Source organism: Onychomys torridus, chromosome 9 (assembly GCF_903995425.1).
Source record: "Onychomys torridus chromosome 9, mOncTor1.1, whole genome shotgun sequence".
NCBI lineage: Eukaryota > Metazoa > Chordata > Mammalia > Rodentia > Cricetidae > Onychomys > Onychomys torridus.
In genome coordinates, this window is record NC_050451.1 from 42,797,172 (window position 1) to 42,869,096 (window position 71,925).

Sequence of the window (71,925 nt, forward strand, 5' to 3'; positions counted from 1 at the left end):
CACCGTGAGTGCCATCAACGGCTGCCCGAACAAGAGCCGAACAAGCATGACACAAAGGAGGGCTGGGGAGATGACTCAGAGGTTCAGAGCACTGGCTGCTCTTCCAGAGGTCCTGAGTTCGATTCCCAGCACCCACATGGTGGCTCATAACTGCCTGTACCCCGGTTTCGGGGGATCCAACACCTTCACAGAGACAAAACACAAATGTGCATGAAGTAAAAATAAACGATTAAAAAATAAACATGCTAACCCAGAGGGAGGAAAGCACACAGGCCCCACCCCTAGACAAAGAAAGACAGGCAACCAAGAAACACTGAGAGGGGCTAGGCTTCCCTGGAAAGAGCCCATTGGCTGCCCAGCACCAAGTGGTCAGTCCTGAGATCACAGACGTACATACGCACACACACCAACAATTCAAGAAAAAGAGGCCAGAGGGATGGGGTACATGGGAGGGGTCGGGGGAAGAAAAGGGAAAGGGGAGGTGATTCCATGTTTTAATTTTTTAATTTAAAACAAAATCTTTAAAATTGTTTTTTAAAAATTAAAAACAAACAAAAAATATGGCTGTCAAGATGGTACACAGAGCATAAGGGCGATTGTCTCCAAGCCTGATAACCTGATTTCCACCCTACGTCGTAGAAGAAAACCAATTCTGCAAGCTGTTCACACACACACACACACACACACACACACACACACACACACACACGCCAGAACAGGTCTCCCACCGGCAAGCAAGGTGCTTGGCAAGAGCCCATAGGCTGGATATGCTACTCAGGGAGAAGAGCATGGTGTCAGAGTTCCTAGCAGCTCTGCTCATTTCCATGAGAACTGATGTATTTGCAGGGCAGCGACATGAAGTGCCATCACCCCCATGCTCATCCAAAAGCCTAACGTAAATGCTTTGAGTCAGAAAGAAATGAGATTCACATCCTAACACTGGCAAACCAAGACTCCATTTCTCCATTCAGAAAAATGAGACTACCATCCTCATGGGATTCTAGCACTTCCTGGGGTCATGGAACTTACACAGCAGATGGGCACACATAGGCTCCGCGTTGGCTCCCTCACCCCTAGACAGCAAGGCTGCCTCTTATCTTTATGGCCCAGTGCCTACTGAGCAGAGCCCAGGTGCCTCGTTAATTATTTACAGGATTTTAGAGACAGAGGGCTCACTAAGGTTCACAAAACAGTATGTGGCAAAACACAGGCTCAGTTCAACACTTCAGAACATGCCAGCATATCCACAACACTGGGCTGCCCCCGTTTTGCCAAAGAGTTCTGTGTGTACTCAGATCTATAAATTCAAAATTAAGCAAGTAAAATATTTTTGTCTGGTCTGACATAAGATTTCTTCTTTGTTTGTTTGTTTCTTTTTCACTGAAGTCCCTGTTCAAGGAAAAGGATCACACACATACCCAGGGAAAACTCGTTTTTATGTTAATCTTTTAAAAATTAGCCATAGTCTTGTACTGACTAGTTTTTATGTCAATTTGATTCACTCTAGAGTCATCTGGGAAGAGAGAACCTCAATTGAGAAAATGTCCCCTTCAGCTTGGCCAGTGGGCAAGCCTGTGGGGCATTTTTCTTAATTAATAACTGATGAGGGGGAAGTCCAACCCATTGTAGGACATACCACCCTGGGGCAGGGTTGGTCCTGCTCTATAAGAAAGCAGGCTGAGCAAGGCATAGGAACAAGCCAGTAGGCAGCATCCCTCCCTGGCCTCGGTGTCAGCTCCTGCCCTGACTGATGGACTGTAAACTGATATAAACCCTTTCCTTGCCAAGTTGTTTGTTTGTTTGAGTCATGGTGTTTTATCACACCAACAGAAACCTTAAAGTCATGGGGAACTCAAATTGTCTAGACTTCCAGAGCCCAGAGCCACAACCCATCAGGATCACAGTGAGCATGCAAAGCTCCCAGGTGCTGGAAACTAGCTGAGGTTAGCTTGCTGAGACTCCCAAACCAAGGAACACATCTCTCTAACTCCCCCAAGTATTTTCCAACCATATAAGGAAAGTGTTTTGTAGCCCCAGATTACAGGATGCGATCAAAGAGCAAAGGGTATAGGCTGCTGGGAGGGGAAACAGGAGAGACATTTCCATGTGGTGGAGACAGGAAGTGTGTAGGCAGAAGGTGCAAAGGGCTGTGCTTCCTCTCACCGCAGAGAGCAAAGGACAGTGTACAGTGGCTGTGGTGAATGGCCTGCAGCCCCACAGAAAGAACACAGGAAATAAAAAATAAACCACCCCACAGAGGTGCTGTGAGCTAGAAGCAGCAGGAAACAGCAGGACATCTCTCTGTCCATACAATGGGACTCAATGCACCTGCTCTGACCTGAATCAACAAAACCCTCAGAATGAGGGGCTGTGGGGAAGGAGGAACAGGGCATTTCCCTAACAAAGGAGTAACCCACTGTCAACCTTCCTGTGCATACGGAATTGGGACCCACAGAGCAAGCTACGCCAACAGCAACCTAGTAACCGATAGTGCATTTTCAAATTTGAACTCCAAAAGTAAGCTGCAGAGCTTTGTACTGTTGTAAATGGGAGACACACACACCAGAGATGTGTCGCCATCAAGGCTAATTTGGGAAAACCACAACCCCTGAGACAAGCAAATCTGATACTTGGGAACTCAGTACCTGTCCCATGTGGCTCTAAATCATTGTGAGAAATGCAAGCCTGCATGCATGTTAAAGACTGCTGTAATGTCTTCCTTGACAAAGTTATTACTCATTCCCCGCTGACTCGTTTTCTTGAAATCTTAAGACTTTTCTTATTTGAAATACCTATTTATGGAACTAAACTAAATTAAAACTCATCCAGCTCTCCCGGTAAAGCGACATGTCTGTGCATGAGTGTCAAGCACACTGGACTTATTAAGTCACCGTGAATTTCTCCCCGTGGTGGTAAGGCCTGGCCTACAGAACTACTGCCAGTCTTGGTCGTTATATTGAACCCAGCTACTCCTAAAAAGCTTGCCATCCCTGTGTAGAATCACTCTCAATCTTGTATGTCTGGTTAAGCAGAGGGCTAATAAAGAATGGAGACCAACTTCATCAAGCCCCCAAATAATTTCAAGATATACCCAAAGCTGGAAATCACTGCTCCAGCCCGGTGCATCTCGAGCTTCTATGTGCACAATAATCACCTGGGATCTTGTTAAAACACAAAGCTTTGCTTCTGTGCTGGGGGGAAGGCCTCGGAGTTTCCTTTCCAAACAGCTTCTGAGTGACGTCAACACTACTAATGGGTACTAATGTACCCACGGAACAGCAACCCTCCAAACCTGGCCGCACCTTCAAGTCACCTAGGTAACTACAGTTAGACCCCCAAAGACTGGATCCAGTGGGACCCAGCCAGTGAAGCTATGAGTTCCCCAGGCTATGCTAGTGTGCAGCCCTCTGGAGGACTCAGCAGGACAGGTCATCTGGTCCGCAGCTACCGTGGAGCTCACAGAGCTGCTCCCATACATGGCCAACCTGAGGCTCCTGAGACGAGGCAGAGCTCACTTGATACCCAATGCCTAGACTTCAGCCTCCAGACTTGTAGTCTAAGCAAGCTTTGTCCTTAAGGAGCTCTTCTGTTGTCTCTGATTTTAGTAAGACCCGTGATCTCAAACACAAATCTGAGCTTCATTTCTTCACCTCCTTAATGAGAACTGGGACCTCTGAAGACAAGGGCATGGGGAATGAGGGACTTGAGGGGAGCTTTGGAAAACACGAGATGCAAATCAACACACACGTGCACACACCACAGACAGACAGACAGAGTCACACACCACAGGGACACATTCTCTCATACACGGTCACACAGACACACAACACATAGATACTTACCTGCCATCAAACACACACACACACACACACACACACACACACACACACACACACACACACACGTACTTTGCACCCAGCTTATCCCGCCTGTGAGAGACACACATTTCACTCTTTACCAGAAGCACGTGGAAACAGATGTACTGTGAAAGCACACACACAGTTCAGTTTCTGACAAAGTGCTTGGCAGTACAGTTCCAGACGATGACAGATTAGTAGAGGATTGCCTGGTCCGGCAAAAGGACGAAGGACTGCCATTTTCCAGGTTGTCAGCACTGTCCTTTGTCACTAACCTCAATGACAGCTGCTTACTTAAAATGAAGGTGAAGGTTCACAAGTTAACAACACAGGAGAGCTTGTGAGCACACGGGGCTGAAGGGAACCGATCTTCACACGAGTGTGAAAAGGAAAAATGGCAGTCGGAGGCACAGCGAGGAGGAGCGGCAGAGAAACTCAGTTTAATTTGGAAAGTAAGGGTTACACTTCGGGGAAGGCAGGTTTCGTGTTAACAGACCGCACTGTGAAGCGGGTCTACAGGCCAGGGGAGTTCGTTCTCTGGACGCCCGTCAGCTCATACCCAGTCAGTCACAGTTAAGTACAACTGAAGAATCAATGTTCAACAAGCTGTCATCTCAAGAATTCTTATCCAGGGACGTCAAAGAGTGAACCTGAAAGACAGAAGCAGAAAGGTAAAATGTCACGTCCCAAATCCTTCCATCTGACTCTCAACCCGTGAGACAGCTGCGGCACTCACTCCCAAGCATGAGACAATGCAGCCAGACTACAAGAACCAGAAGAAGGCCGGCTGTTTTCCCGAGCACTGTATGAGAGTAGTATCTATAAAGACAACGCTCACACCTAAATTCCAAGCTCACCAAAAATGGCGGGCAAGGAGCTGAAGAAACCGGCCTGCAGCTCTCCAACTTAGCAATCCTCACCTGCACCAGCCCTCCTCACCTTCCTGCCCTCAAAGTCCTCACAAGTCCTCACGCCCAATTGGACGACAGCCTCAAGACAGAAGGTAAGACTTCTCAAACATTCACAAAGGGTCAGGGTCTTCAGAAGAAGTGATTCTGTGTTTCCTTAAAGACAGTTACTTCGGGTAAATGGGAAATGCCTGCAGACGCGGCTGGGTTGATGCCTGGTTGGGTGGACTTCTGATACTAAACACTTGATCCTAAGACACTCAGGCCAGTCTACGTAGAGGGAGAGGGCTCAGGAAATAAAGTGTCTTTGCAGGAGGTTCCAGAAGATCCAATTCCCTCCTTTTCCAGAGATGTACTTAGCGAGTATTCAAACAGAGGCTTCAGGATTTCTAAAATGTTAGCTCAGTACAACTGGGCCCAGTGGACAACTCAGAAGAGCGTTTTCAACTGTTAAGCAGAGTAAAGGCTAGCAAAACCTGCCACAAAACCTCCTCCGTGATAGTGAGACACACAAATGGAAGACACCAATTGAGAAAGGGAGCAGGAGATTCCTTCTTTCACCCAAGCAGCAAAGTGTACCATCTGCCCAGCCGGGCCTGCAAGGTGAGACGCAAGGGATGAGGAAGAGCACTGTCTACAGAGATGAAAATGGTGACGTCAGGTCACCTCCTGGGATGAGCTCCTCCCAGCTCGCTCTACCCAGACACTATCTGGACAGCTACCACCAAATCCATCTTTCCTTGGATTCTGATCACCCAATTAAAACAGCAACTGAGGCTGACAGAAATCAAAGACCACTGTGCAAAACTCCCAAGAGCAGAGTTCAGTCTGAATCACTCGAATGTTACAAGGCCCAGATCGTAACTTCTAAAAGTGAAGGACACTCCAGAAATCACTAAATAGGCTAATCCTCTCGTTTCAGAAATGAAAAACTAGAACCTGATAGCTTTGAAAGTGTATCCAGAGCTCTGCTCTCCAACCGAGTAGTCTGGACCTACACAGATTTCTTAAAATTCAGTTAAAAGTAGGTGAAATTATGGGTTGGGCTGGGGATATACTTCAGTTGGCTGAGTACTTATGTGGCATGCATGAAACTCTGGGTTTCATTCATTGAAACCAGGCACGGTGGCACCTGTCTATAATCCCAGAAGTTGGGAAGTGGAGACAGATCAGAAGTTCAAGGTCTTCCTTGGCTATATATTGAATTCAAGGACAGCCAAGGATTCAGAAAAGCCTGTCTAAAAAAATAAAACATAAGGAAATTAAAACTTAGTTCCTTCGTGAGTCCCTTTCCAGATATCCATCAACCAACATCAACCACTGACTAGTAGCTACTGTTGTGGGTAGTTCAGACCCAGAACAAGATGCCAGTAGGGTCAGCCCTGACTGGATGACGTCAAGCCTGCCAGTCTGCATTCCCGTACAGCTCTCCTGTACCACAGTAACAATGCCTGACTGCAGAAACACCTAAGGTTCTGTGTTTCTCTTCCTATGAACGTCTCTTCAATTTTCCCATTTAAAAAGAAAGCAAGTTTAATATTTTAACAAACACAATCTAACAGGAAATACACATACCATATATGTAATATGTAGAGTATATATACCATATATGTATATATACCATATGTGTAATATATGGTATACATGTGTAATATTGTTATATACAAGTAAACATACACATCATATATGTAATATAGTATAACAATATATATATTATGATAGATATAATTATTATTTAAAAGTTCTTAAAAACAGACAGCAACATGTTCAGGCTCCAAACGTCCACTATGGCGTGCCCACTCAGTCCATGTAGCAAGGGCTAAAGTCAACTGAAATTCGCCAAGGCTATTTCCTTGGGTATAACGCAGAAGCGCGGCTCTCTGTCTGCCTACCACAGGGCAGGCAAGAAAACTATACGCACTGATATAAAGGTGCATAAGGAAGATACATAAAGCCTAAAAATGTGGGACTGTGGTAGCAAGAGAACATTTTATAGATGGTCGGTTCTGTAACACTGAACGTTTTATTTTGAACAATCCTACTTTAATGTTCCACCTTCAGTGACCAGACAGTAGGAATATGAATAAAAAGTCACAAGTGGAGAGAGAGAGAGAGAGAGAGAGAGAGAGAGAGAGAGAGAGCGCAAAGCCCAAATGGAGTCCACAAAACACAGTGACCATCATAAACAACATTAATGAAAAGTAACAGCTGAAAGAAACTGGTGGAGGCCAAGCAAGCTCCTCAGTGTACAGGCAGGGAAACTGAGGCCTGTCATCAGCGTAAGGTCCCCCTTCTCAGGAACCCGGGAGCAGGGCAGGGCAGGGCAGGAGTGGACAATTTTAAAGCATTGTGACAAATGCAGCCCGGTGAGGGACAGTGACTTAGGGCTGGAGTCGCCAGGGGATGAGGACAGGATCTGCATGAGCCGGGTACAGCAGTGACCTCCTGTAGTCCCACACTCAGGAGGCAAGGAGCAAATCATGAGTTCAAGGGTAGCCTTGGCCACAGAGCAAGACTGCCTCAAACAAAACTGAAAATAAATTTAAAATAATTTAAAAATAGGGCTGAGATGAGATGGATCAATGGGCAAAGACACCTGCTAAGCCCAACAACCTGAGTTTCAGGCCCAACAGCTCCTTATAGGCTGTCCTCTGACCATGTGTCATGGCTGCACACATCCACATCCACAGACACCCCCCCACATGCACACATCCACATCCACAGACACACCCCCCACATGCACACATCCACATCCACAGACACACATCCCCACACATGCACACATCCACATCCACAGACACACCCCCACACATGCACACATCCACATCCACAGACACCCCCCCACATGCACACATCCACATCCACAGACACACCCCCCACATGCACACATCCACATCCACAGACACACACCCCCACACATGCACACATCCACAGACACACACCCCCACACAAGCACACATCCACATCCACAGACACACACCCCCACACAAGCACACATCCACAGACACACACCCCCACACAAGCACACATCCACAGACACACACCCCCCACATGCACACATCCACATCCACAGACACACACCCCCACACAAGCACACATCCACAGACACACACCCCACACATGCACACATCCCATCACAGGACACACACCCCCACACAAGCACACATCCACAGACACACACCCCCCCACATGCACACATCCACAGACACACACACACACACACATGCACACATCCACAGACACACACACCCCACACATGCACACATCCACATCCACAGACACACACACACACACACACACACATGCACACATCCACAGACACACACACCCCACACATGCACACATCCACATCCACAGACACACACCCCACACACATGCACACATCCACACACACCCCAACACATGCACACATCCACAGACACCCACACCCACACATGCACACATCCACATCCACTGACACACACCCCAACACATGCACACATCCACAAACACAGACACACATCCACATCCACAGACACACACCCCCACACATCCACATCCACAGACACACACCCCCACACATGCACACATCCACAAACACAGACACACACCCCCACACATCCACATCCACAGACACACACCCCCACACATGCACACATCCACAGACACACACACCCCCACACATGCACACATCCACATCCACACACACACACACATGCACACATCCACATCCACAGACACACACCCCCACACATGCACACATGCACACACATAAATCTAACTACATCTGACTCTCTATCTAAAAGACCAACCAGAAGAATTCAGCCACCAATTAAAAGTCAATCAATGTTTTTAGCTATTAAGACTAATCGTACAGAATTAACCTCACCTTCCCGCCCGGAGAGGCTAAGGTACTGAGAAAAGGGGGAAGAGCCCACTTATCGACTACAAAATTAAAGGTTGTTGCCAGCAGGAGCTCACTGCTGGAGGCAATAAAGAGTCCAGAAGAAAGGCAGCTGACAAGAGAGGAAAACCCTGTGAACACACCCCTGGGGTGGTGCAGAGGATTCCTAGCTCAACACTGCCCACTGCTGGCCAGGATGTAAAGCAACCCCTGGTGAGCAATTCAGCTCCCCCGAGCCTCTGCTGCCCCACTCTGACTGGAAGGGAACTGGCTTTTGTTGTCCCACGTGCTTTGTGATGCCCTCAGCAAAGGAAGCGCCACTAGGGGCAGCAGAGCTTAGAGGGTAACATCCAGGTGGGCAACCCAGGCTGCAGCAGATGGTCCCACTTCCACAGGGGTGCAGGCAGCATAAATGGACTGGGGTGGTAACTGGGCAGAGGTTGGTACTCATAGGCACAAACCCACACATACTTACACACATATACATAATTTAAAATGAAAATATTTTAAAAATTAAAAAGGGAATCTGGAACTGGGTCTGGGAAATGCTTATACTTGTAATCTCAGCATGTGGGAGGCAGAGGGCGCAAGGATCAGGAGTACAAGGTCATCCTTCAGGACATAGGTGTTTGAAGTGACCTTGGACTACAAGGGACCCTGTCTAATGCCAAAAACAACAAAGGATTTCTCACAAGGCTCTCTGGATCTCTCAACCTGACCTACAAACGGGAATGGCGAGGTCATCTTTCTGAGACCATTTGAAAATAAAATGGCCTTGCACGAACACTCACAAAAACATCCAGTGGGACTCCATCTGCTCCTCCCCAGCTCCCCTGAACCACACTGATTTTTCCAGCTCAGTGCCATTTTCTTTGATCCGCCCTTTCTTGCTGGCTGAATGTCACCTTCAAATTAATTAAAAATCAGTTACATTATAGATTTAAATGTGCAACTCTCAACTGGAAAATAGGAATGTTAGGCAGCAACATGAGAATCTAGCTCAAAAACACGTTGTCCTGTAACCCCACACTAGGAATAAGGAAGTCACTCCTACCATGCTCCTAAGTGTTTCCTCAGAGCATGGAGCAGTTTTGTTTTTGTCTTACTTTGTTATCCTACCTTCCGAGTTACTGTAACTACTGAGACCTCACTTGAAAACTATGTTTAACAGGTTTGGCATGGTGGAGCTAAATTAAAACCATACATAGATGGAACAAATGGATGTGTGGAGCGGGGTGGTGTATGTCAGTGAAAGACCTCTGGAAAATGTGCTGGGCCGTCCCCCAGAGAAGAGCATGTCCCACCACTCCCATGAGGCTGTTCTCCGCACAGTGACTGAACACTGCATCTGGGGTGGAAGATTCTGCATACTCTGAGCCCACGATTCCCAGCTGAGCAGGCGGTCCTGGGCTGGGACTATGATCTGCACTACACGGGTTCTGCTGAGCCTGCTTTCTGTCTTGTCATAATTCTGAAATACTGAGTTCTTGGGAGCCAAGGCCTCCCCGAATCATGAGAGCACCAGAAATAACTTTCCATGATCTGCTACCTTTCTGAGCCTTGAGAACATCCTTGAAATGTGTTTTGTCCCTTCCTAAATACATACCATAACTCATCTAGGAAACACCTTCACAAACCTAGTGAGGCAATCAGAAGACACAGCTGTTTCAACATCTCTCCAGAAGACCAAAGACTCACACCTAGTATTCACGTCAACCCGAGGCGGTCCACATCGGAGGCTCCATTTTCTAGCTACACTCGAGGCATCCAATGGAAACGGTAACTGGTAACTGGTAAGAGCTGTGATCCTCTCAGCAGCTACTTCTCTCAGGCACACTCACCCTTTCTCAGTCTCCCACAGCATTTTGTCTGATCTCTGGTAACACTCTAGTCACGTTACGTTCCAACTCTACGTTTATAGGCCTTTACCTTACTTAAGACAAAGTCCCATGTAGTTCAGGCTGACCTCCAATACAGCTGAGGATGAACTTGAATTTCGAATCCTCCTGCCTTAGCCTCCTGAGTGCTGGGATGACAGGCATGCACCACTATGTCTGGTTTGTGCAATGCTGGTGCTGAACCCAAGGCACACTACCAGATGAAATACACTCCCAGTGTGGTGGTTTGAAAGAAAATGGGCCCCCAGGCCCATAGAGAGGGGCACTATTAGGTGTGGCCTTGTACAAAGTGTGTCACTGAGCGTGGGCTTTGAGGTCTCAGAAGCTCAAACCAGGTCTTGCTGCTCACGCTCACCTTCTTCTCCAGCACCATGTCTGCCCGCACACTGCCATGACAGTAATGGACTAAATCTCTGAAACTATAAGCCCGTCCTAATTAAATGTTTTCCTTTGTAAGAGTTACTGTAGTCGTGGTGTCTCTCCACAGCAACAGAAACCCTAACTATGACACAGCCTCGTTTCTTTTGTTTAAGGTTTTTGGGGGTTTGGTTTTTGTTGTTGTTGTTTTGGTTTGGTTTGGTTTGGTTTGGTTTTTTGGTTTTTCGAGACAGGGTTTCTCTATGTAGCTTTGCGCCTTTCCTGGATCTCACTCTTGTAGACCAGGCTGGCCTTGAACTCACTGAGATCCACCTGCCTCTGCCTCCTGAGTGCTGGGATTAAAGGTGTGCGCCACCACTGCCTAGTTCGTTTCTTTTGTTTTTGTTCACACTTTTTGAGATTTAGGTCTCGACTGTTTCCTTTTATTCCAGTAACAGGCACTGACTGAATAGGGATGAAGGAAGGATGGAGAGCAGGTCAGGTTTCCAAGGATTGAAACTGTATTAGGATGGTTAGGATAAAGTGGTTCTCAAATGTTTTCAGGGACTAAAGCATCCCAACAAGTTACCACTTCCTAAAATCAAAGCTTTACCCAAACAAACAACTGTTTTGAAGGTGAATTTACGTGCCATTACAAGGGAATGACTAGTTCCTGCTAGAAAATGAAATACAGTGACTGTCACATCACCGCATGTACTCTGCCATGTGTCACTCTGGTGCTTCTTGTGTGAGTTCTGAGGCTTTCAGTACAAAAACACAGGTTTCCATGTAGTGTTGTACAGAGGTTGGTCCTAAAATCTTTTCCCCCAAAAGGTTATTTTCTAAGGTTCTCTTCTCCTACCACCTAGAAACAACAGTGTTAACCACTATGGCGCAAAGAAAAGAGCACAGACATTCATCAGTAAGTTGCACAAGCACTAGGCCAAAGCATCAGCAAACAGAGGCTACTCTATAACCACATAACTGCAACTGGGGAAGTTACTGGACGGTCCCGGGCTCATTTTCTCACATCAAAGGAACAATACTGATATGTGTATGGGGGAAAAAAATCCATGTACTTATTACAGCTTGAAGACTCTGCATCAGAGCTGTGCCAGTTTGAATGGTCACAGGTCCGTATGTGTGAATGCTTTCATCCAGTAGGTGGAACTGTTTGAGAAGGATTAGGAGGTGTGGCCTTGTTGGAGGAGGTTCAAAAGCTCAGACCATTCCCAGTTAGCTCTGTGCTTCATGCTTGTGGCTCAAGATATAAGCTCTCAAATACTGCTCCAGCACCATGTCTGCCTGCCTGCTGCCATAATCCCTACCATTAGAGTCACAGACTCTAACCCTTTGCACCCATGAACACCACTTTCTTCTACAAGTTGCTTTTGCCACGCTGTCTTACCACAGCAACAGGAGATTAACTAAGACACGAGGAGCGGGTGGAGAGGAGGTCACACAACCTATGAAGGGAGGGAGGGCAGAGAAGGCTTTCAGTTCTACAAGAGGGATCTAGGCCCACTTCTGTTTCTCTATCAGAATTCTGTGAAGTTTGTTTGGGGGCAGGAGTGGCTTCAGTGCCCAACAAGGGATGTAGCAAATGAACCAAATGCTAATTAATGGTCTGGTTCCAAATCTTCTCCCAAGTTAATCAACTTTATCATTTAAGTTTGGGACACACGTTAGTGAGTACCAACTAACACTCATTCACACTGAATGCCTATCAGGTAACAATGGCTACATTTAACATCAATGGCAATCGAAATTGGAAAAAAACTTCAAGAACAAATCTAAAAGCAAACCTTGCAATTTATCATTCTTCAAAAATCTTTGGGTGCCCACCTGTAGTCCCAGCAGGCAGGATGCTGAGGCAGGAGGCTTGTAAGTTTGAGACTGGCCTGGGCTACATAGAGAAACCCTGTCTAAAATAACAAAAATAAAAGTTTTAAATTTTGAGTTAATTTCTTTCGTAAGTTACTAGTAAAATTCAGTGTGTTCACTTCAGGTAAACACTCATATCCTGTACTTTAATGATCTGCAGACATGAAGAATATGACCGTTGGGAACAACAGGCTGATGGTCATGCTGATAAAACCAACTTTGGGCCTCCAGGAAATCCTGCAAACATCTCACAGCACTATGGGAACTCATCCCCTTGAAGCAGAACCAGCCCACCTCATTTCACCGCTAAAATCAACACAATGGGACATGGCTGTGACCATCACTTACATTCTGCCAGTCTCCAACTCCACAATGAAGGAAACGGGAGCAGTTCAGCCAACAAAGTTCATGACGACAAGGTGCAGGATGGTGCTGGCAAAGAGGAAATCAGCAAAGGCCCGCTCTGGAGAGATGCCCTGGAAATCCGCCTTGTTCTGGGGGTTGATCTGTATTCTCAGACAAACTGGGTAAGAAACAAAACACAAAAGTCACTATCTAGAAGTATAAAACAAACTATTTCTAGTGAATATACAACTACATCCCATGATGAAAATTCTCCTCTAAGAAAATGAGTGCACACGTACACCCAAGAGGCATGCACAGGAATTAGGCCTACAGTGTGCACCGTGCTAGAAACATTCAGTGTCTACTCATAGCACACACAGTGCATGCAAACAAAGAAATACTATATGGCAGTGAAAAGGAACGTCTGACTGCTGGATGCAAAATGAATGAACTTCATGACATGTTAGCCACCACAATCCGGACATAAAGAATACATGCTAGATGGTTCCGTACATACAGAACCTTAAAACTACACAAAACAGCCAGGTGTGATGGCATACATCTGTAACCCCAGAACTTGGAGGGGTGAGGAGAGGGAGAACTGCCACAAGTCTGAGGCCAGTCTGGGCTACATAGTTAAAACCCCATCTCAAAAAAGCAAAGTAACAACAAATAAACAAACTAGGCAAAGTAAGTCAGGACAGTGGTTTTCATCTTTCATGGACAAAGAGGAACCCTGTATGGTATGACAATGCTCTCTCTCTTGATCTAGGAGGTAGTTAAATCAGAGAATTTAAAAACTGATCCCAAGCTAGGTAACGGTTCGGACACCCAGCACTTCCGAGGCAGATGAAGGATGGGATCCATTCAAAGTCCACTCCACAGCAAGTTCAAGGTACACCTGAGCTACATAAGACAACTGTCTCAAGACACTAAAACTAAAATAGGGCTGTGAGGTAGCTTATTGTTGAAGGCATTTGCCAACAAGCCTGATAGCATGCATACATACATACAATAAATAAAAACTGCAAAAACTAAAGAAAAATACATCAAATTTTATATATTTTTACATTTTTTGTTTTTTGCTTGTTTGTTTTTGGTTTTTCAAGACAGAGTTTTTTTGTGTAGGCTTAGCTGTCCTGGAACTCACTCTGTAGACCAGGCTGGCCTTGAGCTCTCTGCCTCTCGAGTGCTGGGATTAAAGGCATGTACCACCACTGCCTGGCTCACATTTGTAATCTTAACTATTTATTTAAAGGAAAAATAAAGGGGAAAAATGATACCTCAGAGTTATGCTAAAACTAAGCGTATTCACAAATATATCTCCCCCAACCCTAAGAATTTTCTTAATCTAGTGATTTAAAGATGTCTAATTATATCTACACAGGGCTATAGATACAGTAGAAACAGAAGTTGGGCTGAATGAAAACCCTATGAAATACTGAACATTTTCTACAAGATGCATGCATAACACACAGCAGAAATTAGACATACAGACCTGCTACTGCAGCTAACTATCTTTGATAAAGTGCTAGTGGCTGCTTATCCATCTCAAAAACAGCAGAAGACCTAACACATAGGACTCCTGACAGTGATCTCTCCTGCCACATTTCTGTATCCCTGAAGTCTCTAACCAGGCAGCAGCCAATCACCCAGACATGAAAAGAAGCTCCAGGGGTCTTATCTGCTCAAATACCTTTATTGCTGCAATAAATAATCACACCTGCTGCAGGCTGGCAGCCATTCCAGCATTCACAAAGAAGAATCCACTCAAAGGAGAGAATGATCAGACCAGTGCTCCAGAGTTCATCACCATAGCAACAGTTTTCATCACTAGGCACAGACACACCATGGAAGTGCACTGATCTTGAAGGACACTGACTGGATAAGGGAACCACTTAAAACCATGCCGTGAAAGGTCAGTTAAACCACCTTTTGGGGAAAACAACTGCAATACTACTTAATATTTAAAATGTTTTTATCTTTTGACTGACGAATATGTCTTACAAAACATAGTATGTTTGTAAATTTGAAAGAAAAAAGGAAATGGTCCAAATATCATCAACGGGAATACTTATACTACAGACCTGCAATGAAATCCTATGCAACTATTCAGAATGAGGTAAATTCTCTATACACTGACAATAAAGCTATCCACTTTTACTGAATGAAAAGAAGCCAAAAGCAATGACTCATTCCAGGTCTCTTTTTGCATGTGTCTGTGGTGTTGTATGTATATGTTCCTGTGTGCATGTGTGTAAGGGTAGGTGCACACATACATGTGTGGAGACCAGTGGTGTGTGTGTGTGTGTGTGTGTGTGTGTGTGTGTGTGTATGCTGTCTCTGTACGACTTGTGTATCCAGGTGCTCCTGGAAGCCAGAAGAGGGCATTGGATTCCCTGGAGCTGAGAGTTACAGGCAGGCAGCTGTGAGTCCTGGATGTAGATCCTGAGAACCAAACTCAGATCCCCTGGAAGAGCAGGAAGTGAGCTTAACTACTGAGCCATCCCTCCAGTCCACGCACTGTATCTTTTGAGGCAGGATCTCTCACTGAAGCTGAAGCTCACGATTCAGTGCTGGGACCCTACCTCAAGTCCTCATGCTTCTGCAGCAACTGGTCTGCCTCGGGCCCCCTCTGCTCTTCTAAAACTTTAACTTTCATATATAATTATTATGCTTATATCTTTATTTTATATATAAATATTCTATTACTTGGTTGCAATCTAACAAAAACGCTAGAGAAAAAGATACAGAACGATAGAAAGTGAGACAGTGTTTGTTGTAACTGTAAGGGAACAAGAGAAAAGCTATGTGAAGGTGGATACAGCCATGGACTGATGCCACCCCTAAAATGACCAGAATAACTCAAATTCGGTAGTGCACAAACCCCAAAGCATTCAACGTACCTCAGAGGTCAAGACCAAAACCCCATTTTTGAAAAAATGTTTACTCTATGTGTACATACATGCATCATGTGCCTGCCTAGTGCCCAAGGAGGTTAGTAGACAGCATTAGACCCCCAGAACTGGAGTAACATGAATGCTTGTAAGCCACACATAGGTACTGGGAATTGAACCTGGGTCCTCTAGAAGAGCAGCCAGTGTGTGCCCTTAACTGCTGAACCATCTCTCTACCCCTCCCAACACCCCATGTGATACATAAAATGCCTACTCCAGTACAGGCTGTTTTGCCAACATGACATAAACTAGAGCCGGCTGCGAGAAGAGAATTGCCTCCACCAGAATAGCCTATGGGCATGTTTGGGGGGCATTTCTTTCCTTTGTTTAAAAAAAAAAAAAAAAACTTATTTCATTTTATTTTATTTCTCAGGTGTTTTGTCTGCATGTATGTCTGTGCATCATTTGTGTGCCTGGTGCCCTAGTAGTCTAGAAGAGCACGTCAGACCCTCTAGAAGTGGAGTTACAGACCGCTGTGAACAGCCACATAGATGCTAGGAACTGAATCTGGGTCCTCTGGAAAGCAATCAGTGCTCTTAAGTGCTGAGCCATCTCCAGTATCTTCTTAATTGATGATTGATATGGGAGGACCCAGCCCACTGTAGGCAATGCTACTCCCAGGCAGGTGGTCCTGGGTGGTATAAGGAAACAAGCTGAGCAAGCCATGGAGAGCAAGCCAGTTAGCAGCACTCCTCCATGGCCTTTGCTTCAGTCTCTACCTCCATGTTCCTGCTTTGCTTTCTCTTGGTGATGAGCTGTAACATGTGAACCAAATAAGCCCTTTCCTCCCCACGCCCCATTGGTCACAGTGTTGACCACAGCAACAGAAAGTAAGCAGGACACTGTCTGAGAAGTGGGGGGGAGATGGGCATGCAGGAAGGAGCCTCCAAGAAGAACCTGGGAAGTTTTCTAAAGGATACTTAGCATGTCCAGGGTTAGATAAGCTGCCCCATGAGAACTACAACCCCTCCAGAACCTGTTATTCATAAACACGTCACATTCCTCAGCTGCTCTGGACACAAGAAAGGGAAAGAAACATGCTTGCTGCAGAAATGAGCCTTCAGCATCTCCCTGAGCACTTCTACAGATGGCAGTCGACTCCTCCTGAGGCAGCCTGTCCCTTTTCAGCAGTTCTATTTCATCATCCTTAAATGCTCGTTTGTTCAGCAAAATATTTATCAAGCATCATTCTGGATGCTGGGAATGTGGCGCAGAGCCAGACAGACAGGAGTCTGGCTCCCAAGGAACTCACAGTCTGTGGAGACAAACACAAGTGTTTCCAGTGATAATTCAGCAAACAGACAAGAAAATTCTGGGCAGGGAGCACACTGTGAAGAAAATGGAGCTGGACACACTAGAAAGTCGTCTTTTACAATGCTACTAACGCCATGTTTGAAGCCTTCCGCATGAAGATCTGGGACAGAGCAACAAGGCAGTAAAAGCAGTCTTGACGCGTCTTCGGCATAACAAGTCAGAGACTCCCGATGTCAGCGGCCAGAAGAGTCTGGCCTTAGCTAAAGGGCAACGTAAAGCACTGCGGGGTCCAAGTAGCTGTGTGACATAAATGACCGACATTCTTTAAAGTCAGAACTGCAGTGAAGAATGGTTTGTGGGACTAGACATGACTGACTTCGGTACTGACAAGTTCAGGGCTGGGGGTAAAAATCAGCAGAAATGAAAGAGACGAGACTTCTATATTCTGGAGCTTGCTAGTGAAATGATGTGGGAGTCAAGAGAAATTCTGGGATCCGAGAGACTCCTAAATACCCTGCTGGTGAAGAAGCAGATGGCTGGGCAGAGAAGGTTCTATTTGAGATATATACACTCGAGACAAGACAGACATCAAGAAGAGAAATGAAGTCAGGAACTGGATTTACGAATTTGAAACTCAGAGGGCAGGCTCAAACTAAGAACATAAATAACATGACGTACGCATACAGATGGAACTTAAATTCACCTATGGAAAGAAATGGGAAATGAAACACCCAGCACAGCAGAGAGGAAAAGACAGTAGGTGCCAGGGAGCAAAGAGGAGACAGCCACAAGAGTGTGGAGAAGCAAGTGTTTCACTCGGAAAGAACGAGCCAACTGAGCTAAATGCTAAACACTGAGCAGCGAGGTAAGGTGAGGCAGACGACTGCTCCATCTGGCAACATGGCAAGACAGTTGGAAGTGGTGGGGACGGACCACCAGGGGAGCACTGAGGAGTAAGTGGGGAGGAGGCAGAAACAGTGACTATTCTCTTAAGAAGTCTACAATAGCGGAGAAGATACAGAGGGTGGCTAGGAGTGCCTGGGGTCAAATGGAATGTCTGTCTGTCTGTCTGTCTGTCTGTCTGTTTGTTTGTTTGTTTGTTTGAGACAGGGTCTCGGTTGTTTTATACATGGCCTCGGTTGGCCTAAAACTCACTATGTAAACCAGGCTGGCCTCAAATTCAGAGATCCTCCTGCCTCAGGCTCCTGAGCACTAAGATTAAAATATGCATCACCATGTCTGGTTCAGCTTCTTCAAATTAGACAACATGAGAGCACGTCTAAAAGAATGATCGGAGAGAGAGGAAATCCGCGACGCTGAGTGAAGGGTAACTACAGAAGTCGCTCAGCCAACAAGAGATGAGCTGACTCAGGGAAGCAGCTGGCGGCTGCATGTGAGGGACACACACCACAGTGGGAAGCCATGGACAGCACAGGCAGGGGAGCAGGCAGGCTGCTGCGATTCAGTGGAAGATGGAGGGGCTCCTGGCTACTTTCACTGTTAGTGAAAAACTAAAATACAAGATAAACTGTGAATACAGGCAAAGAAATGGAGAGAAGTGTGGGAAGTTACAAAGCACACTTTAGGGAAGTGTGCACACTAGGCACACACTGCAGGAGCATTGCAAGGGCCAGGGAGCCCACCAGGCTCCCATCCTCACCAGTACCACGTGCACAGTAAGAGTAGGGACCGCGTCTGTGTTCCTCACAGTTGAATCTGCAGCACTCGAGCAGAGAGCCTGGAAATAGTACTCGGTGTTCCTTAAGTTAAGACATGTCACAATATAACAGGATACAGATGTGAAAGCATCTGCCCTTGCCTTCGAGAGGGCAGACAAGCACAAGAAATGCAGCCCAAGGGAAAAGTCCCATCTCTCTCCTTCCTTAGCCCCACCCTACACACACAGAGCGAAGCAGGGACACAAGAGGCCTGGGTCTGCTGGGAGAGTCAGGAAAAAGTCTCCACAGGGAGGAAACTGAGATGTAAGATGTGAAGGAAGTTCTGAAGACGTCCAATAAAGGTACCAGAGCCCAACATCAGTGCTCATGGGGCAGCATGTAACTCACTGACACTGGAGCATACAGAACAGACAGAGATGAAGGGGGGGAGATCCATGAGGCCGGCTCCCAAAAGAGCCTGTGTGTCACAAAAAAACAAACAGAACAAAACAACAGCTCTGCTTGGGAGCCACAGACAACCGCGGGTGAACACCACAATGAGGCTCACAAGTCAAATCAAGCTCGACGAGAGACCAGAGATGTGCAGCCAGGAAGCAGCCTGAGGGGCCGAGAATGAAAAGTAGTGATGGACAGACGGAGGAGCACTTAGAAACAGGACAGTGAGCCATGAACTGCAAACTCCCAATCTGCTGGACAGCAGCTAAGAGGAATCCACAGACACTCCCGGAAGTAGCCAGACCCCAGTCCACCTAAGCCAATGGCTCCTTAGGACAGAAAACACTCTCGCTGGTGTCCCTCAAATCCAAACGCCTTTCAGGTTTCTTAACTGGGAGCACTAAAACTTTATTTTGTAAATGTCCTAAATTTAGTGTGTGTGTGTGTGTGTGTGTGTGTGTGTGTGTGTGTGTGTGTGTTTGTGCGCGTGTGTGCTGTTAAGTGTACCAATGTGGTATGTTCATGTGGTATATGTGCATGTGTACAGATGCACATGTCTGCATGTGTATACTTTCAGAGGCCAGAGCCCACTGGGTGTCCTGCATGCTTGCGCTCTCGCGCTCTCTCGCGCTCTCTCTCTCTCTCTCTCTCTCTCTCTCTCTCTCTCATCCTTTGAGACAGGGTCTCTGACTTAACCTCAGCTGGCAGCTGGCAAGACTCAGCAATCCTCCTGATTCTGTCCTGCCCTGAGCACTGGGGTTACAGGCACATGTAGCCATGCCTGGCTTTTGACGTGGTGTGGGGGATCTGCTCTTCATGCTCTGCAAGCATCTCTCCAGCTCCCAAACACTCCGTTTTTCAAAAGGCAAAACTGTTTCCTAAGTTTGAGAACAGAAGGACCAAAGTTGTAAAGTGACTTAAAACAGTGATTTCACAGACTAAACGGACGGGGCTAGGTGGTGGAGTGCTGGCCTAATAAGACTTATTTTGGGCATACTTATTTTAAGGACAGACTTAACTATTTCCCACTTCCCCTCCCTAAATAACTTGAAATGAGCAGATTTCAGTTAGGTAAAAAAGGAAATGAAAAGGCTGCCAACACTGGAATGCTAACTCAGAGGCGACAGATGTCCCTCCTGGAGTAAGAGCTAGCCATAGATAAACAGTCAGCTGCAGAGAATGAAACGGAAAGCAAAGTGACTTCCTCGGATCCTTTAAGAACCTACAATACTATACTAGACTGCTGAACAAGCTCATCCCAGTGCCAGTCACCTCAACCCCCTTCCTGAGACCCTGAGGAAGTCACACCCAGCCAGGAGGAGACAGAAGACACCGCTGTGTCTCATCAGGCTTTTAAAGTTTGATGGCAGCATTCTAAACTAATTTAAAACATACGAGCCAATTTCCAAAGAGCAAATGCAAGATACAAAAGGAACAGCCAGGCAAGAGTGAAGGGAATCAGGCTAAAGGGCTCTTCCTCCAAGTCTACAACTTACATCGACTTCAAGTCTGTCCTTTACTTCCGAAAGGAACTGCTGTTGGATGCTTGTGATACACTTAGTGTGAGTGCACACATGCACTGCTGTTGGATGCTTGTGATACACTTAGTGTGAGTATACACACGCACTGCTGTTGGATGCTGGTTTGTTCACTTGTGATGTACTTAGTGTGAGTGTACTCATGCACTACTGTTGGATGCTGGTTTGTTCTTCACTTGTGATGTACTTAGGGTGAGTGTACACATGCACTGCTGTTGGACGGTTGGTTTGTTCACTTGTGATGAACTTAGTGTGAGTGTACACATGCACTGCTGTTGGACGGCTGGTTTGTTCACTTGTGATGAACTTAGTGTGAGTGTACACATGCACTGCTGTTGGACGGTTGGTTTGTTCACTTGTGATGAACTTAGTGTGAGTGTACACATGCACTGCTGTTGGATGGCTGGTTTGTTCACTTGTGATGAACTTAGTGTGAGTGTACACATGCACTGCTGTTGGACGGTTGGTTTGTTCACTTGTGATGAACTTAGTGTGAGTGTACACATGCACTGCTGTTGGATGGCTGGTTTGTTCACTTGTGATGAACTTAGTGTGAGTGTACACATGCACTGCTGTTGGATGCTGGTTTGTTCTTCACTTGTGATGAACTTAGTGTGAGTGCACACATGCACTGCTGTTGGATGCTGGTTTGTTCACTTGTGATGAACTTAGTGTGAGTGCACACATGCACTGCTGTTGGATGCTGGTTTGTTCACTTGTGATGAACTTAGTGTGAGTGCACACATGCACTGCTGTTGGATGCTGGTTTGTTCGCTTGTGATGAACTTAGTGTGAGTGTACACATGCACTGCTGTTGGATGCTGGTTTGTTCACTTGTGATGAACTTAGTGTGAGTGCACACATGCACTGCTGTTGGATGCTGGTTTGTTCTTCACTTGTGATGAACTTAGTGTGAGTGTACACATGCACTGCTGTTGGATGGTTGGTTTGTTCACTTGTGATGAACTTAGTGTGAGTGTACACATGCACTGCTGTTGGATGCTGGTTTGTTCACTTGTGATGAACTTAGTGTGAGTGTACACATGCACTGCTGTTGGATGCTGGTTTGTTCACTTGTGATGAACTTAGTGTGAGTGCACACATGCACTGCTGTTGGATGCTGGTTTGTTCTTCACTTGTGATGAACTTAGTGTGAGTGCACACATGCACTGCTGTTGGATGCTGGTTTGTTCACTTGTGATGAACTTAGTGTGAGTGCACACATGCACTGCTGTTGGATGCTGGTTTGTTCACTTGTGATGAACTTAGTGTGAGTGCACACATGCACTGCTGTTGGATGCTGGTTTGTTCACTTGTGATGAACTTAGTGTGAGTGTACACATGCACTGCTGTTGGATGCTGGTTTGTTCACTTGTGATGAACTTAGTGTGAGTGTACACATGCACTGCTGTTGGATGCTGGTTTGTTCTTCACTTGTGATGAACTTAGTGTGAGTGCACACATGCACTGCTGTTGGATGCTGGTTTGTTCACTTGTGATGAACTTAGTGTGAGTGCACACATGCACTGCTGTTGGATGCTGGTTTGTTCTTCACTTGTGATGAACTTAGTGTGAGTGCACACATGCACTGCTGTTGGATGCTGGTTTGTTCTTCACTTGTGATGAACTTAGTGTGAGTGCACACATGCACTGCTGTTGGATGCTGGTTTGTTCACTTGTGATGAACTTAGTGTGAGTGCACACATGCACTGCTGTTGGATGCTGGTTTGTTCACTTGTGATGAACTTAGTGTGAGTGCACACATGCACTGCTGTTGGATGCTGGTTTGTTCGCTTGTGATGAACTTAGTGTGAGTGTACACATGCACTGCTGTTGGATGCTGGTTTGTTCACTTGTGATGAACTTAGTGTGAGTGCACACATGCACTGCTGTTGGATGTTGGTTTGTTCACTTGTGATGAACTTAGTGTGAGTGCACACATGCACTGCTGTTGGATGCTGGTTTGTTCACTTGTGATGAACTTAGTGTGAGTGCACACATGCACTGCTGTTGGATGCTGGTTTGTTCTTCACTTGTGATGTACTTAGTGTGAGTGCACACATGCACTGCTGTTGGATGCTGGTTTGTTCACTTGTGATGAACTTAGTGTGAGTGCACACATGTGGGCATGAGAGGACAGCTTGCAGAGATCAGTTCTCTCCTCCCCTCATGCAGGTCCCATGGATCGAACTCGGTGGTTCTCGGGTTTGGTGACAAGTACCTTCACCCATGGAGACACCTCACAGCCCACGCTGTCATTTTTAATTCTCAGATGACGGCCTACAGGAACAGACCTGACACCCAAAGCTCCAGCACTCAGCACCGCGTGGTCCTTCAAAATCCTCCAATATCATTTCCTAGAACCTCCCTTCACCAGTCAAAATGCCCCCTCCATTCTTTTCCAATTAAAAAAGAGAAAAGTTAAAAAAAAAAAATCAAAACACAAACAAACAAAAACAACTTCAGCAGGTATAAGATTTCCTGTCTCAACAAGATGAACAAAGGCCAAACATCCAAATTTCAAATTTTTCATTAAACAAGTTACAAGGCAATGGTCTGGGCTAGCAAAAAGGTTGGATTTAGTAAATTTAGGCTGCTGGCACGTATCTTTAATTCAGAAAGTAGAGGTATGTGGATCTCTGTGAGTTCAAGGTCAGTCTGATCAACAGTTCCAGCCAGCACTACACACTAAAACCCTTTCTCAAAAAAAGATGGATGGGTGGGTGGATAGATGAATGGGTGAATGGCTGAGGATGGATGACAGATGAATGGATGGAGAATGATGGATTGATGGATGGATGGATGGATGGATGACAGATGGATGTTTGATGGAGGATGGATGGATGGATGGATGGATGGATGGATGGATGAATGGATGGATGATGGGTGGATGGATGATGGATGGATGGATGATTGATGGATAGAAGATGGATGGATTGATTTGAAGATTTAGCTCAGTGGCAAAATGCCCCTGAGTTCACAGAGGTGGGCAGGAAGACACAAATGATAACTTTCTCTCATTCTATTGCCTGCTACCTAAAAGATTTAGTAATGTCCTCATTACTAATGTCCTCACTACTAATAATGACCTCACTACTGACACCAATCTCACTATTAATAAGGTTCGAACTAGTAATAAATAATGTCCTCACAACTGACACCAATCTCACTACTAATACTGTTCTCACTACTAATAATGACCTCACTACTAATAATGTCCATTACTAATAACATCCTCACTACTAATAATGTCCTCATTACTAATGTACTCACTATTAATAATGTCATTACTAATGTCCTCACTACTAATAATGTCCATTACTAATAACATCCTCACTACTAATAATGTCCTCATTACTAATGTACTCACTACTGACACCAGTCTCAGTACTAACTGTGTTCTTTTGCTAAGCAATCTATTCAGTAACAAGCCATATTGCGCCCACTGGAACTTGACAATTTTAGCCTTAACCGGCACAAAAACAGGACTGGGAGCTGGAGAGATATCTCAGTTGGTAAAGGGCCTTCCTCAAGCATAAGGTTCAGATAGATGCCCAGCATCTGATGTAAGACCTGGTAGGGTGGCACTCACATCTGTAACTGTGGGTCTGGAGAGAACAGGACGGAGACAGACAATTCACCACAGGAAGACACCCCCTCAAGCTCTTTGGCCAACCAGCCAGTCCAGTCTAGCCACTGAATGCTGCTGTTCTTTGACTTCCACATATGCACACATGCACACAGACATGTACTGACACTTCACAATACACTATGTATACACACAGAGACACCCACAAAAATATTTTTGAAAAGAAATATTTTTAAAAGACAATACTTGGCATAAGCAAAAGCCACCTGCAAAAGAAAAAAAAAGAAGAAGAAAAGAAACTCTCTGGCTTTTACACACTAACCTAACTTTTCAGCATATCGTTCTTTTCTATGTAGTCCTGGGAAACCAATGTTACCCAGAGACTCATAAAGATGGGGTGGCATCAGCAGAGGCGTTTTTAAAATCAGCTTTTAGCACACACACCCTTCCTACACTTCCATAACAGAGGCAAAAATAAAAATAAAAATAAATCAAAGGTTCTCAGCAAAGTTCTTTCTCCTGGTTGGTTAATAAAATCGTCGTGAAGTAAGGAGGTTTGTCAGGTCGAGCTGATGGTGCTAATACATCCTGATAGCTAGGGTGCAGCCTCAAGAAACTGGACCAAAATCCAAAGACAGTGACTACTGAACAAGCTGACTTTGCAGCTCTAGCTCTGACTGGGGCACAAGTCATGATGTCTGGAGGCCTACTTAAGTTCTGAAAAGTAAAATTATCCCCAGGGTGCCTGAGCTAGCAATGTGAATGTGTACACGTGATGTGAGATCTGTGTTAAGGGGGTATCACTGTACATCAAGTGTCCAGACAAGCCCCATGCTGTATTTTGTCTGTGTCCAAACCATAGCTAATAAACTCCCAAAACACTGCTGACCATAATACACTTGGTAGCTAACATTCCTGAGCCAAACCTGTTCCCAGTATTCACTCAATTCCATGGGGCAAGAAAGGTCATACTTCAGAAGAAATTCGTGGAGGCAATCCTCATTAAATCTGGAAGTCTACAAGATTATCAAATGCGGAAAGCCAGAAAGAAAAGCTAACACGCAACTGTGTGAATAAAAATTGAGTTCAGGATAATGAGAACAACAGGGGAACATCGTCCACAAAAATAAGTGGGGGCAACTAATGAGCCAGCATCCACTGGATAGCGTCACAAGCAATCACCAGTATTTATATTCCTGTTCCTGCCTCCCCCTGGATGGAGTAGGGATTAGGCCAAGGTGACAGAAATGGCTCGGGGTTGACTTTTTTATTTAAGGGTCTAAAAACTTTAAACTTGTATTAGAGCAACACTAAAGTTGGGGTGGGATTTTTCCTTAGAGCAGTATTAACTGCGCTGGGGTCACCAGAAGAGAGTTTCTTTACATCTTCAGTTCCAGCTCCTAGGAAGTTGTTTCGCATTAGACGCGTGACAACATTTCTGAGCCTGTTTCCTGGATCCCAAGATAAGAAGTATGCACGACTTCACAGGCGACGGCCATCTACAAACTACCAGAGGGTACTGTGAGGACGGAGCTGCGCAGCAAAGTGGAACATTATTACCAGGATACAGAATCATTACCCGCTAGGATGAAGCTGCCCACACAAGAGATGAAGCCGGAGAGGAAAGAGTTGAAGGGGAAGGTGCCCACGAGGAGACAGTAGCCGAACTGCAGCGCCCCGGTCAGCAGGATATAAAGGAGATAGGCGTCCAGCAACTTCAGCCGCTGAGGAGTGGAGCTCAAGTACTCCTCCAGGAACCGCGAAATGACGGACACCACCGACGCCGACATGACGAACGCGGGACACTTCGGGTACCAGACGGCCACAGGGATGTGGTTGGCGCGTGCGCGCTGGCGAGCCCTAGCCACGCCCACTCAGGCTATTGGTCGGCCTTGGCGCGTCACCATTAAGGCGCAGACGCAGTTTGCATCCGTAGGCTGAGAACTACAGCCGGAAATGGGTCAATGCGCCTGCGTGTGGGCTAGCGCTGAGCTGGAGACGTGTACTATATCCTTATTTCCGCCCTACGTTTGTTGACGCCCACTGTTGCTCAGGCGACGAGATTTGTGACAGGAACAAGGGGAAAGGTTTTACCGCGGACAGCGTAGCTTACCAGAGAGTTCCGGCTCTCTTTGATCCCCGTGTCCTCGGTAGTCAAACGTGAGAATCTTGTTAGAGACCAAGCTGGCGGTCTAGGGATTCAACCTGCCGGGCCTTAATTCTCTTAAAAGCTCTGTCTGCAGATGTCTATGACAGATCGTTAGAGGAGGTTAACTTCCTCCGCAGTGAGAACTATGCTTATCCGAGGCGAGCGCCAGTTCGCACTGGCGGGTAAGGGTTGACCTTCACAGGATCCTGAACTGGAAGGCCGGATCTAGCCCTACGAAGAACCTAAGCCAGCAGGTATTCATTCATTCGACACACGTTTGCTGGGTACCAACAAGGACCAATAACTTGTGGTTAAGTTGTAGGAACATTGGGATTAATCAAACACAGTCATTGTCTCAAAAGGGAGGTAGTCACTTGTGCGTAGAGTGCAGGGTCAGAATCAGCAGCAATCCGCCCCAAACTGAACGTCTTAAATCTGTTGTAATATTCTCGAGATGTCAACGATGAAAGGCTCGCAAGAGCACATCTGGTTCAACCTGACCTCCGAATCATTTTGTAGAAAAGGAAACGAAAGTTTGAGGTTTTTACTTAAGAAAACTTAAGCTCCGCCTTCTGGTTGGCATTGCCTTTATAAGCTCACAATAACCAGACCTTCAAAACAGTATTTCTCAGCTTTCAGTTGCAAAGTCTACCCGCACATAATCAGATACTTCATCTCAGCGTTTAAGTCTCACTTTCAACTGCCCTAGCTAGCTAAATAAGCAAAATTCTAAAACAGCAACTGAACAACATCCCCTTGTTGTCTCTTGTTATTCGTATTTAGCCTGGAAACATTTAGCATCACAATCCTATGATGAATAAAGAACCTTGCTAGGTTCAGGGAATCATCTGTGTCCTTGGAAAGCTTTAGTCTGTTAGGAGAGGTAAATCCATATTCACAACCAAGGAGACTGCACTGCTTAAGAAATTTAGCCTTGGTGCTCTTGTGTGACTGACTGGTAGAGCAGGTGGGGTGAGAAGAATAGCCAGACTGGTTCCTATTCCCTGTAATATGACGTGCATCTGTAATTGAACTTTTCTCCTGGTCTCTTCACAAGTAAAAGAGCAGATTCCTCTGATATCCAACCTAAGACCAAATGGGCCAAGGGGCTGCTTTAATCATCAGTTATGAATTCCCCAAGTTTCCCCTACCATCACTCCAGCTCCTTCCAGCAGTGTCCTAGCCTTTGATCTGTGTCAACTTCCATCCCTAACATCTCTGTAGGAACTCCCTAGGAAGACAGGCTCAATGCAAAGCATCACTTTTGAGACAAGCACCATCATACTGAGACAAAGTCTTTCTGATACAGTAAACTAAAAAATTTCTCAGCTACCTGACTTAACAATAAGAAAAAAAAATGTTTTGTGTTCAGTGTATGAACTTATCTATCAATAGGAAATCATACTATTGTTGGATTTGAGTAGCATGAGTCAGAACATTAATATGTGTAAAAGTTCATGTGCTGAGTAGTAGATAAAAGTGCAAGTTCCAAAATCAGATAAGGATGGTTTTGAACTTTGATTCCACCTACTACTAATTATCTAATCTCAGTCTGATGACTTAGTGTTTAATTGGCAGTTTTCCCTCTTCTTTTTGACAAGATTTCTCTGTGTAGCCTAGCCTGGAACTTACTATGTATTCCAGAGTGGATTCAAATTTGCAATCCTTCTGCCTCTGCTTACCAAGTACTGAAATTACAGGTATGCACCACTATGACACCTAGGATTCATTTTCCACTTCTATGACACAGAAATAACAATACCTGGATCACTGCAATGTTTTATTAGGATTAAATGAGATCATGTAAAACATTAAACATTTAGCAAAGTGCATAACACATGGTAAGTATTCAGAAAATGTTTTCTCTTATTAAATATTATTCTTTCTGATATAAACTATCTGTTTCCTCTGTTTCTCCAAATAATTAAAAGTTGTCCATACTGCAGAGCTCCAATAATTTGGGCATACAAAAGATGGTACCAGGATTGCAAATCAAACGGCTGGCAAAAGAAATTGGATTTAAAGTTAAATCAGAAATCAGAGAAGACCTTGGAGGCTTCATAACTAGGATGATCAACAACATAAGATATGGGAGAGTGGCAGGGTGAGAGGGTGCCCTTACTGGGCAAAGTCCATGATTTTACATCCTTTCTCTTATAATAAGAAATTATATTCTCTACTAAGACAAACACAAATCCTAAGTTTGAGTAGGAGAAGACTCTTGTAAAGACAGTCTCTCCGTGGAGAAGAAGCTCTCTCAATTCTTTCCCTTCATATTTTACTTTGCCCTTGACTCCCTTTGCTTCTCTCTACTCTAGCATGTAACCATCCACGTTTAAAACTATGGTCCACATTAGTCCAAGACCCTTCTTTCCTTGTTTTCTAATCAGCAAATAAAGCATGCTACCTATTTGTTTGTTTCGTGATGCTGGGGATCTAGCATGCTAAGCCAATACTGGACCTCTAAGCTATACCTCCAGCATGAGATTCTTTTCAAAAAGAAAATTATAACAGAATCAAATTTCAATCAGCACAAAGTGCGATTTCTCAACCGTGGTGCTTTCTGCTCCAAGTTCTCGTTGAAGAGCGAATGTCTCCAGTGAGCCTGTCTCCCTTCATCCAGTCATCTCTGCCGTGTAGCAACTCCCATCTTCCGTCTCTCACCCAGCTCTTTGGGGAGTCCCAGGAAAGCTTCAGTCTTGCTAGGATCTCAGTGAGTTCAAGGCCAACCTGGTCTACAAACTGAGTCCCAGGACAGCCAGGGCTACACAAAGAAACGTTGTCTCAACACACACACACACACACACACACACACACACACACACACACAAGCGCTTCAATCTTGTCTTCTCTGGCAACAAAAAAGAATCTGTCCTGTTCTCATTATGAGAGTAGCATTTACCAGTGGAAGAGCATTGCTAAGATTGTTGCTCTCCCTACAACAGAGATCTGAAAACACCACGCTTAAGCAGCACTACCCTGTTCAGTGGAATTTTCTTTAATGAAACGCCTGTTTCAATATGAGAACAACTAGACATGTGTGGCTACCCGAGCAATGAAAATATATCTAGAAGTAACCAAGGAAAGTTTATTGGGTCTTTGTTCATTTAAAACTAAGCCAAAGGCGGGGTAGGTGGCTCAGCAGTTAAGAGTGCTTGCTGCTCTTACAGAGGACCTGAGTTCAGTTCCCAGCACCCAGGTCAGGTAGCTCATAAATGCCTGTAACTCCAGCCCTAGGGGAATCTGACATGCTGTTTTGGCCCATGTGGGCATCCACTGTCACGTGTACCTGTCTCACCACCCATTCCACACACATACAATTGAATCCTTTTTAAAAAAAATTAAGCCACATACAGCTATCACTGGACAGAGGACTTTGAAGCTGTTTTATTCAGTCCCTATGTTTAGTCTAAGACTCACCTTATTTGTTCAAAAGTCAGCAGCACCCATTTGAAGAAATGATTTATTCCTTCCAGGGCTGGGCTATATCAGCTTATCCACTCCACCTACTTTTGGAGGGGGTTGACCAATTAGATTCTAGTCCTAAAGAATATATTAATAGGGCTTCTGAGATCTCAGTGATTAAGAGCACTTGTTGCTCTTGTGGATGACCTGGGTTTGGTCCCCAGCACCAACAAGGAGGCTAACAGTCATCCATACCTCCAGTTCCAGGAGAGTCAGACACCTTCATCCAACTTCCTTGGGCAGCAAATGAGCTTGTGGTGTACATACAAGCAAAACACTCATACACATAAAATAATCTTTAAAAATTAAAGAACACAATACTTTAAAAGCACATCAAATCATTCATATTTTAAAAACTCAGAATCATGTAGACAGGAGGGTGCATTCTTCCATATGTACACATCATGCATCTTGGCTTCAAGATAAGAAGGGAAAAATACATTTTTCTTTCCAAAAACTTGTCTAGAGAGGTACCAGAGGTCCATTTCATTATATCTAGTTCCAGCAGATCCACCCAATCCTGAATTATCTAAGTTCTGGAGATACCTTAAGGGTAACTTAAGGGTAAATGGCATTTTCCACATATTCAAATTTCTTCCTTCTAAGCAATTATTATAGTGGGAAATTATGCTAAAGCTGACTTGGCACATGTGGAGACATAATGCAAATGTTCTCTGCACTGTGGTGAGAATCTAGAATGCCCCAGTTCCACCGGATCATCCTTGCCTCAAAAGTACCCCCATTTTCTAGGCTATCAGGAAAAGTGGGATGTGAAAACAGCTCAGGATTTCTGTCTCCTGTCATTTCTATTATAGCCCTCAAGTCTAGTCAGCACTTAGTCCTTCATCCTGTAGGCAACCTTCATGCTTCTGCTTACTTAACTGTTCACCCATCCATTTATCAAGTGCCAAGCACCTACCCTGGCACACCAGAGCAAAGCAGAGTAAAATTCCCCAGGAAACTTAGTCTCTAGTGGAGGGAAACATAAGTAAGAAATATGCAGGATCCTTTCGGTGGTATTCGGAAGAAAATAAAGTCATGTGGTAGAGTGATGGAGGCCTCTTGTAGAAGAGGGGAAGTTTGCTATAAATTCTGACTACATAGTTACAAGCTCTCCAGAGCTCTCCTAGAGAAGTATGGGACCAGCAGAGGAGGTCATTACCTTTCTTCTTATCAGTAGATTCTTTGACCCAACATAATGTTTGGCTTTGAACATAAGATGTAACATTTTTAGAGTAAGTTTGCTAAATATTTCTTTAAGTTAGCTTAGCTAATTCGCACAAGACACAATACAATGGAAGAAGCAACCTGATAAAAAAGACTTGCCCAATATCAGGAAATGGATAATTGGCAAAACTAAGAACTTGACCTTGTTCCAGATTTCTGACCATGGGCTCCAGGCTTTTAATTAGCTAGTGGGTCTACCAGCATCATCAATGCTTCTGAAAACTTGCAGCTTTCTAGCCTCAAAACAAACTAGCTGAATTACAACCTGAGGAATTGGGAGACTGAGTTGTTAACAGGCTTCCCAAAGGTTATGTGTACTAAATTTTAGGACCACTATGCTTGGCTAAAAGAATGAATGAAAAATTCTGAAAATTCCACTTCTCTTAAACTTTAAACTGTTATAATGATCAATTTAACACTGTTTTAGGGAAGAGGAAATCTCAGAATCTTCTAGGTCTTTCAAGAAGACCAAAGAAAAAATACTTTAGGACTTAGAATATAGCTCAGCTGACAAAGTGCCTCCCTGGCAAGCAGGAAGCCCTGGGATTCAATCCCCATCCTGAATCACTATGCCTGGCAGCACATACTATAATCCCAGCACTCCAGAGTTAGGAACAGGAGAATCAGAAGTTCGAGGTCATCCTCAGATATACATCAACTGGGAGGCCAGCCTGGGATACATAAAACACACACACACACACACACACACACACACACACACACACACACACACACCACAGTGTGTATGTATATAAATAAAAATCTCAGAAAGAGCCAGGCGGCAGTGGCGCACACCTTTAATCCCAGCACTAGGGAGGCAGAACCAGGTGGATCTTTGTGACTTCTAGGCCAGCCTGGTCTACAGAGCAAGATCCAGGACAGGAATCAAAAACTTCATAGAGAAACCCTGTCTCGAAAAAACAAAAACAAACAAAAAACTCAGAGGTAGGAAGGATGTGTACTTTTGTAAATTTCTCTTTCCTGAAGTAGGGTTTTAACCTAAGGGAGTGGATAATCTGAAATGGAGCAGCTCCAGGGATGTCACACCTCCTTTGCCATCTCAAGTGAATTCTGCAGCCAGCTTCAAGATTTGGCTCCTCCACAGAACCCACTCAGAGCTTCCAAGATAAGTCACATCACATCCCACATCCTGTATGCCACATCCATATACATAAAGCATGCCCAGCCTTACATGTTAGTCCTCTACCTGGCCCTCCTGTGGGAGGCGAGAGCCTCCAAATGGAAGCAGGATCGAGCTACTTTTTCCTTGGAAACTAGGTTGGAGTCAGGCACAACCAGAGCAGAGGAATGCTTACTTATCTTGACAGATGTCACACCTCTCCTTAGAGCAGTAAATACAGGGTGTCCCAAATACTGTGTGGTGCATACTTAGTCTTAAAAATTTGCTTTCTGTCTCAATCTCAAATTTAACTAGGCATTTTGTTTTTTGTGGTTTGGGGATCTGGAAATCTTCTTGAGTTAACAATATCCAAGGCCCTTTTGTAGGGAACAACCTATAACGTCTCCACGGACATCTAAACCACTTCAACAGAAGGACTAGGAAAGGCAGGTGAGGCGTCAAGGATCTGAGCCATAGAGCGGGGGGGGGGGGGGGGGGCAGACAGACAGAGAGACAGACAGACAGACAAGGCAGTTCTTTCACTCTTTAAGTGTGGAGAGGTAGAGGCGGGGCTGGTGGCATTCCAGCGAGGGACTAGGAGTTTTAAACTACCTGTCTCCCTCGCTGTCCCCCAAAGGTGGATGATGCGAGGATCACTACTTTTGCGGGACGCTAGCGTTCAGCCTGGACGCAGGCCAGCGGGAGCGGACAGAAGGAAGCAAACCCTCCGGGTCCTAGCCCAGGCGAGGTGCAGGCCAGGGGCGCTGGTTCTCGGATCCCACCAGCAGCCTAGGCTCCGCCTCCGGCTCCGCCCCCTTTGTTATCCGATACTTCTCTGGGTCAGCTGGTTCTGGCGTCAGGCGGAGGGATGGGCTGGCTCAGCTCGACCCGGCAGGGCTTGTTTACTATGGCTGATGATCTGGAGCAGCAGTGAGTTACTCCTGTCCGTTTCTCTTTCTCTTTCTATCTGTCTGTCCGGGCCAGGATCCGGGGACTGTCTGTGGTTGCGGACAGCTTCAGACTTCCCCGCCTTTCCTTTTCAGGTTGGCTTCTAGGGAGGGATGGGGTGCTCTGAGGAGGAGGCTGCGGAGCTGGGGGAACGCTGAGGGATGTGCTTGTGTGCAGCCTGGGGAGTCTGACTTTCCATTTAGTCTTCGCGATCGCCCCTTGGTAGCGAAGTTTGATTGGTGGTAATGTGCGAGGGATAAGCTTGCTCTTCCCGCCCCCAAAGCAGGCTTGAGACACTCGGGCGTGGGGGGCAGCAGCCGGGTGTTTGTCGAGACTTGCCCCAGGACTAAAGTCGTGGGTCTGAAAGGCCCAGAAAGAGAAGGCGTGGGAAGGAGAGAGAAGTCTCCACTGCGCTGAGATTAGTGTGGACCTGGCTTGCAAGTTCTTTTAGCCCTTGGCCGCCTTGACAGGTTCTGCTTGCAATCCTAATTTATGATAGTTTAAATCACTATAAACACATACTTACTGCAGTGGTTTCAGAATTAAGTTTGTTAGATTGGGGGGGGGGGGGTTACGCTTACCCAAGGGTATCAAGTTTGGGATGCCACCTGTGGGTGGTGTGATGACAGTCTAACAGGATCAAGAAAAAGTTGCTTGTAGGAGAATGACTCAGCTCCAAGTGTTTCACGGAACAGGGCCTTCCCTTGACCTAATAGTTGTCCTTTGGGCAGAAGGAATTAACTTTGTAACAATAATAAATAATAGCTTGGGGAACTTGAAGGAAGTGCTCAAGAGCGTATTGCTTTCTAAGACGAAATTTACGGTGCCTACAGAGACTGGGGAAACAGCATTAGAGCCAGAGAAGATGCAGGCCATTCAGCTCCGTTTTACAAATAAAGCAGCAGATGCTGGTGCCCGGAGAAATTCAGAGACTTGCTCAAGGTTACAGGAGTCTAGTACAGGTTCTCTCCCACCATAGAACTGCTCTGTTAGCCTACGAAGATGAGGCACCACCCAGGCCAGGCCAAGTTCATTGTTCAGGGGCTTTGTGCGGTTTGCCTCACTGTCCCCTCTCAGCTCTTCCCTCCCTAATAGCACTGGCACCATTGCCTGTTCAATAACATGGGCACACACTGTGACAGGAACTGTTCTTTAGGCAAAGGTGTGTGTCCACATAGCTCCCTGGACCCCTCCACCTCCACCACCTTCCAGGACTGTGTGGACCACAATGCTGTCTCCAGGACAGCATTTCTCTTGAACTCGCTGTGGGTCGTTCCAAATGCAAAGAGGCAATCTGGCCTTTGAGACTGGCCAAGATCTGTGGTCCTGGTGCTAGTGCTTCATCCAACAAGGAATTCTGGGAGACTGTTAAAAGGGTCCTGGATGTCCCTAGGATTCGATTGGTTGAGACTGACAGCTTTCATCTGACCAAAGCCATTGGCATACCACTCACACAGCAACACTGGGTTTTCTTTCAAACCTCAAACGTTCATTGAGAGTAGCTACTTAAAAAATAGTAATAATGTATACAGGCAATGATTCAGCTGAGGGAAAGTAATGTTGATTTGGGGTTTATCGGTGCTAAGCATTGTTCCATATGCTTTAGATGTTAACTCACGAGTTTTTAGAAACTTGTGAGGTACATACAATTACCTGCCATTTGAGGCTGAAAAAACTGACTCAGAAAACTAATGGGCCACAGCCTCATTGCTGGTTAGTGGCCTTGCTGGAATTAGAACTCTAGTTTCTGGCTTTAGATCACATTCCCTTCAGAAAACAGAAACAAACAAAGTGTGGTTATAAACTGGAATGTTCAGATATGGTCTCAAAAAGCTGAGGCTGGAAGATCCACGGAGGAGGCATCCTTTTTCTAACTTGCTGGTGACCTCTCGGGGTATCAGATTGCTCACCTGTGAAGTAGAGGCTAGACTATGTGATTTCCAAGAAAACATCCTAATCTAAGTTCTGGGCTTCCCATGATGCTCAGGGTGCCCATTGTGTATGCTATGAGTAGGTGGGATGGTTCCTCCACATGGTGACCTTGTCTTCTCATGCTCATACCCACAAGCCCTTGCTGCAGCTCCTGGCAAATATCCTATAACCTTCACCTAGGCAGAGTTTACAAAAAGAGGAATAATATGAAAGACAGGGAAGGTAGAATAAAAACTGTAATTGATTGAACCATTAAATTTGTGGCAAGCACCCAACAAGGTTCCTTTCATTTTTAGACCTCAAAGCCAATCTCCTTATCAGTGGTAGGTCTGTTGTTCAGATCTAGGAGTTCTGTTTACTCCAGAACTAGGGCTTGTAACCTCGATGGCTTAGTCACTGGGTGTGAAGGAGAAAGCAGAATGAGTTACCAGTTTTACTCTAGGACATAGGTAAGCTTTCTTCTCACTTTACAACCTAAAAAAATAGGCCAGAGGCAACTTGTGTCTCTTGGTGGACAATAGGACTTGATAACACACCCCTACTCCCTGCCTACCCCAGTTCAGAGCTAGTGGATTTCACAATCAGGGACTAACAGCAGCCTCTACTTCCAGAAGGGTGGAAGACAGCAGATGGCATGGGAATTTGTCTGTCCTACCCTAAAAGAACAGCTAGTTCTGGGGGTGGAAAGAATAATCGAAATATTAAAGTCACTCCCTCCCCTTTTGAAATCTCCTTGAACATAAATTATGATAACCAGTAACAAAGGGGAGTGAGTTGTAGAGGTCCAGGAAGATAATAAATGTGAAGAAGTCAAGTTTTGTGTACATGGTCTTCTGATATCTGCTAAGGGCCATTGTTGTTAGTAGCTATTTGCCCAAGAAGAGTAACAGTATGTCAGACTGCTGAGGCATTGCTGACGCCAAAGGCCATGAAGACCAGGCCTGCTGAGGCTGGGGAACACCTTGTCCCCCGATAACTCGTGGAGCTGTCAGCAAGGCTGAGAACATGTGCTTCCTTCCCAGTGTTGCCAACAAGTGCTTCTCTGTCTTGTAGGCCTCAGGGCTGGCTGAGCAGCTGGCTCCCTGCTTGGCGCCCTACTTCCATGTCTCATCTGAAGAATGTGGAAGCCAGGATCCTCCAGTGTAAGTAGAGGGGATAGTTTTCTCCTCCCTTCAAAAAGTCTAGAAAGGATGAAAGATCTTCCCCAAGCTGGGTCCATTGTGCCAAGTGATGCCTGATGAGCAGTGCATGGGCCAGAGGAAAGAAAATCAGTGGTTTGAGGGGAGGGACAGACAGAGGACACAGTATTCCACGATAGTGGTACCTCAACTCCCTAGTCCTCTGGTAGCCCCTTGCACATCCTACAGCCTCACCTCAAATGCTCTGCATTACAATGTGCACTAATGCACACAGATTTTCACTCCTCCTTCCATCTTTCCCCTCTCTCTTCATTTTCCCCTCTCCTCTAAACACATAGCTAAGCACATTTTAATTCACCACCTTCCTACTTGAGTACCAGCAATCCTGTGTTTCTGTTCCCTGCCTTCTACGCAGGTGTGGCCTACCAGCTGTCTGGTTACCACATTTGGAGTTCACACAGACCAGATCTCATGAGCAACACTGACGAAGGGTGACCCATGAGCAGCAATAGCCCTTGGTTCAAACAAAACCCTGGGTCCATATCTCCCCATCCTCCACCCCATCATGATCCACCTTGCTGCTCTGCAGGGCCTGGAAGGAACCACAGCTTTCAAGCCTCCATCCAGATGCAGTCTGATTTACCCAGGAAGCCCTTTCATATGACTGTTGCCACACTAGCAAGAACAAAAACAAAACAAACACTGCCCCACCTCAATATGTAAGAGGAAAAAGTGGTTCAACCCACTCCCATCACCACCTCCACCCGGCCAGACCACCGTTCTCTGTGTGCATTAAGAACAGTGAGTCCAAGAGTTGAAGGACATCAGGGACCAGAAGGGAACTGGGTACACCATCTTGAGAAAGAGTATGATCCCTCTTACTGCCTACAGACCAAATGCTCTACACATTTTCCTTGGATTTGAATTCGTTAGTATATTAAATATAGAAGAAAAATGGCTCTGGGACTTATTAAGTCTTTTAGAATGACCATATGAAGCTGTTGTCATGGGGAAGGCACCATCCTCAGTTCTCCATACTAAAAACAACTGGGGATTTATGGCTAAGGAACAGGGTCTGTGGATAGAAATCACTGAAGACATCAAGGACAGGGAGTTCTTTCTGAAAGGACTCAGCGAGATTCTTGCTGGAAAAGGTCAAGGACTTGCACATCAAATCAAAGGTGGAAGCCAAGGGCCTGGATCAGAGCTAAAGACGGGCTGGGGAAGGGGCTTGTCTTCCTAACCTGATTTAGGATTGAGGCTAAGGCCAGGCTAAGGAGGCTGGAGATGGATGGGAACTTCACTTTCTGTTCCTGAGATAAAACGTTGACCGAATCAAACATGGGGAGGAAAGGTTTATTTGGCTTACAGGTTACAACCCATCATGAAGTTTAGAAGCCAAGGCAGGTGCGTGGAGGCAAAAACTGAAGCAAAGACCATAGAGGAATGCGGCTCCCTGGCTGCGCCTTGGGGCTTCCTCAGTTTCTTTTCTTTTTACTCTCTTTGTTTTTTATTTTGGGGTGGTTTTTTTTTTTGCTTGTTTTTTGTGTGGGTTTGTTTGGGGTTTGTTTTGTTTTGTTTTGGGGGGGTGTTGTTGTTGTTGTTTGTTTGTTTTTTTCAAGACAGGGTTTCTCTATGTAACTTTGGTACCTATCCTAGATCTTACTATGTAGACCAGGCTGGCCTCGAACTCACAGAGATCCTCCTGCCTCTGCCTCCCGAGTGCTGGAATTAAAGGCATTTGCCCAGCTTTATTTTTGTTTTTTAAAGGCAGGGTCTTTCTATGTGGCCTGGCTGTCTTGGAACTCACTATGGAAACCAGGCTGGCTTCCTAAGGTGATGCCTTTAGGAAGAGAGAAAATGAAGAGTATAGTCCAGGCAAACCGGCTATGCACTCAGGAAGCTTTCTTGTTGGTTTACCCTGGAATTCTTCCCTTCCCAGGTCTCCAGAACAAGTTCCTGGCCCGCTATGTTTCCCTCCCAAACCAGAACAAGATCTGGACGGTGACTGTGAGCCCAGAGCAAAAGGACCGCACCCCTCTGGTGATGGTACATGGCTTTGGGGGCGGTGTGGGCCTCTGGATCCTCAACATGGATTCACTGAGTGCCCGCCGCACACTCCATACCTTTGATCTGCTTGGCTTCGGGCGGAGCTCAAGGCCAACCTTCCCAAGGGACCCAGAAGGAGCTGAAGATGAGTTTGTGACCTCAATAGAAACATGGCGGGAGACCATGGGAATCCCCACCATGATCCTCCTGGGGCACAGTTTGGGGGGATTCCTGGCCACCTCTTACTCTATCAAGTACCCTGAAAGGTAATTTGAAGCCACCCTTCTCTCTCATGAGCTGACTCCATGCCTTACTAGGCCTGTTCCAAGATTTATTTCCAGTAATACTCATATTATTTCCCAGCAACTTAAGAGCTCTGATACCTCCAAGCAAATACAGTGTATCCTCTATTTATTTTTTCTGTTAATGTAGAGTTAAACACCTTATCCTGGTGGACCCATGGGGCTTTCCCCTACGACCAACTGACCCCAGTGAGATCCGTGCACCTCCAACCTGGGTCAAGGCTGTGGCATCTGTCCTGGGGCGTTCCAATCCACTGGCTGTTCTTCGAGTGGCTGGGCCTTGGGGTGAGTCACCTTCAGGAGGAAAACTCTGTCTTTAAACTGAGGCCACCCCATTCACCTCAGCTTGCCTTGGTGCACCAGGGGTCCTAGCATCCTCATCCTCACTTGTTCATAAAACAGAGGCCTGACCTGGCATTGTGGCCTAAAACTGATAATCAGGACAGCTTCTCTTCAGTAGAGGTTTCAGATGATTGATACATTTTCCCTCCATCTGCATCAGCAGGCAGACCAGAATGGCAGATCCCAGAGAACGGAGAGAAGCTATAACGTGGCTTCTCTGCTGTGAGTTTGTATGACAACCTGTCAGCGACTCGGGTGCAGTAACCACCGCTGGGTCCCATTCCATGGCTCACCAGCACCTCTAGCAAGGAGAGCTCTGAACCTCAGGCTCTCATGTAGCACAGTGACAGACAAGTCCCTCTGAACTGGGTGCTGCTCTAGAGAAGCCCCACATCTCCTTCTGCTCTGGATTTCTTAGCACTAGGTAGCTATCAGGAAGAGAGAGAGACAGAAAGTGGCAGGCCACACTGTAGTGTGTAGTGTTAGAGGCTCTGCATCCTCACCTCACACTGTCCACATGCCTCCTTTGAGGAGCTTTTAGACCGGTGAAGTAAAAAGCAGATTCCTTTCATTGGAAAGATGGGCGACCCCTGTTTTGTACTGATAGCTTACATTTGTATAGAAATGTTCACTGGTCTCTTGTTACAGTGGCTGAAACAGAAAGAATGGAAAACGAGCCTTGATGTAGAAGGTAGCACAGGAGTTCTGGAAGATGGGGAGCAAGCACAGGACCCTGGGGGCCAGAGGTGGGCAGGGGGCTGACCTCAGAGTCCAGGTGACTCCAGCAGACCCCCTACCATCCTTCCTGCTCTAAGCATTCTCCCCTTTCCTGGCCTTGGATCTGGCAGTGTTGTTAAGGTCCCCTTTCCATGTATTCTGTTACAGCCTGAAAATGAGAGAGTGCTCGGAAAATGGTAGTTTCATCTGCTTTCATCAGCTACCTTCAGAAGAGCAAAAAGCAGTCAAGGTTCCCATATGGCGGGGGCGGGGAGAACATAACTCAGACTATAATGAAAATTCTCTCAACTGCAGACCCTCACAGAACTTGTGACCCTGGAGGAAAAGTCTTGGGACTTACTGAAGTGAAAATTGCCTGGTTCCTTGGGGATATTAAGCTGTCGCCAAACTCATTGGTGACTAACAATCAAACTCTGACATTTGAAGTCATCCGCTGCTTCCTAGCAGGCTTCTACGCTCTTTTGGCCATTGCATGTTAAATGCATAAAGGAAATAAGTCCTTCGAGAGACAAATTTGGTTAAGTTTGTTTAAACATAAGCAGGCAGGAGTTTATTCTGTCTCCACCACCGCCCCCCAACACTGGCAGCTCCACAAGTTTTTGTGGGTTGGGTTTGAGTGGTTACTGTTTTTCTTTGGTAAGGGCTTAAAATAGGGTCTTACTGTATCCCCTGACTGACCTTGAACTTGAAACAATCCTCCTGCCTCTGCCTGCTGAGCCTTGTAATTGCAGGCACACCCAGCACCACGCTGTTGTTTCTTCAATCCTCTCCCAGGACCTGGGCTGGTGCAGAGGTTCCGTCCAGACTTCAAGCGCAAGTTTGCAGACTTCTTCGAGGACGATACTATCTCGGAATACATCTACCACTGTAATGCACAGAATCCCAGGTGAGTGCAGCTGCGGGACCAGCCCCACAGGATGGCTTAAAGAACTGCACTGTCTGATGCTTTTTCCTCTTCCACAAAACCCTGACACAGGGGAACACAAGCACCAGCAGGCTTGATCATTTCCAGAGAGTTCCCCAGGGGTGGTCAGGACAGGTAGAGAAGATACTAGATTTAATTAAACAAGCTGTCCTCTCTAGAGGAAGACCTCCTGGCTTCCCTAGGGACCAGCAGCTGGCCTGATGAGCAGCAGTGGGGGAAACATTTCAAAGGCATTTTTTAAACTGACAAACTGATTTTTTAAGAAACTTGTTGGTTTTTGGTTTGATTTTATAGGCAAATGTGGTTTTTGTTTTGCTTGTTTGTTTTTAAAGCAAATAGAGAAAGAGAAGTCTTTGCCCATCCACAGTCTTCAATTTCTAAATTTCCTCATTTTTAATTTAGTATGTCATATAACATTGCTTCAGAGAGATTTCTAGAATGTGTCCCCTGTATTCACCCATGCGATATATCTATAAGAATACATGTCTGGAATACATTCAAAGAAAGAATGTGTATTTATTTCAATTATATACACTTTGAAATAGCTTAGAATTGGTGTAAAAAAAAAAATGCTTCCCCTCTTTTGGAGGTATAGACGTGTCCTGAGAATTGTAAGAAGTTCTCCCCACTAGCTATTCAGAGGCAAGCTCCAAAAGCTTGCTGACTGGCAGTTTTGGCTGCATTGACAGCCAGGAAAATAATCTTCTCCCACAGTCAGGCCCTGTGAGAGGCTGATACCAGCAGGGCACATTGGTAGCACCACCCTGTGGTGACCTCACCCTGACCCTGCAGGAGCCGTAGACACTAGCCATCTCTTTCCAAGCCTGTCCGAGACACTGTGAGCCCAAGGCTGTAAGGAAGGTGAGGCTGGTCCTTTCGTCAGAACAGTGAGCATTAGCCTTGATGCAGTGTGACAGCCAGTATTGCACGGGACGGTAGCTGACGTTTGGCAGGGTCCCGGGTAAACAGTGTGCCATAGGAACCTCAGCAGTCCAAGTGGGCACCCCCAGCTTCCTGCTCTTTGACTCCTCCCAGCCCCCATGGGCTCATTATCAGCCCATCAGGTGGCCAGTTCTCATTTCCTCCCTCCAGACATCACTCAGTGTTATAACGCCAAGCTCTTTTTACTGGAGTAGACAAATTTTCAGTAGTTCCTTTGGAAAACATGGACTCTGGCCAAAGGGAAAATGTTTGAGTGGTGCCTTCCTCACTCCACCTAGACCCTGGAGCTCTGTACATATCTCCATTCTTTTCATCTATCTTGACCTAAGAAAGTGGACATAGTTCCCGCCAGTTGACATATGAGAAAATCAAGGTGTATCCTGGTTACGCTACTTGCTAAGAAAGCACGATTTAAATTCATGTCTGACAGACTGTAGATTCTGGTGCAGTGGCTCCTGGAGGTGTTCTCTGCTCCTGCTGACACAGACAGAATTCATCCCAGGGTGCAAAGGAAACCAGAAATGTAACTACTCCGAACACGCAGAGACCAGGAGGGAACACTGTCCTCAACCTCCCTACCTCCCACAAAAGCTGCAAGCTAGTCGGAAAGCTGGCTCCCGGCCCAGCCTGACACAAACCTGACAGAGAGATTGAATTCACATTTGCGGTGCCCCACTAGCAGCAGCTGCTGAGCCCCAGTCTCAAAAGCCTGATGTGATGTCCCAGAGAGTCCTTATTAGCACAGCCCTCTAGGTATACCACTCACACTTGAGGGCTCACTCTGGTGAATTCTCCCTCCATCCCCTCAGCGAAGCCCCTTACCCATGTTCTATAGCGCTAATCCCTCTTCATAATCCTTAGGAATTTTTAGTTAAAGCGTAATTTTCATTAAAGCATAGTCATCGGATTATCTATGTAGCCGCCACCTTCCAAAGACGTAAGCAACAATGCTCGCTCCAAGCAGGGTTGGCGCCCCGCCCCATCTGTCCCGTTCCTATGTCCCTTCACCCAGTCCGGGTGTAAACCTATGTTGCATTAAAACTCACTGAGTTCTTGGCAGCTCCCTATGTCGTGGGGGTTTTCACAAGCATGCCCTGAGGCATGGCACACTCATCTGATCTCGTCAATATTTAATGAGGCAGCGCTGGCCATGAGGAGAATATGAAGATGTAAGGTCCAGCCCAGCCTCTGAAGTGCAGCTCGTTGACATTTTCTGCTTTGGGTTTGCCTAGCTGTCAATTGCCTCACTGTTTTGTTCTGTCAGTGGGGAAACGGCATTCAAAGCCATGATGGAGTCCTTCGGCTGGGCCCGGCGCCCCATGTTGGAGCGAATTCACTTAATTCGCAAAGATGTGCCCATCACCATGATCTACGGGGCCAACACCTGGATAGATACCAGCACGGGGAAAAAGGTGAAGATGCAAAGGCCAGATTCCTATGTCCGGGACATGGTAGGTTGACTAACTTGCCAAGCAGTGGGAGTTGCAGTAGGCAGTGGGTGGGAAAGGCTTGGGTGACAAAGGGTGATCAAAATCAGGATGAAAATATATGGATGAGACCGAGCAGTGGCTTTGGAAGGTCCCCACCACCACCACCACCAAACCCCCTGCTAGATAGTTGGGAACTGTGCAGTCCAGTTCAGCTAGAAGGCAGGTTCCCGGAGAGCAGCCAGACGCATGCTTCTATTCCAGACCCCCAGCCTCCCCATCATCCCTACTAAACCAGGCCTGGGAGTAGTAGGCTGCACCGCAGAGGTTGCAGTGAAAGGCCTCCTTCCACACCTCTGTCTCCCGCACCTCCCGTTCCCCCCAAGTCACCTATGGTCCTGTGTCCTGCACAAAACAAGCAGACCAAGGGTGAGGCTTAGGAGAAGGAAAGGCACAGCAGCTGTGTCCCCTCAAAACAAAATGGCCTTTTGACATGCATTGCTTCCCAAAGGAACATACAGCACCTGGAGAAAAGGTGGGGTCTTGCTTCTGAGAAGAGCTAAGGGAACAGGCCAGCAAGCCTTGGGGGCGGGAGAAGAAATGGTGAGACCACTTCCCAGTGCTGCCACGCAAGAGCTGAGCCGCCACTGTCATCTGCCCACAGGAGATCGAGGGTGCATCGCACCACGTCTATGCCGACCAGCCACACATCTTCAACTCTGTGGTAGAAGAGATCTGTAACTCCGTCGACTGAGCTGCTCTGAGGGGAAGAGGAGGAAGCCAGAGTTGCCGTCACCTCCCTGTCTTAGTCAGAACCTCTGTCCTTTCCTTACCAACTAACACATGCCAGCCAGGCAGAGTCGGGCTCCCGAGCTAAGGCCACAGGGAAAAGGAGCACTTCTGATCCCATGCTGAGGGCAAGAGGCAGAATCCACAAGAGGCCTTGAACTCCCCACTCTGGGGAGGAGCATAAAGGGTTGCCTAGTGGCGCCCATTCTCTCCACACCGAGTGTGACCAGGTGTTGACGCCGTCTCCCTGCAGGGCCCTCCCCTCCTCTGACAGAGGAGGGCTCCCAGCAGCCTTTCTGGTTTGGGAATGTGTCTGAGAGAAGGTTTCCATACAGGAACATATTCCTTCTCCATCACTCCACACCGCCATCCAAACCCGGTTCCCACTTAACCCACCCAGAGCAGCCCTGTTCACCTGCACAGCCCCTTCCATGACTTTGGAGGTCATAACCCAAGCCCTTATTGGCCGATGAGGAAAGAGATCAGGGCAGGATGGAACACAGCTCTGTGTGACGGGTTCCAGCAGAACTGAGTCTATAGCCCTGGTCTGCTGCCTTCCAGCACGTGTTGCAAGCTTCATTCACGAAGGTTCCACACAGACACCACTGCTGTGGGGCTGGTTTAAAACTAACCTTGCTCCATATTCTAACCTGTTATACAGGCGCACTATTACCTTGCCCTGTGTCTCAATCCTGGTTGCCTAAGTTGGGACACTCGAGACCCTTCCCCTTCTTCCTCCCACTGCGAGGCTCTAAGCCTCTTCTGTGCCTTGGGCCCTAAAGCCCCATGTGTAGTATAGCGCAAAGATGGCTCCTGGTGGAGAAGGGGAAAGTCCCCTCTACCTTAGAGTCATGTCTAGATTCACAAAGTCCACAAGCATCTGCAGCATTTTCTACCAGAGCTGAGGTCCCCTGAGAGCTGCTGCCCATGGCTCACTGGGGAGCTTAAAGCCAGCAGCTCTCTGTTCTCATCAGCCACAAAATGCTTCTCGCTGCCTGAGCCTCTATGCCTACCATCTGTCACCATGGTCTCCAACTCACTCTGCTTCAGAATTACCCGCCAGCCCTCTCCCATGGTTCTCATTCCAGGTCCTGCTCCAAGGCTTGGGGTACTAGGCTGGGCCTGGCCCCAGAAGCAGGGCAGTTCCTTCCTGCTCCTTCTCTTTTATAAAGCCAACCCTTCACCAGAATAGTATTAACTCCTGGTGCTTTATACTACCAGTCCAGCTGCCTCGGGCTCCTTTTCTATATTAATAAAGAAGAGTAAAAACTGCTGGTTATGACGATGTTTAATACTGATCCAACAAGACCACTAGATGGTACTGCCTCACGTCAGTCCATGCGATCCCCAAACAAGAGAATGGAACCAAAGAGCTACCACTTATGTGCCTCTCCTCTCACAGACTATCTCAGCCTCCTCATGATGGAAGAGGAGTCAGTCCAGAGCACAGGTGGCTTAAAGCTCAGTCGATAGGAGAATTATAATGTGTTGGATGCTATGCTCTGCCCAGTCAGTACCTGTGAGCCTAGGTCTAGGCCTTCACAACCCTGCTCCCCAATTTCTGTCCATTGCCTGAGTCTCAGCTCAGATGTTCCTTACACGGAAACCTGCCCCTTCCACCTCCCCAACCTAGAAGTTCCTATGGTATGTCTCCATTGTGATTCAACTGCCCTCTTTGAAATTGTAAACTTGGGACTGAAAAGAGAGTGCTTAGTGGCTAAAGAGCCCTTGCTGCTCTTCCAGAGACCTGAGTTGACCCATGTCCCATGTCCAGCAGCTACCTGAAACTCCGTTCCCAGGTGGATCTGACATGACACCTCTGGCTTCCACAGTCATGGTTGTACTGACATGGATGTATACACACACACACACACACACACACACACACACACACACACACACACGTATCTACAGAGGCTGGGGCACCTCTGGCTTCCACAGTCATGGTTGTACTGACATGGATGTATACACACACACCACACACACACACACACACACACACACACACACACACACGGATGTATCTACAGAGGCTGGGGCATTTGCTGGATGCCCTGGAACTGGCATTATGAGTGTTTGTGAGCTTTCTGAGAACTGAACTTGTTCTCTGCAAGATCAGCAAGTGCTGTTAATTGCTAAACCATTTCTCCATCCCATTTATTTTATTATTTATTTGGTTTTTTTTTTTTTTGTGTGTGTGTGTGTGTGTGTTATTGTCACTTGTCTGAAATCCATGTTTCTTCCCTAGACAGAAGCTGTGTAAGGACAAGGGGCACATTTGGTACTTATTTTCATAATAAATGTTGGTTTTAATCAAGTCAAAGAAGTAAGGTACATCAGGTAAACAATTTCAAGTCATGGTCAACAGTACCTGCACTCGCTGGCTACCTTCAAGTCAGCCCAGAATCCCAGCTCTAACTACAAGTGATACATGTTGTGCAAGAAGATGAACTCACAGACAAACAGACACGAATGTCTTCTGAGGTGATTACAGAGCCCAGCCTGCCCCAGGACAGTCTTTGCTGGAGGTTGTACAGTAGACATCCTTTGGCACTACTATACCCAGGTCAAGAGACAAGGACCTACCAAAATGAAAGACACACTCCCTTCCTAGATGAGAAATCCCAGATTCCAAAACTACAGCTGAAAAGTAGAGACTGACGGGAAGCCTGTTGCAGAGGAGGTGACAGCTGAGCCCAGAGGGAGGGTGGCAGGCAGGAGAGGACAGTATGAGAGAAAACCCATTAGCTCTGAGATGCACTTGAGGAGGTTCCCAGGGACCTGTTCACACAAACCCACGGCTATGTAAAGAATGTGTTCCCTCTCTCTCTAAAAGGGGGGAGGGGCAGGGAAGGGGGAACATGCCACACAGCACATGTGGAGTTGCATCTCTCCTTCCACCTTTATGTGGGTCCCAGGGATCTCCAGGAGTCATCAGCCTTGCAATGGCAAGTTCTTCTACACACTGAACCACCTCACCCTTTGGACAATGTGTTCATTCTAAGAAAGAACACTAGACTAGGGTGCTGTGGGATGTTCTGTATGTTAAATGTGTTGCTCTGATTGGTTAATAATAAAACACTGATTGGCCAGTAGCCAGGCAGGAAGTATAGGCAGGACAAGGAGAGAAGAGAATTCAGGGAAGTGGAAGGCTGAGGCAGAGACACTGCCAGCCACCGCCCTGACAATATGAAAATACCGGTAAGCCACGAGCCACGTGGCAACTTATAGATTAATAGAAATGGGTTAATTTAAGATAGAAGAATAGTCGGCAAGAAGCCTGCCACAGCCATATAGTTTGTAAGTAATATGTCTCTGTGTGCTTGGTTGGGTCTGAGCGACTGTGGGACTGGTGGGTGAGAGATTTGTCCTGACTGTGGGCCAGGCAGGAAAACTCTAGCTACACTCGGGGGCTGGTAATATGGCTTCGTGAGCAAAGGTGTCTCAAATTTGAGTTTAGTTCCTGAAAACCACATGATAGAAGAAAATGGACTCCCATGACTTGTTCTCTGACCTCCACATGTGTGCCATGGCATGTGCCTTACACACACACACACACACACACACACACACAAACACAAACACAAACACACACACTACCCATTTGGCACCATTCCTAATGGGCTCCAAGGACTTACAATGCCACACACTCAGGATCTCAAAGGCCTAGCAGTTCGCATGGAGAGATTGCCCAGAGAAAGTGCTTTGAAGACACAGGAGGTGCCGGTACTACCAGGAAATATGCTATACCTTAACTTTTTCATCAAGGTAGACCAAAATCAAGTCCAATTTCATTGCCAGAAGAATAGAAAACTCCTAAGGAGTGCCTCTGCTCCCTGATACATCACTATACTTTAGGAGCAAAACTGCAGGTGTGGCACATAGGCAGAGAAAAGGACCCTCTATGGCTAGTGGCCAATGTAGTGTCCCAAATAGTGTGCAATGAGCCATGTGATGTCACTTTAGAGTCTTCCTCGGATGGGATACTAATTACTCTTCTCATTGGAGTTGAAGGGGAGAAGGGATGTTTGGCTCGTGAGGTGGAGCGGGAACAGACCATCATGATGGGAAGACAGAGCAGTGGCCCCCGAAGCTGTTTGTCATTGCATCCACAGTCAGGGAAGCAGATGAGACGGCTCCTCTCACTCCCTCCTTTTCATTCAGCCTGGGACCCCAATTCATGAAATGAAACCACTCACATTCGGGGCAGGTCTCTCCACCTGAGTTAAAACTCTTTGGAAATGACCTCACAGACTTGCCCAGATGCTTGTCTCCTAGGTGGTTCTAAATCTCACCATTGAATATATGGTCAAAATGCTCCTTGTCTTTCCTCTTCCCTGTCTGTCCTCCTACAAGAACCCGGTCTACCTTACAGGACGCCTGAGAATTTGAAGGTGAGCTGTAACCCAGGTCCAGAAAACTATCTGAGTACAAACCACCTCTTCTCTAATTATCATCAGGTTTTGTTTGTCTAGTTTTTGCTTTTTGAGTCAGGGTCTCACAGTGTAGCCCAGGCTGGCCTACAACTTGCTGTGTGGCCCAGTCTAGACTAGAGTTTAAATCCTCCTGCTTTGTCCTCCCAAGCGCTGGGATACAGGTGTGCTCCACCATGTGCAACTGTTTCTCATAGTGTAAGTTCAGTACTATTATGCCATAAAAGTCTCTGTCACAGGCCAGGTGGGGTGGCGGTGCACGACTTTGATCTTAGCACTCTTGAGGCAGAGCCAGGCAGAGCTCTGTGAGTTCAAGGCCAGCCTGGTCTACAGAGTGAGATCCAGGACAAGTTCCAAAACTACACAGAGGAAACCCAGTCTCAAAACACAAAAACAAAACAAAACAAAAAAGTCTCTGTCACTATCCTGCCAAAGGTCATTCTTGGCTGAGATTGAGGAGGAAAGCCAATGCCTGCCTGTCTGCCTGGCACCTTGGTGAGAATAACCCATTCCTAAACAACACTAACGATTCATTCATAGTTCTGGGTACACAGAGCTGTTTTTTTCTCCAACCCAGGAAAACTCTATACCCCTGGTTGGTGGCTTTGCTAAAGGACTGAAGTCTACAGACTTTGTCTGGCTAATGATTGGTGTCCCTTCTCCCTAGAGTGTCCTGAGATCCGACTCATTGTAATTCCACAGCCCCACATTCTTGCTAGCACACGTGAAAACAAATTGTACAAGGCAGCAGCTGGAGAAGACTGAAGAATGGGCTTGCAGCTTGCATTGATGTTTTTATTTTCTCAGTTTGAAGAGCCTGACTTTGGGAAAAAGAAGAAAAAGGAGAAGGAGGAGGAGGAAGAAGAAGAAGAAGAAGAAGAAGAAGAAGAAGAAGAAGAAGAAGAAGAAGAAGAAGAGGAAGAAGAAGTATATGCAGCTGACAGCTGACAACATCAAGTGTCCAGTGGCCCCACTATGTGGCCCAGGATGACCTTAGGCTTCTGAGCTGAAGTAGTCCTCACATCGCAACCTCGCAAATGGCTAGGACCCCAGGTTTGTGCCACCACGCCCAACTTAGGAACAGGGCTTTTGTCAGGGCTCACAACTCATGAGAGGAGATTCATTGGCCTCTGGTGAATTTGAACGAAAGTTAGTTAGGTATCATGTGCTTCTTAAACTTTTCAGAGGAAGAGAAAACTCTTCCAAATAAAACTACAAAAGACATGTAATATCAGTGGTGTCCTAAATGGACTGTGGCTGGCAGCTGCCCTGTGGCTCTGTAGTAAGTAATCTTTTTGCAATATTTTTCAGATCTAAAACCTAGTGGTGTGGCCACTGGTAAGACACATGTGCTCCTGTCAGCAACCCTAATGAAACTCAGTGGGTGGCACACAGAAAAGAAAACCAAACTTGGAGGTAGCAGGGGACCAGGAAGAATGAGGAAGGGACCAATGGGAGGAGGAGAAGGGCAAGAGGTGACAGCAGGAAGAGGGACAAGCTGGAAACACATTGTGGACGTGTATGAGGATGTATAATGATTTCCCATGGTTACCGCTAAATCATACGCATCATGAAAACATTTCTAAAATGAAAGCAAAACTAGGTTGGAGCACCGAACTGAACTGACCAGAGAACATGGGGGCATCTTTCATAATTCAGATCACTGTCTGATCAAAGGTAAATCACAGCAGATTCCTAGGTCTCAAAGCACCAGGACACCAGACTGTCTCTTGCTAGCAGCAGGTCACCCAGTCAATTCTTGACTTGTGGACACTTTCTCTTACTACTGTGTTTAAAAATGTCAGGCATATGAGTGCGCCCTGTGGCTGCAGCTGAAGCCCAACATGGCAGAGACCCACTGGGTCTTCATGAAAAACTCTCCCCTTCCAATGCCAATGGGGATTGAAAGCCCAATAGGACCAGCTTTGGCAAGCATTAACATAAGCCTAGGAACTGCAGCCATGCGGTTGGATTCTCCAGAAAGGAATGTATGGTAACTGCTTTTTCAAGTATGTTTGAGAACATGTCACCCAGACACCTAGGAGATTAAGGATAACACTGAAGATCACTGACCTCCATTTAGTAACAGTAGCATGCCAGCTAAGCATTTTTATTCTCACAATTATTCAAGCTGGAACAGTACCTACTTCTCAGGAGTGGCTCTGTGCAACATTTTTTTTGCCTCCTGAAATTCATTTAGCCCCCTTTGAAGATACCTTAAAATTTGTGAGTCTGAATGTAGCCATTATGAGACCATTAGTTCTGCTCCTTGTGAGCTGCCTGTTTTTTCCTTTATGGTTCTTAGTTGTTCTTTTACAGAGCTGCCAGCTTAAGTCGTGCTGGGATCAAGAATAATGGGCCTCGGCTGTTTGTGTTCCTGGAGTTGTGTCCATGCCAATGGATACCCACACGCTCCAGAAGAGAATTTGACATCACTGCTGCCATTGTTGCTGTTATAACAGTGAAGACCGCCACTACTACTGTTTCTGGGATTGCCATTTCATAATTGGTTACTACAGCTAGCACAGTGGAGACCCTGGCAGCAAAAGTAGCTACCACAGTTAATTAATTTTTCATTCTATTGGGCATGACAAATTTAAATCAATAGTTATATACATTTCAATATTCTTTGAAAGTTATAAATTTACAAATTTATAACTCAAGTTCCATTTGCTCGCAGGATACCATCTTACAAGGACTCCAATTTGCAGTAAGGCTCATTAAGGAAGGGAATGGCTCAGTTGCCTTTAGCCTACTGGTTGTGGGTGGGTTAAGACTTCTGTTGGTCTTTTTTCTGTGTCAAACACACAGATTGCAAGACCAGCGCCACTTAGAGATCTTTGGCAACAGTTAACTCTGCAGCTCTCACACAATTGAGCCTATATGATAATGAGTATTCAGAGATGGGTAATTCCTGGGGGTGCTCACCAACCTAAGACAGAATGCCTGTGTGGCCTGGACAGGTGTCTCCATGACAGGTAAGGTGACCTGCTGACGTCCCACGCAACCTAAGTCAGAAGCTCATTTTTTAATAAAAGGGGGGTACCTGTAGGTCCCTGACCCCGTTTTGGGTAACTGTTACTTTGCTTGCTGAGCTTGACCTTGATATCCTCCCTATGCTAATTCCCTGTGAGATTCCACCCTCCTGAATGCTTAAGAGATGTTCCTTGTCTGTATATCCAGCATACTGGGTGTTAACAGCTTAGATGCAAGACTGTAAAACATCAGAAGCGGGGTTGGGGATTTAGCTCAGTGGTAGAGTATTTGCCTAGCAAGCGCAAGGCCCGGGGTTCGATCCTCAGCTAAAAAAAAAAAAATCAGAAGCGAATTTCTGCCATCTAGGGTTCTCCCATTGTGCTGTAAGCCTGTATTTAAGACCTCCCTCCTTCAATAAATGGCATTCGACACTTAAGAAGGAGAAGAAGAAGAAGAGGGGGTCAAGATCATGATGGGGAAACCCACAGAGACAGCTGATCAGTACTAGTTGGAGCTCACTTACTCTGGACTGACAGCATGGGAACCTGCATGGGACTGAACTAGGCCCACTGAATGTGGGTGACAGTTGTGTCTTGATCTGTTTGTGGGGTCCCCGGCAGCAGGACCAGGACTTATCCCAGGTGCATGAACTGGCTTTTTGGAGCCCATTCCCTGTGGTGGGATACCTTGCTCAGCCTTGTGCTGTGGATATCGCTCTGTGTAAATAAAGTTCTGATTGGCCAGTGGCCAGGCAGGAAGTATAGGCGGGACAAGAGAGAAGAGAATGCTGGGAAGTAGAAGGCTGAAGAGAGATACCACCAGCCGCCGCCATGAGAAGCAACGTGTAAAGACACCGGTAAGCCACAAGCCATGTGGCAAAGTATAGACTAACAGAAATGGGTTAATTTAAGAGAGAAGAAGTAGATAACAAGCAGCCTGCCACAGCCATACAGTTTCTAAACAATGTAAGTCTCTGTTTGCTTTCTTGGTTGGGTCTGAGCAACTGTGGGACTGGCGGGTAAGAGAGATTTGTCCTGACTGGGCCAGGCAGGAAAACTCTAACTACAGCCTTAATACAATGGGGAGGGGCTAGGTTCTCCTTCAACTTGGTATGCCAGACTTTGTTGACTACCATGGGAGGCCTTACCCACTCTGAGGAGTGGATGGGGGTAGAGTGGGAGGGAGGTGAGGAGGTGGGAGATGGGAAGAGAAGGGGAACTGGGGTTGGTATATAAAATGAAAAAAATGTTAATAAATAAATATATTAAAAAATAAAAATAAAAAATAAAATATATATGAGCTGTAAAAAAAATGTCAGGCATAGCTTTTGCAGATTTCAGAAAGTCAGATTTCAACATTTTCCAAGAAAAATCACCCAAGAGGCTCAAAGTGGTTGGAGCATTATTATTATTATTATTATTATTATTATTAATTTTATTATTATTATTTTGGTTTTTCAAGACAGGGTTTCTCTGTGTAGCTTTGCGCCTTTTCTAGAACTCACTCTGTAGCCCAGGCTGGCCTCAAACTCCTGAGTGCTGGGATTAAAGGCGTGAGCCACCACCACCTGGTGCATTATTATTTTTAATTGTATTTGTTACTGTGTGTGCATGAACATTGTGTATGTATACACACACAGTGTGTGTATGTGTGTGTGTGTGTGTGTGTGTGTGTGTGTGTGTGTGTACACATGTGCATGCTATGTTGTGCATGTGGCGATCGGGGACACCCATGGAGTTGGTTCTCTACTTCTGCTCCAGGGATCCAACTCAAGCTGTCAGTGTGCACGGAAAGTGCACTAACCTGCCAAGCCATCTTGCCCAGGGCATTCTTTGTTTTTGTTTTTTGTCTTGGGGTGGGTTGTGGTGGGTTTTGTTTTTGTTTTTGTCTTTTTGTTTTGTTTTGTTTTCATCTTTGTTTTAGTTTTAGGGACAGGATCTCTCTACATTGCCCTGGCTGTCCTTGAACTCACTATGTAGAATGAGCTGCCTTTTCACAGAGATCTCCTGCCTCTGCCTCTCAAGTGCTGGGATTAAAGGGGTGTGCCACCCTGGGTATCCTTAAACATGCAATCCCAAAGGTTTTCTCTCAAAAGATCTGCCCAGGAAATGTAAGAAAAAAATGAGAAAAAAGTTGCATTGATTATCGTCTGATGTGATCCAGTAATGAGCAGAAATGAACATCAAATCTTTCACATTAAAATATAAATGAAACTGGCAAAAAGCAAAGATGGCTCATGTGTAAAAGTTAAACCAAAGCAAAGGCCTGAGTAGGCTGGAGGTTCAGTTTAAGGTATAAGGGAATTAAACTATTCCATATACTGATGCAATGTTTGGTCTTGCTCCCTGCATTCACGTCAAGAGAATAAACACTTACATAGCAGTTTTGTTTGTTTCATGAAAAAAAAAAAAAAAGTTTCCATTAGGAAAAAAAATAAGAAGAAAATGCCAAGGTTGTAATTCAGTGGCAGATAGTTCACCTAGCTTTCATGAGGCCTGAGTAAAATCCTGACATATATAAAGGCCATGTTAGATAAGAGGGGCCTAAGCCCTAAGGTAGACATGTGTTAGTGTGATCAGAGATGAAGGAGAACGGAGAAATGTTAGTAGTATGAAGGGTGAGTTGGTTCAGGGCAGGCAGAGAGACACCCCACCCCACACACACACCCATACCCCCCACACCCAGCAAAAAGGAAGGAGGAATCACCCTTCAGTTCCTGGAGCATAGTCTGCATGGTCCATCATAGCCACATGGACCTTGCTGTAAGCCCTCAGCCCTGGGGAGGGTCTCATCTGACATTTTTCTTTCTCTCATTCAATGAGGTTCATTAAACTTCATCCCAAGTTGCTGTTCTACAATTGGGAGAAAAGGACAAACTTCCCATACTAAACTTAGAGTCTTCAATAACCAAGGGATTAGTAACTTCCAATTCAAAAGCATTTAGCAGTCAGGGGATTTGGAAATGGCTGGGGCCTTGTTATCACAATGTAGTTATGAGCCACAAGAGAGCACACACAGCTTCCCTCTAGAGAGGGGAGAGTTTTTGTTAAAGTAGTAATAAAGACCCATTATGGAAAGTTTCTGGTCAAGAGACTAGAAACTCTGGCCTGGGTAGAAAGCTAACATGCAGGACAGACAGGGTCGATCACTTAGCTAAGAGACTACCTCTCAGATAGGCAGGACCATCCTAAGAAGGCATGTTCCCCTTGAGCCATGCCAAAGAGATGGGCGGAATAATTATTCCTTTAATGAGGTGCTTTACTTTTATTTCCCAGATTCCCTGCCCTACCAGAGCAGTCTCCACACTGAGAAACCACAGGGTTCAGCTGGGTCTGTCCATCTCTCTGAATGGTGCAACTTTTCCTTTTTTCCTTTTTTTTTTTTTTTTTTTTTTTGGTCTCTTTCGTTCAGGTGCTAGCCAGAACCTAAGTATACTTCTGATACTTTGGCTTCCTTACTCTTTCTTTAAAGCCCTCCCCACTACCATATGCAGCTGCTTGTCCACTGTATGGATTAAACATATTAGTGATTGACTCTGAGTCACCAATAATGTATCAGTGTCACATTAAGGAAAAAAATCAAAACACTTCCCTGAAGTTGTTTGGCCAAGAGTGAGTCAAGATTTAAATTCTCTACTTTGTCCCTGTGTCTCCATCCTCTGTCTGTCTGAATGACCCTGAATCTGTGCCTGCCTGAAGGCTATCTTATGAATCTGTCCCTGTGTCTGTGTCAGTATGTCTGTCTGTCTGTCTGCATGTATGTATGTGCACCATGTGCATACAGTGAGCATGGAGACTAGACAAGTACATCAGACCACCTAGAACTGGAGTTACAGATGGTTGTGAGCCATCAAGTGGGTGCTGGGAACTGAACACAGGTCATCTATAAGAGCAGCAAGTGCTCTTAATCACTGAGTCATCCACTAGCCCCCAAGATACTATTGTTGTGATCTTTCAGTGTTCCCTGGACTGCCTGGTATTGAACTCAGTGAGCCTCCGTACCCTCATAGGCTCATGTATTTGAACATTTGGTTCCCAGTTGCCAGAGCTATTTGGAGAGCATTCGGAGGTGTGGCCTTGCTGGAGGAAGTATGTTGCCTTGAGAGCTTAAAGCCTCCAAGTACTCTTGGTTCATTCTGCTTTTGTGCTTACAGTAAAGGATGTGAGCTCTCAGTATTCTGCTCTTGCTGCCATGCCTACTCTTATTCCTCTGGAACCATAAGCCCAAATAAACTCTTCCTTCTCTAAGTTGCCTGGTCTCACCGTGTTTTATCACAGCGACAGAAAAGTACTAATACACCCAAAGTCACAAAGGAAAAGACAAAGGCACAAGAGCGATTTGAAGGCCTCCTCCACAGTGTGAACCAACTGCTCCTCCCCAACAGAACCTAAAATCAAGATCAGAGTTCTCTCACAGAACAATTTAGTATTTTGATGAGTCTGTAAAAGCAGGAACTCCTCAGTACTGAGAAATTCCCTTGTGGGGGTGACTTAAAAAAATTCAAGAATAAAGAGCTGCTTTCAGCCCTGAGATCACATGTGATTTGTACAAGGAAGCTGAGCTGCTTGCTGGAAGAAAAGAGGCATCGGGCTTCTCAAAGAAGACACAATGCAACTGTGTTAAATAATAGGTCAAAATTTACTGAACACTTACTATGTGCCACTTGGGGTATTTTACATATGTTATTTCATCATCTAAGAAAACTCTATGAGAGGTATCCTTAAAATCCCCAATCCACCAATGAGGAAAACAGGCCATGGAGACATTAGGCACTGAATCCCAAAGCCACATATTAAGATCAGAATCCAGAGCCTGTGTTGCTAGGCATTACATGTTTGACATTCTGGAAACTGTCCACTAGCTCAAATATTCTCAATTTGACTCTCGATATAAGATACTTTGCACTATCACAGAAATTTGTCTGACCAATGGCATAAAGATGGTTTCTCTTAGAAAATCCCCTGCTTTTATAAGTGCCAGCTTGGTGTGAATTCTTCATTCTCCCCAAAAGTAAAAGACCTGGGCTCTGTGAATTAAGGGGTCCCTTTCTGCCTTGTACTCTTAGTTCTGAGGGAACTGCTCTTGTTGAGAAGGAAGGCAAAGACTATTAGAACGAGCCTGTGGAGGCCAGTGGACCCATGACTGACAAAATTAATCTGTATCCCTACCTAGCACCACTCAGCTAATGATGCGCACTTGGTGAGGTCCAGCGGATCCTGGGTCTGTCTGTGGAAATATCTTGTTTCTTCTCTCTGTCAAAGGGATACCCACCATTCTCAGCTGGTTCCCATCACACTAGACAGAAGAGATCTAAGGTGATCAAGACCTTCCCGGTTTCCTACAGAAGGACATTGCTTGTTCTATCTAAGCTAAATTAGATGTCCTGCCACCTATCTGAACATACCTGCTGTTCATGAGGGAAACAGCAGTGTGTGGCTGTCTACTTGTGACTCCAGCGGCCTTGTGCTCTTTCTCGTGACCAACTCTTTACACCACTTCTATTGTTTTCCTAGATCTTCCTTTGGAATTACAAAAGTAGATTTAACTTTTTCCCATTTTTATTATAGAATGGTCAGATGTCCAAAAAAAGCTTCAATAATAATGGGATGAACACCCCCCAAAACCTATCACATAGTACTAACTAGAAGTTCTTAATAAAGCAAGGATTGTATAAAGAGTAAAATATTAACAAGAATGCCAATTTAGTATACTCAATATTGAAATAGTAAGATAATCCCAGCTATGAAATCAGAGAAAATATGGCACCTGCATTCATTTGATATTAAACATAAATTGCAACTGAAAACAACAACCATGAGCTTAGTTAGTAATCTCAGGTACCTGAAAAGAAAGAGCACTGCCATATTTCAAGAAAACTAAGCCCAAAAGTTTGCTTTAAAACCATCAGTGCTGCTGCCATAAAGGGAAGAAGCAAGCAGGTTAACAAAGAAAAGAGACCAACTCAGCACACAGGTGAGAAAGTCAACATGGAGTGGAGATCTTGGAAAAATCAGACAGAAATGTTGGAAATGAACAACTCTGTGAGTTAAATTAAATCACTGTGGAAGTCAATAGATAGAACAATCAGGAGAAGTAATGCCAGGGATGGAAGACAAGGCTGAGAAAGAGCTACATTTCGATAAAACACCAGCAAGTAACAGCACATCATACAAGAGCTAGGGGACATAATCAATGCACCAAACCCCAAAACCCATGTGGCAGAAGGATCTGATATAAAAAAAAAAAAAAATAACTAAACTCATAGAAAACCCAAGAGATAAAATTATAGCAGAAAATTCCCCAAATCTGGGGGGTGGGGGTAGTGGATACCCAAATACAAGAGGCGTTTATAATTCCCAAATAGTTTTGGCCAAATAAGAGCTTGACCGTGTCACATTATATTAAGGATGCCCAAAGCAGAGAAACAATGTTAGAAGCTGCAAGAGAAAAATGCCAACTCACCAAGCAAATCCACCAGAATAACATTATACCTCTGAGCAGAAACCTCCAAAGCCACAAAAGCATAAAATTATGGCTTAAAGCTCTGAAAATAGAGAGCCATCAACCAAAATTTACTGTGGCCATCAAAGTTACCTTTTCCAGTCAATAAAGGAAAAATGAAATTTCAAGACAAGCACAAATTAAGGCGATGCATAACCACCAACCAGTGTTACAGCCAAAGACACTACACACGGAGGAGGAAAGGCAGTCTCAAGAGAGCACAGAACAAAGGAAAGAGATGAACAAAATGGAATTAGGAAAGAATCCATCATGTCTGACCCAATCAACCACCAAACACGAGTCTCAAGAGAGGGGGAAGAAAAGGAATAAGCATGCATCAAATCAGCCAGGAAAGCCAACACCAAGATGAAGGAATCAATAGAGATTGTCTGAATACTGTTGTTTGTTGTTTCTTCGGTTTGGTTTTTTGAGACAGAATCTCACTCTGTGCTTTAGGCTAGCCTCAACTTATTACATAGTCCAGGCTGGCCTCAACCTTGCTAGGCTCCTCTTGCATCAGCCTCCTGAGCACTGTGACTACAGGATTGAGCCAACACATCCATCCTAGGCTTGCTGACTAGACTTTAAAAATAAAATATAAATATTTTCTGTCTGGAAAGAAAAAAACTGCTCAAACACCCAGAGAGAGAGAGAGAGAGAGAGAGAGAGAGAGAGAGAGAGAGAGAGGACACTGAGGGTAAAAGCTTATAAATCAAGCAAACAAAAGTCAAAACTAATTAGAAGTACTCATAGTTGTGTTCAACAGAGTAGACTTCAAGCCAAAATCAGCAGAAGTCTTCAAGAAGGTCACTACATACTAATAAAAAGAACAATCCATCAGGAAGATGCAATAGTTGTAAATATCTGTACCGAATGTTGATGCATTCAATTTCACAAGACGGACAATGAAGGGTCTGATAATTCCAGATACCAAAATACTGGGTGACTTCAATATCCCAGTCTAATTAATATGTAGATCATCCAACAAGAATAAACGGAAAAGAAGCTGCAACAGGCAGAGAATGGAGTGTCCTTGTGTGCCTCAGAGAGTGAAGAGGTGTTACAGAGTTGAGGTAAGGTGGTCAATCAGTACAGTTGCCCCACCCTCAAGGTATCCACACTGCTCTTCATCCCTGTGGCTGGAGTTTCAGAAACACCTCCCAGAGCCAATAAAGTATTTCATCACACGTAGCTTCTAGGCAGCTAGCTGTGATCATTACATTCCCATATAAATGGAAAAGAAAGACTAAAAACAAGACATCAGAACACGAAACGGTGCTTTTAAACATTTTGGGCATTTCTGGCCTCCAGCCAGGACAGAATTTCAGGGAGATCCATGGATATTTCCAGCATCTATCCTAGTCATAACTGGCTATCAAAGACAACATGTACAGAACTGCTGGTTTTCAAGGTCCCTGCCTCCAAACTGCCTGACCAAATTCTTTTTTCTATTTGCATCAAGTTCATGGAGTTAACCTGTATCAAGGGATTTAATAGACATTTCCAAAATATTCAATCCAGTGGCTGCAGAATACACATTTTCCTCTAAAACCCACTGTCCTTTCTCTAAAATAACTTACATGTTGTGAAGGTGCCTCATTAAAGAAAGAGTTGAACTCTTGGGGCCATTTAAATAAAAGCTGGCCCAATCTGATCTAGTTCTCTCTGTGTTCTGTTTGTTTTGTTTTGTTTTGTTTTTTGTTTTTTGGTTTTTTTTTATTTTGTATTCTCCCAGACAGAAGACCATCCTCAGCCTTTATTGAGCAGCAAAAGCAACATCATGCCTGGTACCAGAAACCTGGCCAACTACCCAGGACTAGTGAGGTCATAAATCTTGGAGGAGAATTTACTAAACCAGCATAATCTCTAACTACATTCTAAATACTTATCCTTATATACACAGATAAGCATAGCTCTCACCACTCATAAAAAACAAAACAAAACAAAACAACAACAACAAAAAAACTCTCTTTGCAACAGTCATAGACCATTACAGAAAACCAAACCTACCAAAGGCAAAGAATAAGTGACTGTGTGGTGCCCAGCCCCAAATGACTTATCTACAACACAGTTCTTGCACCTGAGGCATAAGGATCATCACAGAAGAGGGGCATAAGGATTCTAAGAGCCAGGGGGACAGGAAGTCTGCTATGAGATTTTGTCTCCTGGAAGTAACAGAGAACCTATTCCGATGAAGCCTCACTAATATGGCTGCCTAAAAAAAGACCTGAACAAGGAGGACACCAAAAGACATGCCAACATGGAAGGGGAGAGTCTCATGAGACCTCAACCCCAGACAAAGAACTAGAGTCAACCCAGGAATGCTGACAGCAGGACAGCAGTCCAAGCAGAGAACTGTTGGTTACTGCCAAGGTGCACATGCCACTAATGCACCCTTAGGGACAAACGTCCTGCTGGTTGTCATTGTGGTCCATAGACATCATAGCTGGGTAGGGCAACTCTCTCCTTTAGAGGACACCTTCTTGTACCATAAAAGCTAGTCCTCGGAGATGTGCTTTCTTTTCTCTTTTCATGATTACTTTAGATAGTTAATTTTTTCCTGACAATTTTATCTACTTAAAAACTAATTGAATTTTTTCTTGTTTTTGTGTTTCTATTTATCAATATCTGTTTTTATCTTTACCATGCCCTTTCTTCTGATCACTTCAAGCTTGATTTACTCATCCTGTTATAGTTTATTAAGGTGAAAACTTAGGTAACTTACTTTATACCTTTCTCCTGTTTGCAGATAAGTGCATTTCCAATTTGGTTTCTCCTTGTTCTTAAAACACATTTTTAAACTGGGCAGTGGTGGCGCACGCCTTTAATCCCAGCACTTTGGAGGCAGAGCCAGGCGGATCTCTGTGAGTTCAAGGCCAGCCTGGGCTACAGAGAGAGATCCAGGATAGGCTCCAAAGCTACAGAGAGAAACCCTGTTTCAAAAACCAAAACAAACAAACAAATCTACCCTTTTATCCTGTCATCTATATCTCCCTTTTTTCTTTTCAGAGTAGATTTTCAATAATCTACTCTTCTATCATTTTATAGTCCCTTTTTTCTTTTCTTTTTTTCAAAACAAGATCCCTGATTCTAATCGTTGTTCAGCTTTTTTTTTAAACCATTACCAATAACAACTTGTAACCAACCACCCTAAATAATGACAAATATCCATAACCCATTGAAAGACCAAAAACCACCCACCCCACCTCTTGGGAATATGAGCATCATGTTCTTTATTTAAAAGACTTATTCATTCATTCATTTATTTGTTTTTTCAAGACAGGGTTTCTCTGTGTAGCTTTTCGCCTTTCCTAGAGTTCACTTTGTAGACCAGGCTGGCCTCGAACTCACAGAGATCCACCTAGCTCTGCCTCCTGAGTGCTGGGATTAAAGCCATGCACCACCACCACCTGGCATCCTGTTCCTAATGTAAACATTTAATGCTATGAATTCTTTATAACTGCTCATTGAGTTACAATTCACAAGTTTCTTATATTTTAGCTTTCCTTCAAAGTGTTTTCAAAATTGTATTTTCCATTTCCCTTCTGATAACATCTTTGACAGGTGGATTTTTTTTTTCCCTGGGGGCTGGAAAGATGACTCAGAGGTTAAGAGCACTGGCTGCTCTTCCAGGGATCCTGAGTTCAATTCCCAGCAACCACAAGACGGCTCACAACCATCTGTAATGAGATCTGGTGCCCTCTTCTGGCCTGCAGGAATACATGCAGGCAGAACATTATATATGTAATTAATAAATAAATAAATAATCTTAAACAAAAGAAAAGAAATTTTTTTCTGGCTTCCAATGTTTGAGTTGTCCATGATTTATTTCTTATTTCATTCTGTTTTACTTAGGAAACATATTTAAGCCTTTTTATTTTTCTGCTACTGAAGATTGAGCCCAGACTTAATCTTTTAAATCTTCTTCATAGGGCACAAGACAGTATTTATTTATTCTAAATTAGGTTTTATTGCATGTATTCATTTAGATAGAAGGGGCAGAGAGAGAGAGAGAGAGAGAGAGAGAGAGAGAGAGAGAGAGAGAGAGAGAGCCATGCCGCACGTGTAGAGGTCAGAGGACAATTTACAGACGTCAGCTTTCTCCTTCTTCCTCGTGTGTCCCAGAGTTCTTCAGGTCAGGGGAAGCAATCGCCTTTACCTCTTGAGTCATTTTGACAGCCCTGTTTATTTTTATTTGAGTTGTGTGTGTGCATATGTGTGTGCCTATGTGTGCATATGTGTGCACATGTCGGGGCAAGTGGTCAGCGTCTTCCTCTACCATTCCCCACTTTATTTATTTGTTTGTTTGTTTGTTTGTTTGTTTGTTTTGGTGCTCATTGGTTCACAGAATGGCTGGGCAAGAATCCACTTGTGTCCATACAACAGCTTCGCATATTAGCAGTGACGCCCAGGTTTTGTGAGTGCTGGGGATCCAAACAAGTTCGCATATCAGCAGTGACGCCCAGGTTTTGTGGGTGCTGGGGATCCAAATTCAGGCCCTCATGTTTGTGCACCAAGCACTTCACCTACTGAGCTGTCCCCTCAGCCCAAGAGAATATATAATTTTGTCTTTTTAGACTGTTTTTCTTTCATATTGGGAATCTGAGAAAAAGGAGGCTCTTGCAATATTGTTGAAAAATCTCTGTAAAATTATGAGCCATCATGTCTTGGTTTGTTTTGTGCTACTATAACAAAATACTGCAAGCTCAATGTATTATAGTCAGCAGAAATGTATTAAGTTCATAGTTCTGCAAGTTCAAAAGACTGCGTCCGGTGAGCGCCTTCTTGCTGCATTATAACCCGGCAGGAGGCATCAGCAGGCAGGAGGAGGAGGAACTTGGTGGAACTTACTCTTTATCAGGAACTCTTGCAAGAATGGACTCCTATAATAATGGCATTAATCCATCCTTGAGTGCGGAGCTCTCATGACCTCAATACTTGTACTGGGATTATGTTTTTAATGTACAAACTCTGGACCATCATTCAAACTGTCACCAAGCTGCCTTCCTTCCCTGCCTGGCCTGGGTACTTGTTGGGTTGCACATGGGGAAGCTGCTGCTGTAATTGGGCAAGGGGTCTATATATGTATATACAAACACGTATATGCACGCAATAACCATCGGCAGAAAGAAGTCACATGTTTGAGGGAGAGCAGAGGAGGGTATATGGAAGAATTTGGAGGAAGGAAGGGGAAAGGGGAAATTATGTAATTATGTTATAATCTCAAAAAATACAAGAAATAATTTAATAAAAAAAAAAGTTTAAAAAGGGATAGGGACCTAAAGAGATGATTTGGTCATTAAAAGCTCTTACCACTTTTGCAGAAGACCTAGGCTCAGTTCCCAGAACCCATATGGAAGCTCACAACTTCTCAGATTCCCAATGTTAAAGAAAAACAGTCAAATAAGACAAAAATATATATACTCTTGGGCTGAGGGGCAGCTTAGCGGGGACAGTGGGGGTTGGGGGTACGGGACACACATGACACACAGCTTAGTGGGTTGTAGTTGTGGTTCCTCTTCTGGCCTCTAGGGACACAAGACACTCGTGGTACACATACATACTTGCTGGCAAGCGCACATACACATAAAATAAAAATAAATAAATCTCTTACATTAAAAAAAAATGATAAGTACTAGAGACACAAGCTTATTTGGTTGCTCTTCCAGGGGACCTGAGGCAGAAGGGTTTGACAGTTGTCAATCAGGCAGGCAGAGTTCCCAGATCTGACCGCTTGGGGTATGTAAAGGGGGAAAAAAAATAGGGGGTGCCTGCAAAGGCCCGAATCCTCAGATTCCCCTGAGCTGGACTTACAGACAGTTGTGAGCCTTCTCACATCGTACCAGGAATGGAAGAACAGCACTCTGGAAGGGCTGCAAACACTCTTAACCACTGAGCCATCTCTCCAAGCTCCGGGTTATAGCTCTTGAGCAAAGCGTTTACACATCTTCAGTTAGGTTTAGTCCAAGTAATTGATCATTTATGATGCAATTGAAAACCATATCATTACACAGTTTTTAAATTTCTAAATTTTCTTTTTAAATTAATATTTAAGTTTGTGTACAAAGTGATAGGTTTCACTGTGGCATTTTTATATGCACTCTCTCCCCCTTCGACCTCACACAGCCTTTGGAACTACTTCCTGTATTCTTGTTAGAAAGTTGTTTTTTGTTGTTATTGTTGTTGTTTGTTTGTTTGTTTGTTTGTTTTTGTTGTTTTTTTTTTTTAAGAAAGGATCTCACTGTGAAGCTCTGGCTGCCCTGAAACTCACTATGTAGACCAAACTGGCCTCCAATTAACAGACATCTGCCTGCCTCTGCCTCCAGAGTGCTGGGATCAAAGATGTGCATCACCATGTCTGCTGGGAAAGTTGATTTTTATTGCCTGCGAGGCCCTTTTATGTACTGCAGCATCTTCGCAATTGCATGTATCTACTTGTAGCCCTTGACTTAGTGTTTCCTATATTATATTTCTTTATTTAGACCACTTTTACTTATACCACTCTGTCCCCGTATATAATACTTTTGAAGTCTATCCTTTAGTCATACTTTTACCAAATTTGAAAAATGCTAGCAAAGAAATACCAAGTTTATTCTCAGCATTTAAGAAAGGGAAAATTATAAAATTCAGATACAGGCTAGGGTCCGGAAAATCAAGACATAACACATAGTACCGGTATGTTGGAATTTCTGTCATCTCTGAACGAGACAAAACGGATGGCTATGATACAAGTAAGAAAGTTCTGTATATAAGAGCACATCACACAAAACTGCCCTCATGGAGAAAATCAGCGGCTATCAAGGCAGGTTTCATTAGCAAAGGTTCAGGCAAGTTGGCAATGTGTTTTTTCTTCACATCTGGCTCAACTTTTGGAGTTTGCTCACATGCTCCCTAAATACCTGCTTCACCTGCTTGTTCCTCAGGGTGTAGATGAAGGGGTTGAGTGTTGGTGTCACTACAGTGTTGAGCAATGCCACCACCTTGTTGTGATCTTCCCCCTGTCCACTCTTGCCGGACCTGACATACATAAAGATACAGCTGCCATAGAAGAGAGACACCACAATGATGTGAGAGGAGCAAGTTGAGAAGGCTTTCTTCCTCTCCTTGGCTGAGGGGATGTGCAGGATGGTGTAGAGGATGTGGCCATAGCATGTAGCAGTCACAGCCAGAGTGCCCAGGAGGCTGAAGTTGGCAATAACAAAACCCAGGAACTCTATCAGGCTTGTATCTGCACATACAAGTTCCAAGAGTGGAAAGTTGTCACAGAAGAAATGGTTAATGATGTTGGAGCCACAGAATGGCTGCTGAAATAAAATGGAACTGGGAACCGTGATGAGAAGTAATCCTGACATCCATGAGCAAAGCACAAGCTGGACACAAACTCTTTTGCTCATGATGGTGGCATAACGCAATGGGTTACAGATGGCCACATACCTGTCAAAGGACATCACTGCCAGTAGAAAGAACTCCGTGGTGCCCAGGAAGAAATAGAGGAATGTCTGGAGGAAACAACCTAGTAGGGAGATGGTCTTGTGTCCTGTGATGATGTTGGTTAGCATCTTGGGGAAGATGACAGAGGTGAACCAGATCTCTAGGACAGCGAAGTTGCGGAGGAAGTAGTACATGGGGGTGTAAAGGCGCCTGTCCGCAAGAGTGATGAAGATGATGAGGAAGTTTCCCAGCAGTGTGAGGAGGTAGGTCAAGAGGAAGCCCAGGAAAATGAGCACCTGCAGCTCGCAGGCATCAGACAGCCCCAGCAAAATGAACTCGGTGACAGTGGTGCTGTTCTCCATGGCTCCTCCCACCTCTGCCGAGGATGTTTATGGAGATGCTCAGCATCAGGACCTGACTTCTGAGCACCTGGGGACAACACAGGGCTGAAAAATAGGGAGGAATGAGAACTGCACTTTGAGCTGGAGGCCTCCTTTAGTGTTCTCAGCTCCTCGCCTTCTCAGGCGAGGACAGCCTGATGATTAAGATCTCTCACTGAGTCAAGAGCAGATCATAAACTTTGACATCATTTTAGGAAATTTGGGGTAGTTACTTAGAGAAAAAAAAAATTAAACATCTTTTTATGTAACCTATCTTTTTTTCTGCTAGAAAAATTTTTTTATTATTTTAGATTGGATGGTATCTTTTTCCATATTCACTTAAATGTTGTAAGAGACCTCCTAAATCCACCAAAATATTTCCCTTTGCAAATGTGAATCAAAGATTCTTATCACCATCATTGATAGAAAGCTTACCAAACTTGCTACAGAAGGCATTTTAGAAAAGATCGTGACTGTGCTTGAATTCCAGTTACCTCAACTTAAGAATCTCATTTCACCCATATGAAAAACAGAAACAAAACCAAAACAGTACCTATGGAAACTTCTTCCAAGATTTAAGCAGATAATTCATATCCAATACACAGTCCTGGGCTGGACACAGAGCAAGCAGCTACATAATGCTGCCCATCTTCATTTCTTCCTTTACGACCAAAATTAGTAGGATAACAATGTAAGGGTAGTGTAATAGAAAATATAGTGGGTTTAGGGGAAACATTGTTTTCAAATATGTCAAAATCATAAAAAATATCTGTGGGCTGGTGAGAGGGCTCAGTGGGTAGAGCACTTGCTGTGTGAGCCTGACAACCATAATTGAATCCCCAGAACCCATGTAAAGGTGGAAGGACAGACCCAAGTCCACAAAGTGGTCTCCTGACTGCCACACTTGCTCTATGACACACAATAATAATAAGAAATAATATAAAATATTAATAGCACATTATAGAAAGTTTAGGAGTATAGAGTAAAAGAAATAAAGACTCATCTGTATCCCCACAGAGACAGCATCCATGATGATTTTTTTAATTTGAAGATTTATTTTTATATTTTTAACTATATATAAATGTTTGTGTCTGTGTGTGAGTATGTGCATGTGAGTACAGGTGCCCTCAGAATCAGAGATGTTGGATCCCCTGGAGATCCCCTTTGCTTCTCATGTATTAATAAAATGAAACATCATTATTATAAACATTTGTAGTTATTTGGCTATTTTTTTTTTGAGGAATACATGTACATGAAACTGATATGTAGAGGTAAGAAGAAGCATTTTTATCATGTTTAGTACTTTTGTATAATATCCAGAATAACCAAATCAAATGATAGTAATATAAATGACCATCTAGAGTTATTCATGAATTCAACCTCAGTTTTAGAGAATGTATCTTTCACCTTACATGATTATTCTTTCCAGGTTATACGAGGTAATATTGTCCTTAGACTGCCCTCAACTCCGCAGTCCTCTTGCCTCACCCTCCAAAATGCTGGGAATACAGACATGTGCCCTCACACCTGGCTCAAGGCAAGCTTCTTTCTGTGTGGTGTTGGGAACCAAAAATGGGATGGCTGTGCCTTGACTTTTCTTGCTTGGATGATCTGGCATAACTGCACCCATTGAATTACAAAAACAATCATTCCCGGAAAAACCACAAAGTGTACTTTTAGATTAACTTTCTGGAGTATGTTTGATTGATCAGTTGTTCAAGCATTGGACCAAAGAGACCTCTCCCTAACCCTTTTCTAATTGATTGATAGGTTGCTCAAGCACTGGACCAAAGAGACCTCTCCCTAACCCTTTTTCTAATTGATTGATCGGTTGCTTGAGCACTGGACCCTTTTCTAACAATTTTTTCATCTCCCTCCCTTCCCCTCATATCCACCAGTATATAAGCTTGCTTTACTTTGCAATAAATGAGACCTTGACGCGACTCAGACTGTCTCTGTCTTTCTTTATGCACCTGGTCTCCTTCCTCTCTCGCCCCCATTGGTCTTTCAGGTGGTGCCTCCTCGGGTCCGACCTAATAACCTGGCCTGTAGGACAGGTCAGTGTGGGAAATGAATTCTGTCACAGACAAGAGGAGGAACTGATGTGATAAGGTTAACTCTGAGAAACAACAGCATATTACATTACACATGAGTAAAATATGTGCCTTTTATAGAGAAGTACCAGACACTAGGAGAGAAAACGGACGTGCAAAAGTGGAGGGTTATGAGTGGCTTTTCTTTTATATTATTGTTTGTGTAATATTCTAAATCCAAAAAATAAAATAAGTGGGCATGGTAAGTTTATTTGAGTTTAGAGTTGGGTAGAACATTTTGCCAACAAAGAGGAAAGAAATGGTTGCAAATACAGGAAAAACCAAGAAGGGCTCATTCCTGAGAGATGCTAATTCTCCCCTCCCAGCAGTCATGGCTACCTACAGTTCCTTGTCTAAGGGGTGGAACCTTGTGAAAATATCTCCCCTCCACATATTTATATATCTGTGCATACATATACATACATATTCTAGAAATGTATGTATAATAATACTCAAAGAGAAGGAGGCTATCAATTTGAGAAGAAGGTCGTGATGGGTTGGAAAACAGACACTGAGAAGAGCTAGAGAGAGGAAAGGGAAGGTATTTTATAAAGAAAATATAAGGAAAACCTCGGAGATGCTGTGGTTCCCGGGGCTGCACTCCAATCAAGATACCAGAGAAGCAGCTGCGCTGCAATCTGCCTGTGGACGCCTGGAAACAATAACAGGTGTTTAGGCAGAGTCCTGAAGGACGACGCTTTTCCCCATCCCAAAAATTGCACCAGGCATACAACCCTACTCCCTGGTGACTGCAGTACTTGACCAATAACTGTTTTTCATGGAAGCTTCTGGGTCTACAATGTTGCTTGAAGGACTACCTTTCTTCAGGGAAATCGCCAGACTTTCATAAGATGGAAGCGCCGGGGTTGCCAGAAGTTCCGCAGCCCACAAACACAGGCAGGTCTTGTCCCACCGCACTTCACACACCACCAGACCTTCATGTTTTCCCATTTCCTTTGCAGGACTCCCTCCCTCGGTCCTCCCCAAAATGAGTTGCCTCTGGATACTCACCAGAACTGGGTTTACAAACTCCTTAGGTGGCTGCTAGGGCTCCTGATCCCAAGTGTCATTACTGGACCACTTTCATAAGAAAGTAGAATATCCATCTATAGTTCCTGTATTAGAGATTCTATTTGATAACTCAATTGATGACTCGTGTGACTGGTTCTTACATGCTGGACTTGATCTTCCAGACCCATCACGCCCACAGATGATTTGGGGATAGAGCAATCATGGTAGGCCCTTTGTCTCTGTGGACTGGGAAGAGGCCTGAGGTATTAGAAGTTCTCTTTGGTCTCCATGGAAATTCAGAGATGCACAAAGATGCATAGCTCAGACTTAACTCATCTGAGATTCTCTGTTCTTGCTGGATGGTGCTGTACTTCCCTTGAGATTCATTACCATCAGTGATAACAGGGACCTAGGAAGGTCCCTTTCCTCTTACTTCGTTCAGACTTAAAGTTTACTTTGTTCTGATCAAGAAGCCCAGAAACTTCTAATGAAGTTTTAATTGGGACAAAGAAACAAACAAAAAACCCAACAACTTTTTACTTCTTTGAGAATTTCATATATACATCATATCCATTCCTCCTCTTACTCTTCCGAGAGCCACGCATACCCCTTTCCACCTTTGAGTCCTCTCCCTGCCACCCCAGTGAGTCCACTGCACAAAGAAATTTCCCTGATGAGGTCTGAGAACCAAACTAGTCTGTGTGTACGGGAATATATATTTAACAACAGTTTGACACTACATCCATTGATCATAATAATAGGAGGTTCACCTCTGGGGTCTATGAACTTTCCAACTATGGGCTAGACTATTGCCCAGATTTACAATTAACAAGCATGGGCTTCTTCCTGTGGAGTAGAACTTAAATCCAACCAGAAAGCAGTTGGTTATCCCCATAACATTCATGCCACTACTGCACACATGAACATATTTGCCATGTCTGCCATCATTTCTGCTCACTAGATTATCAGCTAGGTAAAACTGTTGGTGATTTTCTCCCAGCAGGCTACTTGGCACCTTCCAGTACTATGAAAACTAGCAGCAAGGAGGAAGCTTCCTGGTCAGTATCAACTTGATCTCTCCATGTGCTATGAACAAAGTGTGTGCTGTGTTCAGCATTAAGGTCTTACCATTAAGTCCTGGTGGGCAGCCAGGAACAATAGCAACAGCCATTCTTTTGAGAATCTCCCAGCTCTGTTCTAATTTTTTTTTGTTGGTTGGTTGTTTTACCTATTTGAGAGAGAGAGAGAGAGAGAGAGAGAGAGAGAGAGAGAGAGAGAGTATGCACATGCTCATGTACACAGAAAGAGAGTATACATGCACATGTATGTATATGTGTGGAGGTCAGAGGACACATTTTGGCATTGATTTTCACTTTCTACCTCACTGAGGCAAGGTCTCTTGTTTCTATTTCTGTTCTGAACACTCCAGTCTAGCTGTTCCTGCCGCTTCTGGACAGTTTTCTCATCTCTGCCTCCTATGTCACATCCAGCTGGCTTCTGGGGATCAAACTCAGATCACCTGGCTTGCATGGCTAGTGTCTTTACTCAGTGATCCATCTCCTCAGTTCTGAAGGTTTTAACTTGTTGAAGGCATGACTTTGAGAAGATAGCCCTGGAGTCCCTTGATTACACAGGGCTGCTTAGGAAAGTGTTCCCTGAATTTAGCCCTCAGGCAGTTCAGAGGTCTCTACAAATGTGGTCCAAGTGGGGCTGGCTATTGTTTAGCTAGCAGCAAGCCTTGGGACTGGTTTTTCAGGCCTGTAGAATATAAGAGTTATGGGTGGAATCACAACCCACCAAAGTTAATTCAAGATCACACAAGCAATTTAAACAGACTCATAACCCCTAGTGAAACAGAAGCAGTAATTAAAAGTCTCCCAATCAAAAACAGCCCAGGGCTAGATGGATTCAGCACAGAATTCTACCTGACCTTCAAAGAATTATTAACACCAATACTCCTCAAATTATTTCACAAAACGAAAACTAAAGGGACATTGTCTAGTTCTTTTTACAAGGTCACTATTACCCTGATGCCTAAACCACACAAAGACACAACAATAAATAAAATAAAATTACTGTGGTGATTTCAGTAAGAATGGCCCCCATGGGCTCATATATTTGCATGCTTAGTCTGCAGTTGATGAACTGTTTGGGAAGGATTAGGAGATGTGGCATAGTTGGAGTAGGTGTATCTCAGGGTGAATAGGATGATATTTTGTTTGTGCTCTAACAAATAAAGCTTGCCTGGAGATCAGAGGGCAGAGCTAGCCACTAGTTAACCATTGAGGCCAGGCAGTGGTGGCACACACCTTCAATCCCAGCACTTGGGAGGAGGAAGAAGGGAAGACGAGGAGTTGAAGGCCACCCTGAGCTACACGAGAATGATTCACTCTAAATGAGAAACAGAGCCAGGTGGTGGAAGCTCACATCTTTAATCCCAGAACTAGGAAGGAAGAGACTGTAATATAAGGCAGGAGGAGACAAGAGCTCACCCTCTTCTGATCTGAGGATTCAGTAGAGGTAAGAAGTCTCTCTAGTGGCTGACTCCTTTATTTCTCTGATCTTTCAACATTGACCCTGATATCTGACTCTGGGTTTTTATTATTAAGACTAATTAGAACTTGCTCTACGGATGAGCTTTGAGGTTTCAAAAGCCAATGCCATCTCTCTCTCTCTCTCTCTCTCTCTCTCTCTCTCTCTCTCTCTCTGCCTGCTGCCTGCAGATCAGGATTTAGCTCTCAGCTACTTTTCCAGCACCATGCTTGCCTGCATCCCACCTCACTCCCCACCATGATGATAATGGACTAACCTTCTGAAGCTATAAGCAAGGCCCCAATTAAATGTTTTCTTTTATAGAGTTGCTTTGGTTATGGTGTCTCTTCATAGTAATATAACAGTAAGTAAGACAGAAGTTGACACCAGGGACTGGCATAATGCTGTTCTTGTTTGGAGGAAGAATATGGAATAATTTGGGACTTTGAACTAAAAAAAGTGGTTGAACTCTTTAAATGAGGCTTAATGG

At 45.0% G+C, this 71,925-nt stretch overlaps 3 protein-coding genes across 4 annotated transcripts; 1 reads left to right on the top strand and 2 right to left on the bottom strand.

Moving 5' to 3' along the window:
* Positions 1 to 4,271: 4,271 nt before the first annotated feature.
* Dad1 (defender against cell death 1) lies at positions 4,272 to 26,452 on the bottom strand. The gene is made up of 3 exons (XM_036198599.1): positions 26,164 to 26,452; positions 13,136 to 13,310; positions 4,272 to 4,507 (listed from the first exon to the last, which is right to left on the bottom strand). The coding sequence occupies exons 1-2, from the start codon at positions 26,372 to 26,374 to the stop codon at positions 13,180 to 13,182; spliced, it is 342 nt and encodes a 113-aa protein (XP_036054492.1). The 5' UTR covers positions 26,375 to 26,452; the 3' UTR covers positions 4,272 to 4,507; positions 13,136 to 13,179.
* Positions 26,453 to 33,387: 6,935 nt separating this feature from the next.
* On the top strand, positions 33,388 to 45,350 carry Abhd4 (abhydrolase domain containing 4, N-acyl phospholipase B). Of its 2 annotated transcripts, none has more exons than XM_036199690.1 (7): positions 33,388 to 33,475; positions 36,479 to 36,567; positions 38,507 to 38,879; positions 39,046 to 39,200; positions 40,770 to 40,881; positions 43,127 to 43,313; positions 43,954 to 45,350. In XM_036199690.1, the coding sequence occupies exons 1-7, from the start codon at positions 33,414 to 33,416 to the stop codon at positions 44,041 to 44,043; spliced, it is 1,068 nt and encodes a 355-aa protein (XP_036055583.1). In that variant the 5' UTR covers positions 33,388 to 33,413; the 3' UTR covers positions 44,044 to 45,350. The 2 variants fall into 2 exon arrangements, with proteins under 2 accessions (XP_036055583.1, XP_036055584.1); XM_036199691.1 differs by lacking the exon at positions 33,388 to 33,475 and adding an exon at positions 33,490 to 33,588.
* Positions 45,351 to 64,786: 19,436 nt separating this feature from the next.
* On the bottom strand, positions 64,787 to 65,807 carry LOC118590912 (olfactory receptor 49). The gene has a single exon (XM_036198735.1). It carries the CDS (start codon positions 65,779 to 65,781, stop codon positions 64,840 to 64,842), a length of 942 nt encoding a protein of 313 aa, XP_036054628.1. The 5' UTR covers positions 65,782 to 65,807; the 3' UTR covers positions 64,787 to 64,839.
* Between the last annotated feature and the right edge of the window lie 6,118 nt (positions 65,808 to 71,925).

Excerpts from the sequence above, each read along its gene's own strand:
- Dad1 (XM_036198599.1), bottom strand. The coding sequence starts at position 26,374 with ATGTCGGCGTCGGTGGTGTCCGTCATTTCGCGGTTCCTGGAGGAGTAC. Across the intron at positions 13,311-26,163 it reads GGGCAGCTTCATCCTAGCGG|TTTGTCTGAGAATACAGATC; the intron begins GTAATGATTCTG and ends TTTCTTACCCAG.
- Abhd4 (XM_036199690.1), top strand. The coding sequence starts at position 33,414 with ATGGGCTGGCTCAGCTCGACCCGGCAGGGCTTGTTTACTATGGCTGAT. Across the intron at positions 36,568-38,506 it reads GGAAGCCAGGATCCTCCAGT|GTCTCCAGAACAAGTTCCTG; the intron begins GTAAGTAGAGGG and ends TTCCCTTCCCAG. Across the intron at positions 38,880-39,045 it reads TCTATCAAGTACCCTGAAAG|AGTTAAACACCTTATCCTGG; the intron begins GTAATTTGAAGC and ends CTGTTAATGTAG.
- LOC118590912 (XM_036198735.1), bottom strand. The coding sequence starts at position 65,781 with ATGGAGAACAGCACCACTGTCACCGAGTTCATTTTGCTGGGGCTGTCT.